We start from the raw sequence: 70,870 nt of genomic DNA, 5'->3' as shown, positions 1-70,870 counted from the left end.
ATTAATAAGGAGGAAAAAGCAAAGAAAGAGGGTTGGAAGGATTTTAATGAACTATTAGAAGTGGTGGGGGCAAAGTGGGCACGCTCGCGGAAAATTCACAGCTAAGGCTAAGTGTGCTACTGTCTCTGATTTGTTTATCTTTTTCTGGCTTATTTTAAGACAATATATATTGAAATTGTCGCCATCCACACACTCACGCAGCAATAAGTTGTGAGATGCCGGTGTGGATGTGTTGGTATGGAACATTAATGCTTCTATTCTATACCTTTATCATATTTAACACACACATATGAGGATTAATTATGGCATCTAGTTTAGTTGATTCAACAAAGGTGCCTGAGTTTTTATTAAACTGATACCATTTTCGATTCTTATGTATAAAAAGAATATAGGGTTAATTAATTCTCTTTGATATTCAGGGTGAATCAATTTTGAGAAAATGTGTTGGGAAGCACAAAAACTTTTAATTGGGTAAGTTTAATTTTGAAAAGATTCAGATAATTACTTTCAATGTCCTTAAGTCTAATCAGATTATATTTAACCCATTAATGAAAATCATATATCTTCTTAACTTTCAACTTGCCAAGTCTTCAAATTAGTTAAGGGAAAGAGATGAAGAATGGTTGGGACAAGTCCATGTGTGTATAATTAAAATATGTTACAAAGAGGGGCATAATGTGTTTGTTTGTGTGTGTATATATACATAGTCCATCTTACTTAATTTAGACTACACACTGAGAGACCTATGCAATATATCAGAGATTGTCACCTCACAAAACATGTGACTGCTCGTTTTGTTAAAGAAGTGTTCAACATTGCTTGCTTGTTTTGGTTGCTTTCTTAAACTAGTGGCATATGTTTAAAAAGATTTCGGTGCTGAGTTCCCTAGTCACGACAGTTTGTCAAAAAATCTATTGTATGATCAACGGAAGAATATTCTCTTTTCTAGCATGTTTAGAAACATGTTGAATAAAAAAATTCACTTATTAATGTAGAAAATTATTAGTTTTTGAAAATTACATCTGAAATATAAACAGTCACATTTAAAACATAAAATCAAACACATTACTCGTAGGTACAGATCGTAGTGGAAGATCACAACTATGGTACTTACCCTTTTTTTTGTTTTCAATTTTAGTGTTGAATCCATGTAAAATTTCAACTATAATTGCCCAATAAATGCTAACAATATACATTCTACTCATTTTCTTGAATACACTTATTATTATTAGGTCAAATTAGTCTCTAGTCCTCATACTATTATAAGAATTTTAATTAGGTTCCTATACTTTTTTTTAATTGAGTTCTTATATTAATTTTAAATTTGTAATAGTTTTTGTGTTAATTTATTGTGGACAATCTTTTTCATCATATGCACGCACTTAGATGTGAATTCTAAACCAATATACCTGAACTGATCATGAAAGAATGCAAAACCCCTTGTTTTTTGTTATCTTTTTTCCCTTTTTGGTTAATGATATTTCCTAGTCTCCTATTCTAGCAGTTCTTATTAAAGGTGTCAATCTAGTTTGGGATATTTTAACTGAATTTGCTGTAACTAGTCAGTTTTGCTTTAAAAAATGGCAGACGTTAAGATCCAATTTTTTCTCTGCTATCTAATTTGAATTAGTTTATTTTTAAAATATGTAATTATATATAAAAAATTGATGATAATTATTCTCATAATTAATCCGTTGTGGAACCATGCTTAAACTCACGGGAAGTCATTTTTGTTCCAGAGGTCCATATGTTCAAAAGATTGGTCTGAAAATAAATAGTGGGCCTTTTGCTTTCAATATTCAATAAATATAAAAGTTCCTGGAGCAGTAAATGACTCCAAATGATGGATATCTCTGCTACCATAGAAATCAGAAGCTATTGACAAAGTGTTGGTTGAAATAATTATGAGAGAGAGATATAAAATTAATATGAACTTTGACTAATTTTTAAATTGGCACATAGGTACATGTTTCTATTTTTTTAGTGCATGTTAAAGAAATGTAAAAAAAATCCAGGTAGTATATTTATCTTAACTTACTCTGAAATTCTTTTTTTTTTTCTTAAAAGAAAGGATAAACAAGACAGCTTTAAGAAGAAAAAAATGAGGTTTTTTATAAATAAATAAAAACTAATGAAAATAAACAAAAGAAAATTAAAATAAAGTAATTTTTGGAGATTTTAGTTTATACAGTATACTTCCTCTTTTTCTTATTTACTTCAAATCTCAAGATTATAAAAAAAAACATAATCTAAATTTTTTAATTTAAAATCATTTTTAAATTTAAAAACTACAAAAGCATCAAATAATTTTAAATCTAAACTTAAATTTTTTATTTTTTTAACTTTAACCTTGAAATAACTTATATGGCGGTGTTGATATTGTCTAAAACCACTGGTAGTGGTTTTAGACTTTAATGAACAGTTTGGTTTGATGGAATTGGGCCTATATGAACAACTAATTCGTGGCTGGACTGGAGGCATGCCGGTTGCCAACTGTCTAATTCTGCACTAGTAGGACACTTCCAACATTTGCATTGAAAAGTTTAATTAAGCATCTGATTTGACCTTTAAGAGTTTTTTGGGAAAGATTCTCAATTAAATTTCTAACTTATTTCATTAGCTTAAAAGTTTGTTTTAACTTATGTGATAAAGGAAATTATTTTAGTATTTTTTAAAATACTATTTCAATAATTATATATTGTTAGTGTAAAAAACAATCTTAAATATATTTAAAGTCTTTGATAAATGATCCAATTTCTTTTGAATCTCTAATAAATTTTGTATTGTTTTAAGTATATGGTATATTAAAACTTTTATTTTGAGTTTCTATAACTAATTAAGTAATGACGTGACATCATCATAATTCATATATCAATTTGTAAGGTAATATATTATCATATGATAAGGACTGAAAATAAAAATTTTAATATATCAAGACTCAAACAATGAAAAAATATATTAAAGACCTAGAATAAAATTTGATCATTTATCAAGAACTCTAAACATATTTAAATAAAAAAAATTATATTATCAACTAATCAAAAATTATAATAAATTATTTTTAAAATAATTATTATAAAAATTAACAAATTTATTATACATCACATTTGATATTAGATCATCCTAATAATATTTCTTTGGTTTAAAAAAAATTGATATTAGATGTAGCATAAAAAGTTTATATTTTGGTGCATATACTATTAACTCCTGAATTTATATAAGCTGCTGACTCTTTTTCTATTTTCTGGTTTTATCCCTAATATCTTGTCAAAATTTATATTTCATATTTAATGTCTTTTACACGTATTAGATAATTTAAGGATTAATTTCACTAAATTATTTTACTAAAAAAGCCTAACTTAATTAAACATGTTTATAAAGTGATCAAACAAGTTAGAAGTTCGCTTAAAAGTTTTTCTAAACATCTTTTCTTAGTTTAATCAGATAATATATTAAATTTTAATTTTATCAAATATTTCTAATTCAATAAACTAGTTTATAAACAAACGTCTCCTTCAAAGCAGGAAGAGAATTAGCACCATTTGGTAATTTAACTAACAATAGGTTTTTTCTCTCAATAAATATTAATTATTAATTATTAATATTTTGTTAGGGGATAATCGAACCGACAACCTTTCAATAGGTTTAATTCTAATTCTATTGTAAAGTGGTAAAAAAAAATTGAATGTAGAGGCATACATGATCACTTGCATCTGAATCCAAAATCCGAACAGAATTTGGTTGAGAAATAATAACTGATTTTGTGACACTTGAAACCACATGATGGTTGGATTCAAATCTAGTAGGCTGGCTAACAAAATTCACAGATGTTGTAGTGTCATTTTTAGAGGTATGTAGAAGAGAGATTTGGCAGAATTTGAAGGTGCATCAGATTTATGGCTTTGTTCAGGAATGCTTTGTATACATCTAATTGATGTAAGTACTAGTCTAGTGCTAAAGCAATAACAAGAAGTCTAATGGTGGTTAATTTAGCAATTTGGAGAATAAGTAACAAAAAAAATCAATGCCTTCAACTTGGTTAAATCCATTGGCAACTAAGCTTGTCCAATGTCTTTCAATGCTTCTATCAGCCTTGCATTTGCTTGTTCTTAGAAGATAAAGTATAGATAAATCTAATATCATCTTAAACGTAAATATGGATCTAATTCAATCTTACAAAATTGACTTATAAGATAAGAATTCTCTCTCACTTATATTTTATATTTTAAAATTAACTCAAATCAATGTAAAACTTACATGTTATAACATTCACCTCTTGTCGCCCTTGATAGCCCTCCTCCTTTGTCTCTCTAAGTTGCACCCAACCTCGAAGCCCTCTGGCACAACTCTGAGGTCCAACAAGCTCTACATACTGCCTGACGCCATCCGAAATCCATCCTGCAAGAACAATTTTAATTAGTAACTATTTTTAAAGTGACAATTTAGGGGGGGGGGGGGGGGGAATTAATAAAATCCATTTTGATTTACCTAGCAAGAGTAGTCTCCACCTGCTACATACTCTGACAGTGACTGCCCAGGCAATAACTGCATTGGGATGGGCAATAAACGTACAGGAGAACATGGTGGCTCTCCCTCCTCTAGCGAAATGGCAAAGGGGAGAGAAACCCGATAAAAAATCAAGATATATAGTTGGGAGTGCAAGCCCAAGGACCCCTGGGTGGCACAACATCATCCTACATAATGACATGTTATTGCCACTCTGCTCGTGCCGTATCAGAAGTCTCATATGTGAGACACTGTGATGGTAGGACCTGTCCACTGTGGCTAACCAACTTCATCTCTAGTTGCGGCTGACGGATCCACACATGACTAACACATTCATTTGGGTTGTGACAGTTAAAACTCCTAAAATAAATTAAAAAATTTCCTGTGTCTAAAAAACTTCCAAAAATTATAACTTTTTGTCATTTCTTGAACAATTTTCTCACACTTTTTGATGAAATTAAGGGGGAATAAAGCAAAAGTGAAATTTGATGTCTTCTAAGTATGTTTGGAAAGATAGAGAAAAAAGTAATAAAACCAGTTAGTATGTTACGGAACTATATAACGAAGTTATCACTAAGAATCGGCAAAAATATGTTTATTTTAACAAAAACCAAATTAATACAAAATTTTTTATGAGGATAAAATTAATATTTTTTAAATCGTAGAAGAACCCCAAACATATTTGACTCAAAAATTTATTGTAAAGGAGACTATTTTGTTAACATCGGTCTTTAGGGCTAATTTTATGAAATTAAAAAATAGAGAATAAACAAATAAATAAATGAAACTTGTATTTTTCAGGGTAAGAAAGTTTTTCTAGTAAAAAATATACTTTATTTATTTAATATCAATTGTAGAGGTTGATGTTTGATAAAAAATTTAAAAAATGTCAAAAAATGTTTTTTTTTTATTCTTGACATGATAAATATTTTTTTCTTTAATTAATAAAAACTTTTCCAAAAAGGGACAATTTTTCTAACTTATTTATTACTTGATAATTTATCATCGTTTAAATATTATGAATAAGATTTGTATGTATGAAAAAGTTGGAGTAGTGTTACTAACACACTCTTTAATACACTTTTTTAAACACATATTTTTTATTAGTTAAAATTTATTAAAAACTACAAAATTAGAAAAGATGCTCAATTAATAAAAAGTGAGACCACAAAAAATTGTGATTTCTAATAAGTTTTATCCAACATGAAAAGTATTCAAAGAATATGTTAGAAAATGTGTTAACATTTCCAAAAAAAAAATAGTGAAAAGTGTAAAGTTCTCTTGACTATCTCTACTCCTAAAAAAGATTTAGTTTGTTGTTATTAGTTGAGGAAAAGAATACTCTAACTAGTGTCCATAGACTCCTTGTTATCAAAACTGAATAACTTTTTTTTTAGAATGGTCACATTAAGATTCTTATGTACATTACTATGGGGGAGACTACCTACTTGCACTTGAAGAGAAAATTGTTGGAGTACAAGTGTAAGGTGAAATTCTATATTAAATAGGAATAAAAATATTAAACATCATATAAGTGAGGATAAAACTCATAAACCTGAGTCTTGAAGTTCTAGGTTAAAATGTGATATGAAGTTTACTTATGAGGTTACTCAGGTCCATTGGTTTAAATCCCCTTAGTGTTTACCTCCTTGATTTCTCAACAACTAGTATCAGAGTCAATGATTAAGCTCTAAGGACTATTATTCGAATACTCATAGATTGAAAATGTCTTTCGCCCGAGAGACAGACTATCATGCAGAAAAGGCTCATACTAGAGGGAGAGTTTGTTGGAATATACAAGTGTGAGGTGAAATCCAACATCGGATAGGAATGAAAAAATTGAGCATCATATAAGTGAGGATTAGACCCATAAACTGAATCCTTAAGATTTTGGATTAAAGTGTAATATCAAATTCATTTATGTGGTTATTCGAGATCCCTTGGTTTAAATCTCTTTGGTTTTTAGCATCTCAATTTCACAATAGTTACCAAAACTCAATAATATGCACAAATGAAATTTCTTAAAAATTATTCAATGTAGAAGAAAATATTTAATCTATTGAAAATTATTTAATAGGCGAACTTTTATATAATTAAAAGTATTTAATAAAGTGTTGAAATATTTTTTAACCATTATCTTTTGAGCATTCATCAAATAAGACCTTATTTTAAAAATAATAAGTATTATTTATATTTTACTATAATAAATATCTCCCTTTTCATTAAAGGGTTTTCGCTAAAAGGTAGGAGTACTACTATTCTTAGTGCAGTCGCTACAAAGCATTTCGTGTACTCTATTAAATATTTCCAATCGGTTAAAAACTAAATTTTTAATTATTTTATATTAATTTCATAAATATTTTATTTTTATTAAATAATTTTAGGGTCTTGATTAATGATTTAAAAAGAAAAATATTTAATGTGAAAATCATATAAAAGAGTAAAAAAAGTTATGAATAACACAATTATAAATATTCAGTGAAAATATTATTCTTTTAGTTTATTAATTAATATCCTTATTTTATTAATTAGTATCCTAAGGATAATAGTTAGCATCCTTAGTTTATTAATTAGTATCCTAAGGATAATAGTTAGCATTTTTCATACTTTTAACTCTCAATTTTTTAACCAGTGTTTTAAAAATACATGTAATTATTTTTTTTCATTAAATATTTTTATTTTATTTTCTTAGTATCCAAATTCCAAAGACACTTAGTTAACATCTTGCTTCATTTTTATGCTCTAAATCTTCATATCAAATTGAACGATAAAACCGTAATAGTGTAATACAATTTGGATAATATACAGTAGTAGTTTCACAAGCGGGCCATTTTATATGGATATTGGAAATATTTTTTGCAAAAGATAAACAACGAATAATGCTCAAGTAAACTAATAGAAAACTTATTATACTAATTTACCAAAACATATAAGGTGCCATAAATAAATAAAAACATATATATGCAATTAAGGCTACTGTGAACTTAGTTGAGTAAGCTGTTAACCCCACAAAAAAAGTAATTAGGTAAGGTCATTGTGTTTCTTAACCTATTTGCATTGACAAAGGCTACATACCTTGTCCGAAACAAAAGAAAATTGAAAACAAGCTTTAAGAAAATACATAAGAAATCACTACCATTATTAATAATTTATCTTTTACCATCATCTGCTCTGAACCCTGAAGCGTGCACAACTACACATTTTATTGTTTCTAATGGCTTAAACGCATGTCATGTTTACGCCAGAATTAAACTTAATATTAAACCAACACATCCAGAAGCTCACGAATCCATTCACCTCAGTCCTCAAAGTCATACAAGATAATACTAAACTGAATCCTACTAACATTTATATATATTACCAACAAATGTTTTAAGTCACTGATTGAAAAAATGTTAAATAAAAATATGATTAAAATGACGATAACACTGTCTTATAAGAAATATTTTTATTTTAACTCTTTAATTTTAGTGTCTTAAAACGACTATTCTTACTTTTCTCCTGTTAAATTGATGTACCAAACAAATTAACTCAGTCTCCACTTCCAAATTCCAGTTGGGAAGTTGGAAAGAGTAAGCAAATGTATGCATAAATTGACAAAAGTTATTGTATAATTGTATAATATGATACAAGGACATCGCGTGTTTGGGATATTAATTATATAATAGATAATTAACTTCTAAATTTACGTAAAAAAATTAATAAAACTTATCTATGTATTACAAGAAGATTCACCAAAAATATGTAAATCTTTTTTTGGGTGTAAAAAAAATGTAAATCTCAATCTATACAATAATTTCTCATAAATTGGACGATGACCATAACAAACTGAAACCAACACATGAAGAAATTGCACCCGCTAAGAAAAACAAAATGTAAAAGCAACACCAGAAACCACTAGGAAAGCATCGAAAAGCAACTCTTGAAACTTGTTTAACAACAAAAGAGTAAGACAGTGAGTACATTAACTCGGGAAAGTTTCCATGTTTCTTCTATTTAATTCCAAGGTATCTTTTTAATACATAGAGCATAGAGATTCTCTCCACAGCTCCCGATGTCAAAAAAAGAATAAAATACATCACAAATTGGGTATAAAATTCTCTTTATATAACTATATTGAACTCGGTAATAAGAATAAGATAATAAACTAAACAAAAAAGAAAAACACTAAAACATAACAAGTAACAGAGTTACAGAGATAAGAATAGAATAATCACAAAACATGTGAAAACCAGGCACGAGCGAACCCCAACGTTGTCTTCTCCGAAAGAACGTTCAATTCAGGATCGAGTTTTTGCGCGGTTCTCGCGGGTTCAGATTTGCACCTCGTCAGCACCAGAGGATGAACAGAATCAGATTCTTCCCTTTGTTTTTCTGACTCCATTATTCTCTCCCTCAGCGACTCTTCAAGCTCCTTGAAGAATCGCAACTTCGCCTCCAACTTCGGGTCTCTGTTATTCTCAGAGTGTTCTCTGTTTACTCTGTTTTCAACCACCTCTGTCTCTTTGTTCAAGAACCTTCTCCCCGGCGCGGATCTGCACCGAGTTAATAACAAAGCGTTCCTCGGTGGAGTAGTTGAAGTGTTGGAAACAAAAGCGGGAGGGTTAACTCTGTCTTCATGTTCTGAGTCATCGTAACTAGGGTTATGCCTTCCCCTGAAATTCAACTCTGTTTTCGGCGAAGAAGTTTCTGTGACTTTGGAATCCGTTTTCTTTCTTTTTAAGAACCCCCAATTGGGCCGAACTTGTTTGCACTGAAAGGGGAAACTAAAACCGGGTTTTCTGAAACGGTGAAAAAACAGAGCATGTGGGACCCACGAGCAACACCGGCACTTGGTCGGAGCTCCGGCGCCGGCGGAGGGTACCCTTTTGGCGTCTGAGTCTACCCTTTTGGTGGCGGAGCGTTTAACGCGGACTTGCCCCATGCAAGTGACTTTGGGGGAAGAGGGTTCTTGTGTTTCAATGTTGGTGTTCTTCTTTCTCAGAAACATGGTGGTGGTGGTTCTTGACCTTCCTCTGCTTCTGCTTGCTGCATTGTTTCTCAAGAATCTCATTAATGGTGGAGGAAACTTCTCGGTTCGACCAGGACTCGAAATGGGTTTCGTGGGTGGCTTCATGTTGCTCTCTCCACCCACCAATACTCTATGCTCCGTTTCTTAACTCTGCTGTGTTCTTATTGTTTGTGGTGGAGAGAGAGACTCAGAGAGGATAAAAAGAGAAGATGGTAAGATCACGAGATTAAATGAATGAAGTTATTCGTGAATTACTAGTTAAAAGTTCGATAAAAACTCATTTTGTTTAATTAAATAATTAAATTTAAATTTGAGATTAAGTTTAATTATTTAAATGAATCAGATTCAAATTTTACAAATTCAATAGTAATAATTTGTTTATATATATAATATATAATCACATAAATTTTACAATATCATATTACATGTTTAATAATTTACATAACTATTATTAAAATATTTTATTATACTAAATTCATAAAGTTAAAAGATAATTTAAGAATTTTTTTCAAATTAAAAAATAGTTAAGTTTTAAATGAGTTAAACAAAACACACTTAAGCTTTAATTTTTTTTAAGAGAATCAAATTTAAACTTTTAATTAGATTTGTTTTAATAAATTAATTAAATTAAATTTTTATTTTTTTTTACAAACCAAACTTAAATTTGAAGTGTTTAGTTCTGAACGACTCATTTAGATCCTTAACGAGGATATATCTCTTTCTTTGTTCACCCTTTGTTTCTACTTTTTGTGAAATTTGGTAAGCTTGACTTTTATGTTGTGCCATGCATGCTATTTAGTGAAACGCACTCAAGATGGGAAGCTTGTCATTCTGGTAAAAAAAATAAAAAAAATAAGGGAAGAAAAAGCTGTTTGTTTATGATATTTTTGTTTTCATGTAAATTTGGTTTTGATCTTATCGCACGGATGGATGAGTTTTGATGATACTTGGAGGGGTGTTGGAACATAAGGCTCTCCTTGGCCTACCAACCAATCTAGGTAACTTATTATTTATTTCTCAAGGATTTCACTATAAGAGGTAAGCCTATAACCTATACAAAATATAAATATATATTTACCTAGATAAGAGTATTGGCCTATTGGGTACCTAGTGCTCATATATTTACCTGGAAAAAGACGAAGAAATAAAATAATATGATATAATAAAAGGAGAGAGATAAAATAAATAGAGGTTTTGAAAAAAAATGTTTATATTGAAGCATATATCAATGTATAATTACTCTAACCAAGATAACACATATAAGCAATTTTAGGAAGACATTCTTCACAATATATAGGTCTCATTCAATAATGTTAATCTCATCCTTAGGACGACTCTTATAGTCTTATGTATTAGTTTCTAATAAATGTTAGACAAATTTCACTCAATAATAAAAATGATTTTACCAACTATTATTCTAAAAATGATAATTAAAGTAATAAACATTTAATCTAATTAATAAATCAACGTTATAATTTTTAATAAAAAATATTTATTGATTTTTTTTTACTTTTTAACTTTAACTTAAAATTACTTCTTTTATTCTTTTTTAATTGTTATATTTTTGGAAGATTTTTCTCTCTGTTATTTTCATAGTTCAAGATAACATTGATTCTCTTTTGCTAATTTATACTCTTACTTTCTACCTAATATTTAATTAATTTAATTATTTTACGCATATGTATTTATTGTGAAGTTGAAACGGAAAAATGTAAAATAGAAAATCTCATAATCATTTTTTAGTTTCTACATAAAACCTTTAAAGACAGATAAAAAGAAATGGAGAAAGAAAAAATTAGTAAAAGTTCAATGAAAAAGATGTTACCAGCATTTAGAGTGTGGGGCGAACTAATTTTAATATTTAATATTACATTGATTCTCAAAAGTTAATTTTGGAAAAATTAATTTAATAATTCACATAAATATGTGCAGTTTAAATTAATTTCTCTTACCTGAATAATCTTTTATATATATATATATATATATATATATATATATATATATATATATATATATATATATATATATATATTAACCTAGTCTTAATAGTACTTTAGTATTTTGTAAAAAAAAAAAAAAAAGAGTAGTTTAGCAAGTTAAAATTATTAAATTTAATTAAAGAAAGATGATGATGTTGAGTTTCTTTTATAGACTACATTTATTTTTTTTATTAAAAACAATCTTACTTGATTTAAATTATTATGAGTGATAAAGTTATCTCTCGTTATGTTTAACACTATTGTATACAAAATTAGTACAGTTAGAATAAGTTCATCCTGGTTGATGCATTTGATCAGTAAAAATAAATGTTAAATTTAATTGAGAAGAAAACTTCAATTGAATTTAAATAGAGAGAGAATATATATAACTTTGTTTCTTAATTATATTATAATTATTAAATTATAAATTAAATACGTAATATGTTAATTTATTTATTAAATACCTCATATCTTTGATTTAACCGTTTTTTTTTTCAAAAGTTAAAATCTATGATGTTATCGGACACGTAAATTAACTGGAATCAACATCAAATCGTTTCAACTTAACCTATAGCTTATATATAAAAATAAAATAAAAAAAAGTCTCTAAATTCAATTGAACATTATAAACATACTTCTTAAAAACAGTCTTGTTAGGATAGTTTTTAATTATTGGTATTAAAAATGAGCTATTATTACACTTGTATAAAAACTAAAAGTTTGATTTAAGCTCAATTAGTGAGAGTCCAGATAGGTGCTAGTCCGTATCAGAGAAGAAAAGAGTGAATGTTGTTTCACTAAATAAAATTAATGACATTTCCTGCCCCACGTTGTTCATAATTTTGAGTTAATTCCAAAAGCTCTACAGAGGACGGAGAGAATTGGAGGGAAGGAACTAGGAAGAGTCACAGGCTAACTTTATTTATAAAATAAAATTGCTTTTTTCACTTTGAATTCGTTTTGCTTGTTCACGTCAACTTAACTGTTTGCTGGTGTCCGTAGTTGTGCGTGCAGACAGCCATGACTAATGACTTTCCAAAACAGTGCTTCTTATTAGGGCTTTTCTATCATTTAGGGTTAAAGTTTTTCCTTCTTTTTTTTCTATATAGGAGTATTTTTCAAATTATTCTTTAAGAGGAGTAAGTAGTAATAGGTGTTAGGATGAGAAATCCTAACATCTATTACAAGTTATTATTTTTTATTTTTTGAATTTAAGTCATAAAATTATTTAAGACTTTAATGTAATTTTTTTTATTTATGACTTCAAAATCATTAATTTTTTTTAATTTGATGACTTTAAAGTCGTAATTTTTATTTTTTTTATAATTTTGTTTTCTTAATGTTTAAAGTTTTTAATTTTAGAATTTTTTATTTACTTGTATTTTCTTTTTTGTTTTGTTTTCAATTTTTTTAGAAAATTATAAATAATTTTATTTATTTAATTACTTTGAAGAAACCTGTTGGCCTCAAAGATAAAAAAATTTATGGGGCTATTTAATTACCCCAGAAATTGTAAATATTTTGAAGTTGTAATGCTTTTTTTTCAAGCTATTTTATTTTCTTTTGTTTTCAATTTTTTAAAATTGTAAATAATTTATTTATTTAATTATTAAATAAATATTTTTAATTTGACTTGTTATTATTTTATTTAATATGTTGTATATTTTTTATGATTTTATTAATATGTTATATTTTTTCAAATATTTTTTATTTAAAATATATTATATTTTTTAATATTGTTTTATTTAATATATTTTTTATATTTAAAATTTAGATAATCTTTAAATAATGTTATTGAATTTTATTTTTTTTAAATGAATGAATAAAATATTTATTTAATAATTAAATAAATAAAATTATTTACAATTTTTTTAAAATGAAAACAAAACAAAAAAAAATACAAGTAAATAAAAAATTTAAAAATTAAAAATTTTAAACTTGAAAAAAACAAAAAAAAAATGACTTCAAAGTCATAAGAAGAAAAAAAATACAAAACTTACGACTTTAAAATTATATGTAAAAAAAAAAAAAAACTTACCACTTTGAAATCGTAAAATTAAAAAAAAAAATTAAATCCCCTTTTGAAAATAATTTGGAAAGTACCCCGTAAAAAATAAAGGTAAAATAATTTGCCCCAGATGATAAAAAAAGCCTCTTATTAGAACTTCCAAAACGGACAACTAAAACGCAATTAATTTCCTTGTTCTGATTTCTTTGCGTTTGAGACGTTTCTATTAAGCACGTGTAATAGTAACTATGGGATTTGATCTAGAAATTGACTCTTCATATGAAAATAGATTTAATTGATCTGGGATTTAACACAACATCCAAGTCCAACTTCCATTTTCAAGTTAAAACAAGATATAACGTGAGTTTGATGATAAAAAAAATAAAAAGATGATGAGTTCAATTCTTTCCTAACAAATATTCCAATAAATTAATATTTACTAATACAAAAACATTAAAATTAAAACAAAAATAATTTATTGTTTCACTTAAAACACATTTACCGATTATAATGTGGAACTAATCACTGTTATTTGAATTTGAACATGGATTCAAATATTTTAAAAGACTACTCTCCCTTGGAAAAGGACAAATAACTAAATGCAGACTTAATGTTATTATTATCGATGTTATTGTTGTTGATTGCAAATATTTTTCCTTTATTTTTTCTATACACATAAATTTAGGTCACATTGATTAGGACAAATATCGAGCAGATAAGCAAATCTTTCATTCTTTTTTTCCCTTTCCGACAATCTTTTATTCATTCTATTATTAGTTTACACCTTCCAATAATTTTTTTATCACTTTTAATTTCATGAGACAATGGTTAGCAAAACTGGGAGAGAAAAAAGAATGAAGCAACCCTCCCAAAAGGTGAAACCCACCACGATGGCCATACAAGCCTTTTAGCAATGTCTGATCATAGAATCAACCACAGATTCCGCTGATGGCGCAACGCTTGTTTCCAATCCTAACCTCATTGGACTTCAAACTTCAAAGTATAAAGGTATGTTGAGATGTGTCTGAGAAGGTAAATCTAATGGTCCACAAATTTCATTTTACAAAATGAAGGGTTTAGATGCTTGTCGGAAACGAATTTTGGTCCAAACCTACCCAAAATCCACACACTCACTAAGTGCAATAATCCTATTTTTTAGTGACATGACTCTAGAAAGTGGGCTGACCCATAATCTCCCAACAAGAGAACCAAAAGTCAAACAAAACGCTGAAACATCCTTTTTTCCTGCTGCCACTCATAAATATAGCTTGACCATTAAACAGAAATGGCCCCCAACTCACTCGAGAATCAGTACGAGTTCAGCTCCAAAAAGTAGACGACAAAATATCAAATAATCAGATCTGTTAATATACAATAAAAAAGTTCGCATGTTCACAGTTGATACTAAAGTACTAACATTAGTAACATGGCCTGTTCTGCAAGTTACAATGCTATATTGCTACATGTATTACAAATGAATACGGGAAACTTGGATGTTATGGAGCATATCGGTATCCGAGTTGCTAAATTTTATAATTATATCTATCTAAATAATTTATACATATGCTACCACATAAGGCACAATAATTGGGTTATACTAATATGGAAGGGAGTTGTCATCTAATTTACACTTTAATCTGAGTGCAGACAAAAAATTTTATATACCTTGTATAGTTGTATCCCCACAGAGATCAGTGTCGTTTCACATGTAACACGAGAAAGATTCAGAATCAAGAGGTCTTTTCGTCCCAATAATTGAATGTTTCACCACAGAGTGTATGTTTTTGTTGCCATAATCGCTTGTTCCCTTTGGATCAGTGAGAGCCTGAGTTTCATCATCTGAGAAACAATTTAGTGTCAGGGAGACAAGTTTCACTAATAAAGCCTCTAGTTAAGCAAAATGAATTTGAAAAATAGAATAAAAAATAGGACTTCAAGGAGATAAAGCGACAAAGCATTGTCTTGAAATAAAATTATCAATAATAGAGATAAGGAAAATAATACATGCACGGACTTTTCTAAGATGAACTCATTTTGACCATACAAAAGTAGTTTAAATGGGACCATCAAAATGTTATCCAATGACAAACATGAAAGGAGTTTGTGAGCATGAAAAATGTGTCACTAATATAGAGATAATCATGCCTGAAACTGTAGATAGCGAGAGTTCAGTAAGGCATTTGACACAGTCCTTAAGTGCCTGAAGTTCAGCCTCCTTCTCATGCAGATTTGATTGAGCTTGGTGCAGTTCAGATTCTAGCTCCGCGATCTGATTTTCTTGCTGTTTTATCAGCAAGTGGCTTAGTTTCTGATGCAGTTCAGATGCTGATACTCCATGGGAATTAGAATAATTTAAATTCCAGTCATCTGTTCCATGATAGCCTTCATTGGGAGCTTCAAGCTGCACAGCATTTTATTGATCAAACACTTATTCACATAGACAGTCTAAAGACATGTTTCTCCTATTCAAAATAAATTTCATCACAGTCGTCATAGAAGATTCACCCAAATTCTGCTGCATCAACACACACACACATCGGATGACAACACAAATAGATTAAATTATCTTTAGAAAAGAAACATTGACATACAATTTGAGTTTAGACTGTTTTCTCTACTAAACTATGTTGCTAAGAAGTTGACTGCCTATGTTGGAAACAAGAGAAATGAGAGCAAATATACAATTCGAATGGTTAATAAACAGATTACTCAAAAAGAAAGTCCAGAGCAGAAGAAAAAAGTCACCAAAGTCCGGGGTGATCAAAAGAAAGAGAGAAAAGAGGAAAAAATTGCACCATAGAATTGACAACACACAACTATCTGCATTCTACAGACTACCTAGATGGCATATTTAATATATTAATTACGAGTCTGAGACAACAAAAGAAAGAATGATCCCATGAAGTTCACCTCATCTAAGTTTGGCTTTATTTTTTCATTGCAAGGGCCATCAGTAGCACACCCAGAAAGCTTTTGGAGTTCAAACTCAAGTTCTGCTTCCAGTTGATCCATTTCCAGAACCTGTGGTTCTGGTTCTTCAGTAAGAGCACTGCTTCCACATTCACCACAATCATTTACACAAGGACTACAAATTTTGACATCAACGTCTCTGAGCTCAATGTTTGTATTCTTGAGCATCACTTCATTCCTGCCACTGATTTTGCAAGAGTTCTTAACACCATTGCCAACAGAATCCAAAATTTGAAGAGCATGTGATGATTTTCTTCTGTTGAGCTCAGATTTCAGTTCCTGAACAAGTTTAGCTGTCTCATCCATGGTCTTGTTCAGCTTATTGATCTCAGCTTTTCCAGCTGACATCATATACATGATGCCAAAGCAAAATCCCCAACCAAATAAGCAGTCATCTGAAGGATACAACATGAAGCTAAACTCATTTTCCGCAGATTAAGAACAAGGGCGTTATATATTTAAAAGAAAATACCTTATTACAAGGTTCAATAATCTTGGAAAAAAAACAAAGAAAATTATTTTTTAAACCAATTATATTTACTATTGTGCAAAAAGGCACACAAGCATTGACAGATCCAATAACACAGCCAAAACAAAAACGCCAATCTAGCAAACAAGCAACAATGAATGACGAAATATGATGAGATCATGCACTGAAAAATCCCAATAGTATAACAAGGCTTTAAAAAAAATATGTGACCATGATTTTGGTCGCAACATCAAGGTTTTCAGAGTCACTACTACTGCAATTAAAGCTGCATTTATCTGTAATTTTCCATAATATCAAAGATCGCAACGATATTGCAACCACAACCGCAATTCAAAACATTTAAAACCACATGTCATTCATAGTCCAATCTAGTGGTCTATGCCATTTGAGAAATGATTCCATGGAAAACAATCATTTCGTTCATGCAATGGAATTTCCCAGGTCAAAACACAACATTAATAGCCATCACTTACGAATTTCCGCCCCTTGTATTCAATCCATCATGTCATACAACACTATTGCTATCAAACTCACGACCATATGAAATTTCACAAACAAATTTCCCTTGATTTGAGAATCATACACAGAGCCTTTAGTTTTCAATTATAAATCTTTAACCATAAACACTACTTTGCATTATACACAAAATACTACAAAATTATCATTCTAACAGACCTAGAAATTATTAAAACACAAATCTAACCTTTGGAAGAACGAACCGGAGCCTTCGCAGCGACATTCTTTGTAATTTCCCCCTTCTTCAAGCGAAAGTGTAATCTCGTTCCACCGCTCCTCTTCTCCGATCGCGCCTCAACCTTCGGAGCCCTAACTCCGTTCTTGGAGGCTCGGGATCTTCTACTCTTAGGTCCATCTCGTTGTGTCAGAGACTCAGATTTGGAACTGGAAAACGTGAAGACCCCGTCACTGTGATGTGTCTGAGAAATGCTTTCGGAACCGGAAAAGTCTAACTCATTTGGATCGTGGAGGTTGACGTTTTCACCCTCACCGGTGTTTCTGTGGTGAGTAAGGAAACGTTTGGTGGCGAAACCGGTGGATCCGGCCACGGCAACGAGTAAGAGAAGGTGCCACATTCAGAAAAATCGAAATCTGAGCGCGTGAATTCTTCAACAGAGAGTTTCTTCACTGTCACTAACAGAAGAGAGTTCACTTTGCAAATTGCAAGTGATCAACCATGAGAGAGAGAGAGAGAATTACATGCTATGCACTTATATAGCGGGCGAAAACTTTGGTGTCACGTGCTTCCCGCTTCTTTCCATTTTTAGATCATTACTAGTTACTAGTTTCTATTTATCTTGTTCAAACAAATACCAATGACTAATGCTGGCAAATTTCTCAAACTAGGTTATTTTTAGAAACTAATTTCCAAAATGGGGCTGTTTTGAAACTTTTTCCGGGGGGGGGGGTCTGTTTTTGAAGGGGACTCGCCAGTGGGGTTGGCGAGTTGGACACGTGGCAGCGCCTGGTGGACTCGCCAGTGGAGTTGGCGAGTTGCTGTCCACGTGGTGGCCACGTGGCGGGTCCCGCCACTCGTACTGACGAAATGCTTTTTACGGAAAAAAAAAATTTTAACTTCAAACGCGTATAACTTTTGATAGGAATGTCCGTTTGAGGCCCATAATATGTCAAAATGCTCGAAATTGAATGAAGAATCCCTTGGCAAATTCCCGAAGGGGATTTGGTTAACTCATTTTCCCAAAAAATGGATTTAAGATTCAACCACCCATTTTTTTAATCTTAAATCCTATTTTTGAGCTACTTAGAGGCAATTTTTGGGAAAATGAGTTGACCAAATCCCCTTCGGGAATTTGCCAAGGGATTCTTCATTCAATTTTGAGCATTTGCCAAGGGATTCTTCATTCAATTTCGAGCATTTTGACATATTATGGGCCTCAAACGGACATTCCTATCAAAAGTTATACGCGTTTGAAGTTAAAATTTTTTTTTTCCGTAAAAAGCATTTCGTCAGTACGAGTGGCGGGACCCGCCACGTGGACAGCAACTCGCCAACTCCACTGGCGAGTCCACCAGGCGCTGCCACGTGTCCAACTCGCCAACCCCACTGGCGAGTCCCCTTCAAAAACAGACCCCCCCTGAAAAAAGTTTCAAAACAGCCCCATTTTGGGAATTAGTTTCTAAAAGTAACCTAGTTTGAGAAATTTGCCGACTAATGCATCAGTTTCGTGAAATTACACATATTGATCAGTTTAATCTTTAAAATAATAATATTTATTTCTAGAAGTCATTAGAAATTTAATTTTTTCAATTCTTATTTAATAATTGGCAAAATTATAAATTTGTTCTCCTAATTTATCTCAAAATTATGAATTTAATCCCTCTATCCTTTAATTCAAGAATTTAGTTTCTCCATTTTTTACAATCTCATTCTTCAATTTCGAAATTAGACATTCACTATTAATCATTTGTCTTGACCGTCAAGTGTGGTATTTTTATTGACACATGCTGGTCAAGACAAACAATTAATTGAGGATTAAATTCATAAATTAAATTATAAGAGAATTAAATTTACAATTTGACACAAATGAGAAATTAAATTTACAATTTTATCTTAATAATTTTATAATGGCAATATTTAAATAACCGTTGGTTGATCATTTTAAATGTTAAGATGACACTTTTTATATTTTTAATAATTTATGAGACTAATTTGGTAGAGTATCGTTGACCGAATCATTCAACTTCATCCAAATGATAAAATCAATTATTTCAAAATAATTAAGGGGTTCTCATACTTTTTAGAAAATGATAATAATGGTTGAAAATTTTTCTAATGAAAAGTATTTAGTGATAGATATTGTACTGAAAATAAATATGAACATTTAATAAAACATCTAAATATTTTTTTATTATTAAAGCATTTAAATATTTAATACTTACTTTTTAATGTTGTACAAATATTTTTAATTAGGATGTTTGTTATTAGCACGTTATATTTTCTTTTAGAGAAAATAGGGTATGTAGGGAAGGTGTAATCTCTCTCAAGATTGGGTCTATTTTTGAGATAAAATAATACATTTAGTTATCACTTCACACCCAAAAATTAAGAATTGAACTTTAAATTTTAGTTATAATTGTGTATCCAAAAACTATCTTTTGATTTTTTTTCTTTTATGTCATTTTTTTATACAAAAATATCATTGTTGCCTCGGCATAAAAAATTCGTTGATAATTTTGGTAATTGAACACTATATATATAATTTATACGTTATTTATGAAGTTTTTCTAACTAATCCATTATTAAGGTTCCTACATCGAACTCTTGGTGGCTGAACAAATGCAAATCTATGTTATACACAGATGTATAACTTTTTTTCTTTTATCTTAAATCACCTTAAAATTTGAACTTCTGAGAAGAATATATAATCCGTTATAATTTATTTATTATCTCATTTATTTTTCATTATCTTGATAGAATAAACTTTTTATTTATTTTTTATTTATTTTCATCTAACTTAAATAAATTATTCAATATTTTGTTTTATGTGGACAAAAATTAATTTTATTTTATACATTTGTATGCATAGACCAATTTACTAAAATATAAATTTCAGATAAAATGTAACATGTGGATATTTGCTTTCTTTCATAAAAGTAGAAAAATTTTCACTTAATTCACCGGAACAAACAATTTACTTGAAATTATATACATATCTAAATAATTACGGTTAAATTGTATTTTTAATTCAGTGTTATAATATTTTTAATTCAAATATTTTTTGTTGCCTTCTCTTTTATGTTTTAAATAATTTATTATTGAGTAATTTCATGGGTATGAACAATTTTACCTAAATTTACATGAACATCTAATTATTATAAAATAAAATATAAATAATGGGAATGAATATTTTCATTAAAATATGAAGAAAATTTTAAACTTAACTTATAGGATTTTTTTACCTTAAATCACTTAAAATTCAAATTTATGGAAAGAAAATATACTCTATTATAGTTTTATTTTTTTTTAATTATTATTGTAGTAATTGAATATAAAATATAACACATCTGAGAAATAATAAATATTAAGAATGAAGCTTACACTTGATGTGATGGAGAAAATGGATAATGCAAATCATCGCATTGTCCTTGGACATATTTTAACTTTTTTTTTTATTAATACAATATTTCTTTCTCATTTCACGGGAATAATTTTTTTACCAAATATTTTAATGTAATTAGTATATCTTTAATTAAATAACAAAAGCCAAATTCAGTCTATGTGATCACTATTATCTTTATCATGCAAAATTAGTGTCTAAAATTTATTCTTGATAAATTGTTATTTATTTTTATCTATTATCATCTTCCTTAAATAAATAGTTTATTTGAATAGGAATTATATATGAAATATAATATAAGGAGATCATTTTCAACCTTTCATGAAAACAAGTAGACAATTTTTAAAATAATTCACATGGACAAACAATTTACTTAAAATCACATAAATATCTAAATTATTAAGGTAAAATAATGTTGTTTAATTCATTATTATAATAATTTTAATTCAAACATTTTTTATTTCTTTCTCTTTTATGATTTAAATAATTTATGTTATTATTGAGAATTTAATGGGTACGAACAATTTTACCTAAATTCACATTAACATCAAATTAATATAAAAAAATTATAATAGAAATGAACATTTTCATTAAAGTATTAAGAAGAATTTAGACTTAACTTATAATATTTTTTTATTAACTTAAATCACCTACAAATTCAATTTTTTGAAAGAAATATATTCTATTATAGCTTTTTATATTTTTAAAAAATAATTGTTGTAATAATTTAATATAATTATATATAAAATAAAACACATGAAGATTTTTTTCAGGAAAATATTCACTTAATTCACGAGAGTAAATAATTTTAATATATACCTACAATGCTTATGACACTCACATCAATAATTACTTAATATAATATTTATAAAGCTTATCAATAAATTTTGTATATCTCCATGTCCCCATGCGTTTCACAGGTACTAATAATAGTATAATTACATAAGAAGATAAAATAGAATCTTATAAAAGGAATAGATCTTCGTCATATTTAACATCACACAAACAAGAGGATAAACATCATCAAAAAGAAATCAACGGGGGAAAACGAACCATTTTTATGAATTTTATAAAGGAGGAGAGAAATTTTATAAACCTTACAAAATTTAGATATTGGTTGTGGCCAATAACTAAGGTAAAGGATAAAGGATTTTTCTTTTTCCTTTTTTCTAAATAATTTATTTGATCTTTTATTTTATTTTACTGTTTAATTTGATCTTTTATTTTTTTCAAAAATTTAATTTGATCATTTATCTTTTTTTTTTTCAACTCAGTCCTTTATTTTTTCTAAAAAAATTTATTTAATCTTTTATTTTATTTTTTGATTTAGTTTGATCCTTTATATGTTTGTTAATTTGATCATTCAGTCTAATTAAGATTAACATCATTAATCATTTAAAAATAAAAAAATATATTCAGCTTCTCTCTTTTTCCTCCACTTTATTTTTAAAAAAAATTATTCTTAAATGATTAATGATGTCAATCCTAAATGAATTGAAAGATTAAAGTTAAAAAAAATTAAAATAAGTTTTTATAAAGTATAGATGATTAAACTAAACAAAAAAATAAAATAAAAAACTAAATTGAACTTTTTAAAAATAAAAGATTAAATTGAAAAAAAATAAGATAAATGATCAAATAAGTCATCTTTCTTTTTTTTTTTCAATGGTGTGTAGATCTTATGTTTTGTTTGAAAACTTTGTAATAAATACAAACTTTATATAACATAAAATATTCGTGTGTCTTCACCCAACAGCTTAAGATTTTATTTTTATTTTCTCGAGATAATTGATATACAACAAAACCTTCGGACCCCTCTAATAGGAAAATAGGAAAGGGGGAAAGATAGAATCCTCTCTTTATTTGAAAAGAAATAAAAAGACAATAATGGCTGTTTCTTGCTAGCCTTCTTGTGGCTTCGTCTCTTTTTTATTTTGGTTTGGGTTCAGACGTACATTTCTAGTAACTACACACGATGATATAGTTCCATATGTTGACATGAAGATTCCTTCTCCTTAGCTCAAGCAAGGTCCCATAGAACCTCACTACCTCTCCCCTCAAAATATGTATTACATTACATGATAAAAAAAAATCAAAGGAAAGATCATGACACCCAAAACGTTTAAACCAAGCAAAGCATAATCGGCTAAAAGGAAATGCAAATCGAACACCCAATTTTAAGCCAAAAAAAAACATGTAAAACAATATAGAGCTTGCACAATATGTTTAGGGGCAAAACAAATATTTATAAATTTATCAATAATTTAAAAAAACCCTCAGTTTTATTTGTGTCAATGTATGTGGTCAAAAACCCATGTAAGAAAACAAGACAAACTATTCATTTGTCTATCTATAACATCAAGTAAAACCATCTATTGTTACATTAGTTCTATTTCACAGGCATCATAGACCCGTAGTACCATATCAGTGTGCTCTGCTGCCCTCTTCATAGATACCATTTATACCTGAACGGCTGAGCCAAGCCAGATGGCTTCTATAGTGGAAAGCTCCAGAGAAGAAAGCTATAATAATACTGCCATAAATACTTGTGAAGGCAAATCCTAGAAGAAAAATTCAGAGCAATGTGCCTGGAAAACAGAAAAAGAGCAAGCTCAGTTACACGAAAACATACCAAAGCATATGTGAACCTTGTAAAAAAAAATTTGAATATTTCCCCCATTTGCATATACCAGAAACTCAATATGGTGAATATTAAATTAAACGGATACAATGCACATGACTCACAATGCCTTCAAATGAATATATTAATGACAATAATTGTTGAGGAAACAACAGATCCCAAAGGAGAATGTCCATGCAAGTTAGCATTCAAAGACAGACATAATTTTGCAATCCTATAACTATTGCCGCAGTCAGGATGTATTATTACAACAGAGATATATAGACCAGCAAGTTAAATGGATGGCACTGGGTGGACCTAGCATTAGTGTATCTATATAATTGATGTTTTATCTATGTAGTCTTGCTCCAAAGATGGAGGGTTGCAAGGAGAAAGAAAGTCTTTATTAACAGAATTCTTGGGTTGTTCCAAACAATTTGTTAAGATATAATTTTTCCATGTTGTTTCTTCCTGAAATTTACATCCTATGAAATTCACAACCATCCCAACTGTACCAACCATGTCTGCATTTGAAATTTTGAATAGGCATTGCAGCACATATACCAGACAATTATGAAATAAATACTTCACCACATCCTGATTTGTTAGGAACCAAGAAGAGAAATGAAAAAGAAAGAACCACTTTATTGAATAGGATGAAAACAACAACGAATAGGAGAGAAATTTCTCCTCCAAGGGTTTCCCTCTCTCAAATTTCTAATATATAGTTGTTTTTTCATGCTTGTTTCCAAAAATATAAAGAGACATTAAAACCAAATTCATATAGTTCTCTATAAATGGCAAGGGGGAAAGGTCAGACAAATGGAATACCTCAAATATTTCATTATCCTGCAACTATGTGTTCACAACAAAACTTGAGCTTTTCAAAGCCTACTAAAAATGAGAAAACGGAAGAATTAATAAATGTAATATACATTTGAAAAATCCTAGCAACACACTCTTTCTCATTGGTCGAAATTTATTGAAAATGAAAATGTGTTGAGTCCCACATCACATTTAATGACTCTCTCTCCTGATTTTGTAGTTTTCAATAAATTTTAACCAATCAGGAAAAGTATGTTTGAAAGAGTATGCTAAAGAGTGTGTTCCTAGCACTCCTCTATACATTTTGCAAGTAGATTAACATTTTCTTTTGTAGGGGCCAATACAGATAAAAATTGCCCCTGAATCAACCATCTTTTATTGACTTAAAATATTAGAATATAAATAAGCCTTTACTTGCCCATATGACAATAGAATGGAAAGGAAATAGACTTAAAACCCAAAATATTACAATAAAAAAGAAAATCGGGCTTTTTCATTAGCATAAGACTAAGCACACTGAAGATCAGGTTCCTTATATTTGTATGAATTGAATATTAAGAGCAACCTGGGTGATATCTTAACCACGTTTTAACATGAATACCATGAAAGTGGTTCAGAAGGAACAACATTGAATAAAGAATAACTATTATAACCAACCTAAATATACCTCCCCGGTCCCCTCCCCCTTTTTTTCTCCAGGGTGTAACACTAGCCTAAGCTAAGAAACAATTACATGCCACCATCAAGACTCCAAACCCTGAAAGATGTATGCCTCCTCAATTCAGCACTTCAGTCTGTGATCAACAGTCTATCATAGTTAAGAGGACAGGCTGCTGACTTTGAATGGTTGAGGCTAGTATTAGAAAAGAAGACATAATGTATGGATCACAATTTGTCAGAATAGATTATAGAACTAGAGTGGGAAAAGTAGAAAAACAGATAGTAAAAAATAACCTTTATTGATATCACTCTTCTCCCTGAATCCAAATCAAATGTGACCGTAGACTCTAGTATATAGTTATAGCTAACTAACTAGCAGCTGAATCAAGGAAGCACAGACACTTCAAAATAGTAACCATGTCATGCCCATGTGGAATACTTCACTAACATTTTCATAGTGTTTGGTTGGAGGGAAAGGGAGGGGGTTAAAATCTCTCCTCACTTAATTTTAGCTTTCCCTCAAGAATTGGGGAATTTGGAGGGGAGAGAAACTTTTACACTCATTGAACTAAATTATCCTTAATAACTTTATTAGACTATTCTTAATATATAATGGTTTTCACCTCCCTTCACTTCCCTTTCCCCTGTGAAACAAACAAGGAACTTCTCCCTTGCATTAAAATTCCTCCACTCTCCTCCTTTAAACCAAGAGTAAATTTGAATATTACTAACTGCATCTCACAATTGCTTTAAATTTCTTTTTAAACTTTTATGTGAACACAAATAAGAATATTACAATACTTAAATAAAATATAGCATTCCATGATGTCTGCAATTACTAGTGTTCACTTTCAAAAATAAATTCCCTCTGGATTTAAGATTAACTTTTCATGTTACTTGTTTATGATGTACTTTTAGTCATGTTGAGTCTTATAATTTTAAAAATTTGTTGCATCCCCCTGTCCTCTAGGTATCATATCTGTGTCACATGCATCATGTTATATCAATGCTTTTTAGCTGTCGATACAGATATCAATAGTAATGTAATAATGTTATCAGGTCTGTTCTAAGTTCTAACTAACTAAGTGCTGATTCTTGGGTCAATTATCAAACAAACCATTATTGAGAGCCACCACTTGGATTTCCTATCTTATGCCATGGGATTTATCCATCCTACATAAGAATGCCTTAAACAGGTATTTAACAAACTTCACATCACAAATGTGAATAAGAAACATGCTCAGAAAAAATATCATAAATGGAGTGAGTTTCAACAAGGAGTCCAATATGAAGTGAAGAGGGTCTCAGTGTCACAATACTAAACAGAAATAATGGTTGCAACCAAATAATCTTGAGTTCAGTTCCCAAGATTTGCAAGCCTCATTTAGGTTTGGTACATTAATCCATGATTTACTCAGTTTACAGATCACATGATACTTAACCAACTAGAAACATATCTATTCACAGTTTCACACCAAAAACAAGCACCAAGATAGAACAAAGCAAGCATAATACAATTGCAAGTACTTCCTCTCCTCTACCATTCCAGAGTCCAGACAACTAAAAGTTCCTCCAATTAAAACGTACACACTACACAGCATTCACGAGATCAATCAACCCTGAAAATCCAAACCAACACAAATAGAAAACACACACACACACACATCTATCTATCTATCTATCTATCTATCTATCTATATATATATATATCACTAAAAACACTGCTATCACCCACTTGAGACTTGCAAAAGAAGGCATTTGAATTTGATTCCATCATGCCTGCACAAACATGATGGAATCAAATCATACAATCAAACACTAGTTTCCCCTCAATTTTCTTAGCCTCCGACTTCCAAGTCCACATAGCAAAACCAAAACAATTTTCCCTCTGCAAACATTACCAAAACAAATTCAGATTTTAACAATTCCCAATTCCTGCTCAACCATGCTACAAACATCTCCAAACCAAATTTTCAGACCTTACAATTCCCAAAACTATACTAAGAACTTGCATCAATCACATTAACACCACATTAGAGCAGGTTAGAACATACCAACTCAATCCGACTTAGAATTCGATGCCAGTTTCCGTCTCTCAGCCCTGGCCATATCGTACTCAAACTTCAACACATTAGGTATATGAGAAGTGTCCTTCACGTAGAACCACCTCCCAAACGCGCTCTCTTCAATAACCGGAAAGTACGGATACAAAACGGAGTTCACAACCCAGAACCAAACCGCGCCGAGGAAAACCCCAAGCGCGGTCCCAGCGAAAACCTGAGCCAGCGTATGGTACCCCAAGTAGACGCGGGAATACATGGTGAGCAGCGCGAGGGACCACGTGAGGAGGTGGAGGGGGGGGTTGTCGCGCACGTGCCAGAAAGAGAGGCCGCCTCTGAGGGAGAGGAGGGTGAGGTAGGAGGCGAAGAAGAACATGTACTGGCAGTGGCTGGAGGGCCAGCCGTGGGAGTCGCACATCTCAAGGAGGGCGCAGGTGGCGGGGCGGGCCTGCTGGACGGAGGTCTTGATGACTTCGTTGATGAATTGGGAGACGATGAGGCCGAGGGCGAAGAATATGCCCTGGAGTTCGCGGCGGAAGATGAAGTGAGAGACGAAGCCGCCCAGGGAGATGAAGACGGGGACAAGGGATATCCAGGCCAGGAAGTGGCCGACGCGGTCGCCCCTCTGGTAGCGCACGTGCGTCAGCGTCACGGCCTTCAGCGCCGTCGGGGATGTCATTGTTGTGGGAGGGCAAGAGAAGATCTCAGATCGGGGTTTGGTGTGAAAAGTGAAACAGATCTTCTCTCCCCCGTTGCTACGTTACATCTGGAAGCATTGATGATTTTTCAAGGCCTCAAAAAATTTAATAAACTTTTTCTATTGGACCTACAATGTCAACCTAATAGAAAGCTTGAGTTGTGATGAAGCTATATAAAGCTCATCCCATGATGGATTTAAGGTCAACCTAATGCAGGGTTGCCATGTGATGGACTTGGGTTGGCCTAATACAAGGTCAATCCATATAAAGCTTTGAGCCATGATGAAATTGAGGTTGGCATAAGAAAAGTTAGTCCAGTATAATTCAGCATATATAAAGCTCGTCCCACAATGGATTTAAGGTTGACTTAATACAAGATCGACTCCTGATGGACCTAAGGTTGGCCTAAAAGCTTTAGACATTCCACAGCAATGTTATAAAACTCAACTTGAGCTAATTAATGGAACTAAAAATCAATTATATAGTTGGTCCGAGAATCTTTATAGATTAGTTATGTATTTAACTTGGGTATGAACTGAAATGAGCTAATTGGTTTTTGAAAATAGTAATGATTTAAGCACATATCTAATTGATTGAGTGTGACACCCTCTACTTCCACATATATATAAATAAGAAAAACATATAAAAATGTAGAATTTAATTAAATTAATTTTATTCAAATCACGTAAATAAATTCACGTGGGTAAAATGATCATTTTCGCTTTACTATTACCAAATAAAACTTATTAAAAACATATCTGGTTTAGAACAAGGTCGTCTAAGTTTGCAAAAGAACTCAAGTTAAGCAGCGAAATAAAATAAAGTAAAATAACATGTTCAGAACATCATGCAATTTAAATAAAAACTCATATCCCAATGTCACATCCTATAAGAGCATTGTGTCCCAGCGTCCTTCAGCACGGTTCTTTAAAGTCATCCACCTAACTATCTGCTCTCATGAACACAAGGTTCGAGATCATCACAGGACCCAAACACAAACAACACACAGAGAGTGAGTTATCACATTCTTAAATAGATAGATATTAACGAAAGCACACACACACATAAGTATAACAAACTTAACTTAGCACAATTCACATCATTTTACCACCCATTGTGTAACATCACTTGTCCCAAGGATTTAATCACAAAATCACATTTCACACCTTCAAATTAATCACGTGTTCAAAATAACACATCTCAAATACAACACAATATCTCACACTCACACAATTCATTACACATCATCACGTAACAAATCACAATGATCATTACACAGGCGTTATGCAACAAATACACTAAGACTCAATCCTATATGCAATGTGGTACCATGCTAGTGAAAAATTTCGTCGAACACCTAGGAATACATGACAAGACGGACCACACACTTGAAGTTAGGTCACTTTCACTAGGTGAAGTCATAGGAAGACTAGTCAGGGATCACTCTGTTTTGCGAGAATACTCCAACCATATGGGATCAGCATAGACTTAAAGGAACATTCAAACTGAGAGTGTATTAACCCACAAGACCTACACTCCGAAAAGTTTGTACAAGTCTCTTCTTTCTAATTCAGGTCCAACCCAAAAAATATTTTAACACACAAACTCTATTCATGAACTATACAAAACACACAAACTCCTCAATTGTTCTCAAAATAATTTTAACTCGTTATATCTCAAAGTGATTAAACTCATTGGGTTTTCATCGTGGATTCCATCACCATACTCGTTGCCCTTAAAATGTCTTATAGTTGTGTGATTGTACAATTCATAACTCACAACTCAATGCACACAACATCTCAATACACGTGTGTTCTCATAATTTAACAAATACTTAACTTATCACTTACACACAGTTCATCACACTTCCATAGTCACAAGGCCAAATGTTATCACGCCTCATGCATCATATACATGTCACATAGTAATAATAGTAATATGTTGTGTTCATACGATTAAACTCATCAAACAATTTCACATAATCATATCAAAATCAAAGGAATCAAAATCATAGGTTCAAAAACACAAAAACACTCAATCTTATCAACCAATTCTCATTAGGGCATCAATTGGCTCGTCAAACATAACAATTTCATGATTATAATCGTAAAGGAAGAATTAAAATACAATAAACATCCCAAAATAAACCTTAATTTGATCCTCTAAAGATCCTTACACATGTTCATTCTAATCTCAATTCCGATAAATCCATCCCTTACCTCTAAGAGGGTTCACATGTGTAGTCCGAGAGTGATAGTAGCGTCTCTAGTGGTTCCTTAAGATTTCTCAAGCTTTTCTTCTGATTGCTCTGATAGGGTTTCCAAGTGTTAGAGAGAAGGAGAAGGGATTCGAGCTGCATTTTCACTGTCTCCGTACGAGGGGTATTTCTATATGTACATACATTATTTCGTAAATCCCAACGATGGGACTATGCGGAAATGAGTTCCAAATGTGGTGTCCAACTTTCATGATGATCAAACGATTAACGAGTCCGGAATCACTTATTATAACTAGGGTACTCTCAGCCTATTATTTACTATATTTTTTTATTTTATTATTTTATAAAAAAAAGAACTTTCTTTTACTTCCTATCAAATGAATAAATAAAACATTTTTTTCTGAGAACATATATTTATTTTATTTATCTTAAAACCATTATTTTAATTAATAAAACTATTTTCCTTATTTATTTAATTACAAAAATCTCATTATTTTTCTAAAATTTTATTTATTTTTAAATAAAATACTTTTTAATTTATTTTACAAAAAAAGAGATGTTCGAGAGTCATTTGCATTTTTAATTTTTTAAAAAAAAATTTGAAGAAAAAAATCCTTATAATAATAGACAAAACATTATACGAAATAATGGAGGAACCATTTTACTAACGATATATACATGTATTACACATGCTTGCAATACCAAATATTATATATTATACAAATTTATGCGATTGAACCATTATTTCACTAGTGACCCATTAATCCAAATACACACCTAAGATGTTGATTATTGACCTGATTATGATAATAATGGTGCATAGTCCATCATGCTCAAGTTTGAAAGGCAAAAAGAAAAGGAAAACATGAAAATGTTTCCTTAAATGTGATCTACCCACTTTTCTTAATAGGCCGCCCTTTTCTTGAAGTGAGGGTTTAGGTCTTTATTTGCATGTTCAATTGTTTAGGTCTTAATTGGTTAACCTCTTGTTGGAGTAAGGATCACACTTAGGTTTGTATTTGCTTGTTCAATTACCTAGGTCTTAATTGACCAACCTCCTATTAAAATAAGGATCAATTTTAGGATTTCGTTTGTGTGCATAAGTATGCTCATTGTTGAGTTTAGTCTTTAAGCAAGTTTTGTTCATCATAAACTAGAAAGCTTACATTGAAATCTTAATGCAACACAAAAATCTTAATGCAACACTAAAATAGATTAGCTAAAATATTATTCAAAATTAATTAGAATAAAACCAACATATAATTAAAGATTTAAAGAATATTGTCTACTCAACCACAATGAATATTACAAGTTTCATCTGTATTCATGTATTTATTCAAATAGTCATTTTTTTATCAACTTCTTAGATTATTTCATCAATGAAAAATAACTTTATGTATCATGCCCAAAAGATTTGTCAAAAAGACAGTTAAAAAATAATTATAATTTTGCGTGACTTACTTGACATTAGAGATTAAAAAATAATAATTTAAAAGACAAAAGTAAAGAAAATCTCTATAAAATAGGGACTTACTTAAAAAATAAAATTTCGTTGAGTAGAGCACTTTTATTTTGATCCCCGTTAAGCTCTGTTCCAAGCTTACAGACACTTCATTTTTAATCATCCTGACTTTGCAAAACCCTCGGGAAAGAGCCAGTTTCACTTGGGAGGCCGCAAGCACCGAACGTAAAAACGAAGCTCTGGTCACTCACGAAGCGTGATTAGCATACTCAATGGCCGATTCTGGCTTCACTAGTAACAGGAGGGATCCCATTAAGTCCTCAGGTGCGTTTTTTTCATTTCAAGGCAATTAGAACCCAGTTTTGATTTCTAACACTAAACCCTAATCCGAGAGATTCAATCGCGTATTTTTTTTTCAGTTGGGAATGCCGCGGCTAGTAGGAGACGACAGCATGCAGTCACAGTGGGGAAAGAAAGGAGGGAATCGCTGATGCGCGCGAAAAGATTCTGTAGGGTGGGCATTGATGGCGGCGATGGCGGTGATGGCGAAGTTTCCGTTGACAGTGACATGTTAATTGAAGAAGAGCAATCCATTTTGGAGTCTCAGACTTCAGCGGCAGTGGAAAATTTGAAATCTGCCATTGCTTTTCAGTAAGCTCTTCCAAACTTGTTGGTGCCCCAATGTTTCACTGTTTTATTTTGCCTGGTAGTTTTGGTTTTTCAAATAAATGCTGCCGGCTAACATGCTACTGCTATCTGGAGTGAACTTTATGCTAGATATAGATTAGGTGGTTGTGGCCTGTGGGAAGGCCATGAAACAGGTTTTTAGTAAGTTATTTGTAGTTTATGATGAACTACGAAGACTATTGTGATAAAATGGAGACCAAATACTAGCAATTGTGTGACGAGTTGTTTTTAATTGAAATTATGTAGTTGAACCACTGATCGCGTGAGTCAACTGGTGTGAGGCTGTTTTAGTTTAACCAATGATTTCGAGTTTGAGTCTTATATATGTAGTTGGGTTGAATACTCAGAGTAATTGTTTTGTGACCCATAGTGATCTTACCCTACTTGAGCTGAATTGCCTTTCATGGAGGATACTCGTGGTTCATATATTATTATCAAAAGACAAATTTATGTATTTGAACATATATGATTAGCCGATTGTTTGTTGGCCTGAGCAAGTAAAACCCACCAAGTGTTATAAGTCTTCTGATTGAGGTGGGATGATCTAGCAATGAAGCAAGCTTATACATACACTATGAGATTGGTATATTTTTTTATTATATTAGTCTTAGATGGGTTTTTTTTATTAAATCTTTAGTATTGTCTTGGCTGTATTTTTAATACAAACTTGGAAAGGCTTTGATTATGTAGTGGCAAGTTCTCATATTCTTCAGCTTTGGCTTAAGCATTAAACTATGTACATGTTCAATTGATAGAGGGAAGGGTGCAGTGAAGAAAAGAGTGGGGGCTCTTCAAGAGTTAAGGCGTTTGCTGTCAAGATCTGAATTTCCTCCTGTTGAGTCTGCTATTAATGCTGGAGCTGTACCCTTGCTTGTGCAGTGTCTTTCATTTGGTTCTCCAGATGAACAGGTCTGAAGTTTCATCTTCCTTTGAATGATGTTCAATGACTTGTATGAATGTTTGTACTCTCAAAAGGCTTGAGCAAGCACATCTCTGTGCATCCTTATGCAAGATAATATGGAACCAGTAGTGGGAAGAAATTTTCTTAATGCTTACATTTTGTGGTGAATGTCTTCTGCAGTTGCTTGAGGCAGCTTGGTGTCTCACAAATATTGCTGCAGGGAATCCAGAAGAAACAAAAGCTTTGTTGCCTGCATTGCCCTTGCTTATTGCTCATCTTGGGGGTGAGTGATCACTTTGAGATTCTTTTGCATGTAAAAAAACAAATTAGTTTTTTTATTTTTATTTGTATATAATAAAGATAAAGATTAAGAGAAATTCTTATAGCCTAAATTCTTAAAGCATCATAACATATATATATTATGTAAAAGAAGAAATAGGATGGAGGGAACTTAACCTACTGACACATCATTCCTTTTTCTTAAATGTCCACTTTCCTTCTGTACCCATCATTTTATAACAAAGTTTTCTTGAAGGTTGAGACTAATTTAATAATTTTAGCATTTACAGTTACCTTTTAAATTCATGAATGATCCTATTTTGCAGAAAAGAGCTACCCACCTGTTGCTGAACAGTGTGCTTGGGCGCTGGGAAATGTGGCTGGTGAAGGTGAAGAGTTGAGGAATGTTCTGCTAGTTCAAGGGGCATTACTACCTCTTGCAAGAATGATGCTACCAAACAGAGGTTCAACTGTTAGAACAGCTGCCTGGGCTTTGTCAAACCTAATCAAGGTTTTAGATACATCAATTGAATAAGCTGCATATTGCATGATGTTTGTTCCTGTACTTGACTTTTTTGTATCAATTCAACAATCACTGTTGTTCTACAATATCTGTATAACTGTATTCATTGTCCATTTGCATGTATGATGGGGTCAATTTCCATATGCATTTGTTTTTATTTGTGCTCAACTGGTTGCTGTGACATGAGTTCCTTTTGGAAACTTAACTTGACTTCAGCATGTTTGCATGTAGGGCCCAGATCCTAAAGCTGCTACAGAACTCGTTCGTATTGATGGAGTATTGGATGCAATCATTCGACAGTTGAAGAAAGCGTGAGTGTTGCTCTGGGTTACTTGTAGTATATCTTGGTCTAGAGGTTTTAATGCTGCTTCAGTCTCTGGTTGCTTTCTGACGGACTTGCTTAATTTACTGATTTTTACTGTGCATAGATGACTCATACTTTCTCTTACCTTATTGTTGTTTGAATTGCTACTACAATAATGTATTTCATGTGTTTATGCTTTTCTTTGGTAGAAAAAGCACAATTTATATCATTGAAAAGATAAAATTTACTGAGATATCAATTTTAAAATATTTGTGGATAAGCATAATCATATTTCTGACCTTGCCAATCTACTTTTTATATAGAAGCTTGGAGTGCTCATTTCACTTATGATTTATCAGGATGTTAGAAATTGAACTTTCCTTTCAATTTCTTTTTCTCCCCTTCTTTTTTGATGTAGATCTTTTTGTCAATTAGAAATTTCTATGGTAAAAGTTCTGTTTACATTTTTGACTTGTCTGCTTCTCAAATTAGGTTTCCTTTTGTATGTGACTATTTGTTTGTTAGCATGCTAGAAATTTAAATTGTTTAAATCACACAAGAATGTTACATCCTACTTTAATTTAAGGTACAATTAGTTGTGTGCAACCAAACTATTACATAGTTTTTTTTTTCTTTTTCCCATAAAAGAAAAAATTGCAGTCACCAAAACTTGCACAAATATCTTCACAAAATACAGGCATTAATTAAACCATTGGAAATACACGTGACTCACCTCAAAATAACCTCTCTAATCATCCAAATTGACAATCTGTTAATGTTCTTAGAAAGAAAAAACCTTGTGAGGGTACTTTCCAAGGAGGCTGAGTACAACTTGGCAATTTATTTAAAACGATAGTAGATCTTAGAATTTGAGCTTAGGGACTAACTCAATCCTATAAAACCAGCTTGTTAGGTGAGGACTGCCCAACCCTTATAAGCTACTTAGGCCATATCTCTAGGCGATGTGTGGCTAAATACATCCCTTCACACCTAGCACAATGAAGGTGCTGGACGCTGCAATGAAGGGAAACCAAAGAGGCTGCAGTTAAGGCTGGCTAGGGCCTAGGGGTGACTACAATTAAGGTAGCTTTCTAACAATAGACAACAATCTGAATTTAATATCATTGGTGACTTTGGCCTGAACCTGTTTCCTAATGAAGAAAACCTTCCTAAATATTCTTTCATTTCTTTCCCTCCATTAAACTTTTTTCTATTGATGTTAACCAAATTTTCATTATGATTTTTGAACTTATTTGGATGAAGTCTCTGAAACTGAAATTTGTTATAAGTTATATAAGCATAACGTTCACTTTTTGATAGGTTTATGAGCTTAAAATCAGAAGTGATGGCAGTGCAAATCCTCTTTTAGTATTATGACTATATGGAAAACTTATTTCCTTTAAGTGTTACAAAATTACCAGCTCTTCTACTCATGAATATATCCCCCTGAAAGGCTGCCCTGATTATTGTCATTAATTATGTTTTCACCTCAGGGATGATGAATTAGCAACTGAAGTAGCATGGGTGGTTGTTTATCTATCAGCACTTTCAAATATAGCTACCAGCATGCTGGTGAAGAGCAATGTACTCGAATTGCTTGTACATAAATTAGCTACATCAAACAGTTTGCAATTAATGATTCCGGTAATGATCTCCACAACTTCTAAGGTTTTTGGTTCATTTGTTGCAAAAAATGTACCTCTCTACACCTGGAACTTGTGATTAGCATACATCAATACACACAAATCACAATGCTCATGTTATTTACATTTATCTGTTGTTTCTAACAACAAAGGAAAACCCCTCTAGGTTTTGCGGAGTTTAGGTAATCTCATTGCCAGTGATTCACATGCAATTCCTGGACTTGGCATTACAGGCTAGTAAATTTTCCTTTATTTGCTAATATAAAATCATGCATGCATTTGGATTAAACAGTATGGATCAATTACTTATATCTGATTTTACAATGACATTTTCAGATAATGTGATACAAGTTCTGGTAAAATGTCTGAATTGTGAAAACAGGGTCTTAAAGAAGGTAGAAAGTTTTAGAAAGTTTAACTTTTTATTCTATGAATCTAACTAAGGATAAATCATGATGAGCTTTGTTATATATACAGGAAGCATCCTGGGTGCTGTCTAATATAGCTGCTGGTTCTGTTGAGCACAAGCAGTTGATATATTCTAGTGAGGCAGTGCCTGTGCTATTGCGCCTTTTTTCTGCTGCTCCATTTGATATAAGAAAGGAAGTGGCTTATGTATTGGGCAACCTTTGTGTTTCCCCAACTAAAGGTGATGACAAGCCAAGTCTGATCCTGGAGCACCTGGTTTCACTTGTTGAAAAAGGATGCTTGCCAGGTTTTATTGATTTAGTTAGATCAGCTGACATCGAAGCTGCAAGGCTAGGACTTCAGTTCATAGAGCTTGTAAGATTTCAATGGCTGAATAAATAATCGCTTCATATATTTTGGCTTTGATCAGATCTATTCACATGGTTTGATCAGAATTAAGCCTAGTAGTTTGTGTAATCATGAAAAAATTCCACCTCACGGCAAAAAGAATTTCAAGTTCTTTGAGATCTAAACCCTTGGTTGTTTGTGATTTCTTATGTTTGTAGGTTCTGAGGGGGATGCCAAATGGTAAGGGTCCAAAGCTTGTAGAACAAGAAGATGGGATTGAAGCCATGGAAAGATTTCAGTTTCATGAAAATGAAGATCTGAGAACTATGGCAAATACTCTAGTTGACAAGTATTTTGGAGAGGACTATGGGCTTGATGAATAGTAGGGGTCAGAATAGCGAGATCCACTCTTGTTTTTGTCCTTATAATGCATGCTTTGCATCAGCCGCATGTCAAATATGGAGCCTTCAGTTTCATGAAAATGAAGATCTGAGAACTATGGCAAATACTCTAGTTGACATTGCTGATTGCTGATCATTCATTATTGAAGGCCAATAGGATCTGTATTGGTGTTGAGGTGTTTGATAAAATTATCTAGGGCTTGTGCTTGTACACTTTCCGTGGCCCTTTTTGTGTGAGTACATACACGATAGACTGAAATGTAAATTTTTGTTTGTAATTCTGTTCCAGTTCTCTTTGCGTTATAATTTAGTACCTGCAAAAGATGCCAGTTACCACTAAGTGCTATTTCCCCCCTGAATTTGAGTCCTGGATTTTTAATACGGCTCAATTGAACCTTCCACTAACCTTGACTGTACAATGCAGTCCAAATATTTGAGTGTGGCACAGTAATTGCACAAGAATTTAAATTTTCACTTGATGGCTCAAGTTTTACACACCATTGGAAAACTACTCGTTTCTTTCTGCTATTAGCTCAGGCAGGCATAGCAATACGAGGAACGACGGGATATGCTTGCATCCCTTAAATTTAAGATATCAAATTTAGGCTTTTAGACATTATAATTTGAGAGTGAGAATATGCTTGCATCCCTTAAATTTAAGGTGTCAAATTTAGGCTTTTAGACATTATAATTTGAGAGTGAGAATTTAGTTGGCTTTTACTTTATATGTTCTGAGAGAGCAAAGATAAAGGAGCCTCTTGAGATGAAGGATTTAACAGTTGGGCAGTGGCTGATAGAAGCACAAGTTTGTTGGTTTGTGTCTTCAAAATTTTCCTTGGATGAAAAAAAAATTCGGCAGCGATAATGCAGGTTCTAATACCAATTTTCTGTTAATAATCTATTTTGCTTCAATAGAGGTAAAAGAAAGCTTGATTGAAACAGAGATAACAGTCATCTGTAATCTCCTTTGGTGCTTCGGTTTTTAAGTTTTAACCACCCTTGCTTCCTTTATTTGAGGAACCATATAATACATCATTCTTTACATGCCATGGTCAACAGATACAAAGTCGGAACCAAGCCAGATAAATTGGCTCACCTCTTTGTTCTAGCTGGATGCTAACTCTATGTAGGATTAGAATTCTTTACGTGCTTCATTGCAATGCTGTTGCTTGCTTGCACATTAAGCTTACATGTTGCTTGTAACTAGTGAATTAGTGTGTTAAATGAAAAGTGTGGCCTTGACTTGAATTAAATTACCTCCTTAATTAATCTCTATACACCCATACTTTCACTTAAGATACTTGAGAGAATCCAAATCCCTTCTGATGTTGGAGATTATTATTGATTTATACAAACGGTCCAAACTCAACCTACTGTCATAATCTGATATTTTTTCAGCAAAATCATGATTATTTGACGAGATCCCGAGGTTGATTATTATTATTATTTTAAAAAAAGAAAATAACAATCCTCCCTTGGTGGACTACTGGTCAACAACAAATAATAATTAGACCCTTAATCACAATCACTAATATTAGTTAATTAACAGAGAACATATTCTGGATACATAGATGGGTGCCGCGCCAACTACTATTTGGTGTAGATAGCAACTCTTGCCATCACACAAGCTATTTCTATTTTTATTTTTTTCTTGTACTACAAGTGACATCCAAGTGAAGCAATACCTTGCCAATGAAATACCTACACAAATGATTTAGTTTGGCAGTACCAATCATAGCTTTTTACAGTTTAAACGTTTTACATAACAAATGTGTGGTGTCCTTAAAGTTTCAATTTTATATTACACACCCTTCCTCTTCATTTCTAGCATCTATACATTAAATACTCAAATTCTGTGGTAGGTAGTGATAGTAGATGGGATCAGTGGAAAGATCAAGAAAGAAAGTCATGTCATGGAAGAAAGCCATGGTGCATTTTTCTCTCTGTTTTGTGATGGGGTTCTTCACAGGCTTTGCTCCTACAGGTAAATCTATATTTCACAGCCATGTTGATTATTCAAATAGGTCAGAGTTTGCACCACAACCTATTGAAGTGTCACAGAAGACAACAAATGTCAATAGAAGTTGGATAGCTCCAACACCAAGGTCTTTAGTCCACAAGCAAAAATTGCATGTAAAAATAGGGCCCCAGTTGAAGCCTAGAAGACTTATAATCATTGTAACTCCAACAAGCACAAAACTTCCCTTCCAAACAGTGATTTTGGCAAGGCTGGCAAACACTATAAAGCTGGTTCCTCAACCCTTGCTGTGGATTGTTGTGGAAGGGCAAACTGATTCCACAGAACTTTCTAAGACACTTAGGAAGACTGGCATCATGTATAGGCATTTGGTTTCAAAGGAAAACTTCACGGACTTGGAAGCTGAACTGAATCACCAGAGAAATCTTGCACTCAAGCACATTGTGCATCACAGGCTAAGTGGGATCGTACACTTTGCTGAACTTTCCAATGTTTATGATCTCGAATTCTTCCAACAACTAAGATATATTGAGTATGATTCTTCCCTTCCTATTTTATGCACTAGTTCTAGTTCTTTCATTATTATTATGATGATGGCTATGATTATGATTATTATAAACATTGGTTGATTGGTATATCTTTAGGATCATGTTAAGAAAAAGGGAAAAATATAGCCAATGGTGAAATGGTAAGCTTAAAAACATTAAATTTTAAGTCATGATGAGGTATACCAATGACAAAATAACTACAATGCTAACAATAATGCACTATATTTCACACTTGCAATGTGATTTAAAAGTTAGAACTAACATGAGAAACATGCTCCTTGATGATTTGGAAACTGATCAAGCAGGGTATTTGGAACATGGCCAACGGCATCGTTAGCAGCAAACAGGAAGAAAGTGATGATAGAAGGACCTGTGTGTGATTCTTCAAAAGTCATAGGGTGGCATTTAAGGAATATGAACAATGAAACTGATATAATTACTCCTCCGATTCATATTTCAAGTTTTGCATTCAATAGCTCCATTCTCTGGGACCCTGAGAGATGGGGTCGCACTTCCTCTCTTCAAGACACCTCTCAGGTACAAATTATATCCTATAGCCAAAACATTACTATAATTTCTTTTAAAAAAATAAAAATTAAATTGGGTGTTAATATCTAAATTGTACTCCACCACTTATTCATGCTCAAGTGGCATTTTTACCTTAATGCCATAACAATATTTTCTTTTGGTGTGTGTATCCAAGTCATCGAAATGTTCATCTAGAATAAGAACTTACAGATAATAATTAAAAAAATAATTTTAAAACTCTTGTTATTATGAGAAATTAATAAAACAGTGGTGTAGATGTCAAAAAGTAATTTTATATGGTCCAAAACATGATCGTACCTTCACTGCCTAAACCCTGAGTCATTACTTACGTTTACTTAACATTTGGCCAACCTACTACTACTTTAAAAAGTACAAATGAAAAGTGGACAAAAGAAATACTAGTAACATATTAGGCAATATAATGAAAGTTTGATTGATCACTTCAACTAATCACAATTCTAATTATTATAGTACTCTCTACTCTAGTATAATGTATATAACCTAATGGCAGTATTTTGTTCTATTTACTCCGGGATATGTATATAACCCAATGGCTTATTTTGCTTACACCCACAGATATCAAATAAGGGATCGGTTTACATGACATAAATCACAACTATCTTAATATTTTATACCATTCACACATATATAATTCTTATTATTGACGAGGCTTCTAATTTGGTTTTCTTAGAATTCAATCAAATTCGTGAAGGAAGTAGTTCTTGAGGATCAAGAAAAGTTGAGGGGAATTCCTCCAGAGGATTGCTCCAGAATCTTGCTTTGGCGTTTCAATTTTCATGCTCGCACCACTTCAAATCATAAATTTCCGACTACTGCATCTGGTGTTATCCGAAAATAATGGGAAATAAACAGAAAATAATGTATAGCAAAATATTCAACTTCCCTACACCAGGAATTTATTCATTATTTTTTACTTGTACAAATTTCTCCTGTGTGCTTATAATTTTATACGTCCCTGCTATTTTCACAAGTTTTTTTAGCTTCTATAAGTGTAACTGTGTAAGTTCTGATGGGAAGCAAAAACATTTTATCATATATATTTTGGGTTCTGCTAACATATATTCTAGGCGTGTTAGTTAGATAATTAACAAATAAAAAGTTTTTACTATTTTTTTCATATTAATTCGTTAACTTAGATTTAAGGATGTAGCAGATTTATAATCATTATGCAAGACTGTTATAAAATACTTATAAACTTGTCAGTTTGGTTGTAATTTTAAAATTTTCATTTGTTTATTCTGCGAGTTTAAGCTAACTCAATCTTAAAAGTTAGCTTAAGAAGTGAGGGTTGCTCCTCACTTGTATACTCTAACTTGGTTTCATTTTTAATCAATGTAAGACTGACTGAATTTTTTCCAATACATCCCCTCACCTCTAATCCTTCTTGGACTTGATGTATAGATAACAATAGTAGGTGACTCTTTTGAATAATATTAGATATACTCTGATATTATTTTAGATTCTTAAAATGTAAGTTTAGACCTAATTCAACCCCAAAAGTTAGCTTAAGGGGTGAGGGTTGTCCCTCAATTATATACTCTACCTTAGTCATTGTGTAATTTAGATTTTTTCCCATATCAATGTTACATCATTGGTTAATATTATTATTTGACAACAAAACTAAAACAATTTTTTTTTATGGAATCTAAAATAAAAAATACTTTAAAAAGGACTAAAAAAACCTGTTTTATAATTATTGAAAGATTATTTAAGTCTTATTAAAATTAACAAACTTATAATATATATAATTTGTAATTGAAAGACAACAGTTTTATTATTTATACTATCTTGTCAGTCTGAATACTTCTTCCACAACTGCAATTCAAATATAAATATGGCTTGCCCTACCCTTTTTTTTCTTCCATAAATCTAAATACACGACATTGTTTGAATAATGTTGTCACGTACATAAATGGAGAATTGGATAAGTATAAATACAAATATGGTTCTGCATCTGGAATTCAAATATAAATATGGTTTAACCCACCTTTACGTGAGTTCATGTGTCGATTTTTATGCCATACATATTTGATGAAATCATTACTCATTTACTCGGGACCATATGAATATAATTGAAAGTGCCTACTTGTCGTATTCATTCAAACCCCAATTCAAATCAAATTTTTCCCAGCAAAATCATAAAATGCAGTACATGCATATTAGGAAGTGATAGTTCAAGTGATAACTTACCCATTCAGTTTTCCTTTTGCTATTCAATGAAGTAAATACCAAAACTCACTTTGCATATGTCCTCTGAGGAGTTTACATCGACAGGTAAACATATGTAGCCAACAACTTTTTTTAATCTGTAGCACCGGGGATTCTTTTCAACAAAATATGCAAATATGGTTATTCTCTTCAATATGATATTTTATGTGCTAAATATGCTGGGCTCTTAAATTGGCATGCGATTATTTAGTCTCTTTAATTTGGGTTATTAGTGATCTTCAAAATCACAATTTGATCTTTCAGAATTGTTGGATTTGATTAAGATAAGGTCTTAGTCATATTTCTCCTCTCATTTGAGTAGTTTTCTCTCTTTCTTTGATTGGTGTAATAGTTCTATTAAATATATTAGATGTAGTGTTAATTAGGTGAAAAAGTCTAAATGTTATGAATATTGTACGTACTTTCATAATTTCAGTTGTTGGCTTAACAAAAAGAAACAATTTTTAATCTCGTGCCCCTGGTTAGTTGTTGGCTTGCTAACAACCGAGGATTGTCCTAAGTAGAACCATCAAATATATACACAAATAAAATATAAATATATACACAGATAAAATATATGGAAGCATATTTCTGACCTTTCCATTTGGTTTTAGATAGTTGTTTCTTCCTCTTTCAACAACTTGGTGATTGGTGAATGATAAATGGCTTGTCTTTTTATTATTTAACTTGTCATAGCTGTTTCTTTTTCTCTTTTTTATTTATTTATAAAAATAGACACAAAGATACTGTTGTTATTCTTATCTTATTAAAATTGACATTTCATCCTAATTATTATTATTATTATTATTTATCAAAATTAAACAGCAATTACCTGAATAAAACGTTAGTATTTTATAATAAAAGAACAAAGTCAACAATAACTATCATATTGTATTTAAATTTTATTTTTCCTCCTTGATCATGGTTATATACCATCCTTCTTGTAGACATCCAAGTCCATTTAAACTCTTGTCTCATTCAATAGTTCTTTATGACACATTTGTTTTGTGGGCTTGCTCCAGCCTCCAAATGTTCATTTTGTGTCTTTTTAAACATATTTGCTTCTCATAACCCATTAATTGTCGCAATGTTCAAGTCATTTGAATTGTAAAAAACACAAATAATCAAACTTAAAGTCAACGAGCCAAGAAACTCATCTTTTACACGATCATCTTCGATATGTTCTTCAAAGTTCAAACACCTCTCCCAAAATTTGAATTTCCTCATATGCTAAGCTTCAAATTCACTTGGCAAATTTAAAGTAGCATCTTTTTACCTTTTTTTTTACCTTGGAGAATATTTTGTGAAATTTATCAAACTTACACTTGTTAAATGAACGGTTGGGTAAGAATTTTTTTTTGAACTCATGACCCGATCCGATCTGACCCATGAAATCTAATTAAATTTACCGCATATATATATAATTATTAAGTACAAAATAATTTTTTGCTATTATTTGTTAAATTATTAAATTAAATCATCTATAATTTTTTGATATGCAATTTTTTATTTTTATCTTGATTGCGTTTATCTTTTTTGATGTTAATGCTGTAATATATTATTTATTTTTATCTAAAATAAAAATATCTAAGTAGCATTAAAATCATTCATTTCATTAATTAAAATTGTCACATTGAAAGATATTTAATCATTATAAATTTGCAAAGCTCTAGGTGAAAAACAAAATATTGCTCTAAAAAAATGTAATTTTTATAAAAAAAATATTTTTTTAAATGTTTAGAACCGATTAATACCATCTGAATTAATTTGATTATGATCAACTTGGTTTGGTTTGAGTTGTGAATAAAATTACATAAACTACACATCAATTAATAAATTTCACGTATCCACCTAAAAATAAATGTCACATAATTAATCATGAAAATTCTATTAACTTCAAATCATTATATTATTATTATTATTATTATTATTATTAATCAAGGTGTGTGTGAGGGAACAAGTGTCAAACGTGAAACTTCACCAAAAAAAAAAGTGTCAAACGCGAAGGCAATAATTTTGAATTGGATAATGCCTTAAACATTTGGTCAAATAAGTGCCACTACGCCCACAGTTTTGATTAATCATCATTCAGTAATTTGGCCTTTTGTTCTTTGTAGATATTTGGTAATTTGGCTTTATTATGCTAACATTATCACAAACACAAAATAAATGGATGAAAAACATCACGACAATTTTCTTCTAACAATTAAGCTACCAAGCAGGCCTCCCAGAGCGGTTAATTATAACTCCTGTTTGTCCATTTGTCTCTTGCCACTTGACTTTGATATCTGCATCTTCCTCCATGCCATTCAATGATCTTGTTTGACCATCAACGTGTCTATTAAAACAACCTTTGTTTTGTTGCTACCCATAAAATAAGTTTATTGAACAAATTATCATAGATTTTATCTGAGTTTGATTCGTATGAATGGATAAGTGTTTAATTATACATGAGAGTTTAATTTTTTTTATCTATAAAAATAAAAAACACATAAATATCAGTAAGAAGTTTACAATAATTCACATATTTGTTCAACTAATAAAGTTAGACTCCTTAATTACCCAAACATAGGTTTAATTCTTAAGTTTAAAAATTAGAAAGGTCATTAAGGTGTTTACTTGTAATTGTCGGATATGAAATGATGTGATAAGGTTGTCGTTCACAAATCGTTGGTCACATAAGCTTAACGAGTAGTTTATGAATTGCACGTTTTCAGAATGGTGCGTTCGTAAGTTATCGCCGCTAATGAGAACTTTTCACTTTAGATAGTAATATCGTTTAGTAGGCTAAAAGCAAAAGCAAAGTTCCTCAAGATTATTTTGTTACGTGAGCAAGAGAAAAACATGAAAACGCAAAAGTATACTTATTCCTATGAAATAATTATCAAGCATAAAAGGAAAGAAAGAAAGGAAGCAAGGAATCTAGTTTTTATCTTGTACGTCAGATATTTTACCAATATCATGGTAGATATTTACTCATTAAATATTATAGGAAGTTAGGAATTGATTTCATAATTGCTTATAAAAAAAGAAGGAGCTGGTTTGATAATTAAAACTTTTGAAGATTTGTTGAGGGTTTGTTTTTATATGAATAAAAAAAACTAGAGACATTCATAACTTATATAGTGTCACCTAAGCTATATCAACAATGAAAAAACTATGCAGCCATTCCAAGATCAGATACTAATATGTTGATATTAGATGATTGGTTGTTGCTTGTTCAAGAAAATTTTTGACACAAAAAATTAAACACAATTTTTCGGTTGAATAAATATTCCTTAAATGTAAAGGCAACAAACCTTGGATCAGGACGTGAATCCTATATATATTTGACAAGGTAGTTAAATACAAAAAAATAATTTAATGAGGAAGTAGAAAAGACAAAAACAGCGAAGAGCACAGAGAAAAACATGAATAACCAACCACTGCCACAAGTGAGACCAACATCAACATCCATGGAAAGGGGCATCATTTCATCATGGGACACACAGTTAACAAGGGTAACTAAACGCACAAAAACAACAACCACCTTGGACAAAAAAGAAGAAGGGTGTTTTCAGTTTTCAGTTTTCACGAATCATGGTAACTGGGTGGGGGCCCACTGCCCCTAATCAACACAAGTACTAGTATTGTAGTGGGGTCACAGCATTGGCTGAACCAGCTAGCTGATCTCTCTTTCCATTCCATATTCTCTTATCATTGAGAGACCCTTTGTCCCTTCTCAAGATCTCATTGCATTTCCCTCCCTTTACACGGGAGATAGTGCAAGAAGCGTAATCTCCAAGTTCTCATCTTTTTGTTCCCTTTTTGTTCAGAGACATACATAGTCCCGCCCCAGAAGAACAAATTGCTACAACCTATTTTGATTTGAGATCTGTCTGTCTCTTTGGTTTCAGTTCAGGTACTCTCATTCATTTTCTATCTTCATTGGACCCCCCTTTTTATTTTTTAAGAAAAATTGCTATTTTTGCACTTTCCCATTTCCTCTTTTCTATGCAATTAAATGTTGCTGGGGGCTGTTTAATGTTTAAAGTTCTTTAATTTCTTTCCTTGTTTTGGTTTGGTGAAAATTGTTGTAGTTTTAGCACCAGGGTGTTGCACAATTTTGACTGGAAATGCTGATTTGAGTAGACAAATCTGCATTCTATGTGTTACTTAAGGAAGATAGTTCAGTTGTTCATACTGTTGTATTCAACATTATTCGGAGAATGAGGATTTCAAATTATCTTTGGTTTTTTAGATGCAGTCTAGGTTCCTTTGGGGATTAGGATTTTGATTTGCTCACAAGCTAACTTTTCCCTCTTTTTCCCCTTCCCTTGATGGTGAATTTCATTAGTAGAAGCCAGATGCTAATTCCTCATTTCCTTTTTTTAAGAGCTTAGAGGCTTACATAATTTATGAGACTCTGTCATTTTCAGTATCAAATTTCATAGTTCTAATAGCATTTAATGATGTAAGCTGATGCCATTGGATTTCCTATTCAAACGCAAGATGAATCCGTGAATTGTTTTGTGTTATAGGTATGATATCTTGAAATTTACATATTTTCTGGATAAAGGGTCAAAGTGAGGAATGCAAAGAAAATGGGGAGGAGAGGAAGTAGTTGGTTTTCTACTGTGAAGAAAGCTCTAAGCCCTGAGCCAAAGGAGAAGAACGATCAGGTTAAGACAAAATTTATATTTAACCTATCTCAGGTATACAGGATGTTCCTTATAGTGTTAGCAACTGCTTTTGCAGAATTCAAGTAGATCAAAGAAGAAATGGTTTGGGAAGCAAAAATTGCAGACTTCAGAATCAACCTCACAAACGGATAATGCACCACCTCTTCCTCCACCTGAGATTATTTTAACTCATGTTGAGAGTGAAATCAGCCATGAGCGTATTGAAGTTGCAACTGCAGTGGATGCTGTGGAACCTGTTCCTGCTGTTCAGATGGCAGCTGCTGAAGTTCAAGCCACCACAACTGTTCAGTTTAACAGTAAACCAACAGAAGAAGTGGCTGCAATCAGGATTCAAAAAGCTTTTCGGGGATACTTGGTATGTTTTGCAACTTTTATTGAAACCAATGTAACTTATTTCATTCTTCTATTTTTATTTTCAGCCTCCCTCTTACCAATATCTGTTGAATGTTTTTACTACAAGTGAAAAACCTCAGTTACAATAGTGATATAGCACTTTTTTGTTTACTGTACACTAACAGTTGGTCAAATTCAAACTCTTTAAATGTGAATCCATACAAAAATTTATTTATTAAATGTCCTATTTAATTATGCTAACTTATGAGGCCATACATGGTAAGTAATCAATAATTGCTGCAAAAGAAAGCTTCTTGATTCAGTGATAAACTATTTTCAAGCTGAATTTTCTTTTAAAATCATTTAGGCAAGAAGAGAATTGCGCGCGTTAAGGGGGCTGGTCAGGTTGAGATCGCTGATGGAAGGGCCAGTGGTGAAACGTCAAGCCATTAGTACTCTCCGTTCTATGCAGACTTTTGCTCATTTGCAAACTCAGATTCGTTCTAGGAGGCTCAGGATGTTAGAGGAGAATCAAGAACTACAAAAACAGCTCTTACAGAAGCACGCAAAAGAGCTAGAGAGCATTCGGGTCTGTGTTTCATGTCCCTGATATATTTTAAAATGCTAATCTATTGACACGGAATAATGTTTATTTGAGGTTTAATATATGGAATTTGGAATGCTTTTAACTTATTTCAAATTCTCATAACAGCTTGGGGAGGAATGGGATGACAGCATACAATCAAAAGAACAAGTTGAAGCCAAGTTACTGAGCAAGTATGAAGCTGCTATGAGAAGAGAAAGAGCAATGGCTTATTCATTCTCTCATCAGGTTTTTAATTTCTCTTATGAATTTACATTTGTTAGGATAGTGAAACAAACAAATGGAAAAAAAGATGTGAAAGCAAATTGTTGGTGAACTTGAACATCATAGGAAAATTGACTTAGTCTGTCATATAACTTATATTACAAACAAGAGATGCTAGCAACACACTCTTTAACGCTTTCTTTTCAATACACTCTCAATTGTTGAAATTCATGCAAGTCCCACTAAATATGAGTCACATTCCTTGTTTGGTGGGTCCAATTCCCAAATTAGGGGGATCCTCATGAATTTCAACCAGTAGGTGATAGTGTAATATAAAGAGAGAGTGTTGCTAACACTCGTTACAAAATAATACATAGTATAAAGAACTAAAATAAGAATATGGATACTAGTTTGAGTTCCTTGATATTTTGAACAAATTATTAAACTTCAAAGTTTGGTTTTAAATAAATAAATATAAATGTATATCTTGACAGCAAAACTGGAAGAATGCATCAAGATCTGTAAACCCAATGTTCATGGATCCAACCAATCCAGCCTGGGGTTGGAGTTGGTTGGAACGATGGATGGCAGCCCGGCCCTGGGAGAGCCATAGCCTGATGGAGAAAGAGAAGAACGACAATAAATCTCTAAGAAGTTCTAGCCGTGGCATTACCAGTGCTGAAATCAGCAAATCATTTGCTAAGTTTCAGCTCAATTCTGAGAAGCATTCTCCAACAGCCAGCCAAAATCCAGGCTCACCTAACTTTGAGTCCCATTCAAATCCTCCCAAGCCATCTTCTCCTGCAGTTGCTAGGAAACTGAAGAAAGCAAGTCCTAAGGACATCTTGGCTATAGACGATGGCACTAAGAGCATGGTTAGTGTGCAGTCAGAGCGGCCACGGAGGCACTCCATTGCTGGATCAATAGTGGGAGATGATGAAAGCCTTGCAAGCTCTCCATCTATTCCAAGTTACATGGTGCCAACTAAATCTGCAAAAGCTAAGTCCAGGATGCAAAGTCCATTTGCTGCAGAAAACGGAACCCCAGATAAAGGGTCCTCTGGGACTGCAAAGAAACGTCTTTCTTTCCCAGCTTCGCCTGCTAGGCCAAGGAGGCACTCAGGTCCACCAAAGGTAGAGAGCAGCTTCAATGCTGAAATCACTGTGGGAAATGGTGTGGCTGGTTGATTATATAGCCACAGAAAATATGATGCAATGCAAGCATTTGAAATGTCATGACAAAGTTAAGACAAAAAGTTCATTTGAATTGTTCCCTTATTTATTTATTTATTATGTGTATCTCAATCTTTTCATTTCTTGGAGGCTATTGGTTTGAGGGTGAAAACTGTTTTACCTTCTACATTTTATCTATTTGTATTCTCATGTATCTACTCACAATTTGCACTGAGAAGTTGAAAGGTGTGATTCATGATAGTATTATGGACAAAAGAACAAGTCAGCTGTCAGAAGCCTTTCGGAGCTTCCCCAGTATCTCTGTTACTATTGATTCTTATGTGATATAAAATGTATATTTAATTTCATTGTCTCATTTCTTAGAAGTTACTATATTTTGTAATCTATGATATTTTATGTTGTGTATTAGTGTATGACTTGCTTGGACCGTTATGCTGTGTGATCCGGGGCAGAGAATTTGTGAACAGTCCCAAGAAAAATTGTTTTGTACACAGGTCTCATCTCTTGGTACTCTATATTTGAACAAATCTCAAACGAAAAACTAAGTTCCTTCTCTCCCTCCACAATTGACCTGGAAGAACCCAAGTTTTCATGACAACTTGTCATTTTTATAATATAACATAGGGTCTTGCTAATCACGAGAGCCAACAAGCATAATTTACGAATTCCAATAAAAAAAAAAATTCTTCAAACTTTTTCAGTGCCTTAAGACACGAGTTACTATTTACTTATAACATATTGTGAGTTATTATAAATATCAATGAACATTGGTTTATTCAACCAAACTATGATTTTCAATGTTTTCTTTTGGATTTTATCAAGATCCTCAACTTAAAAGTGGTGTTCACGGGTTTGATCAACCTATGAACTTAACTTTAACACATTGATTTAAATTTCAATGTTATTCAAATCAAATTCGACGTGATCTGTTCAAACCTAACTCATGTCTTTTTTAACTTGATTTGATCTTAGCAAAAATCAAGCTTGCACTGCATTCTAGTAGTCCATATTGAATTCGAGTCATTTTATAATTCAATCTATTACGATTTGTAATCGTATTAAATTGACCTATGATTAAATAATTAGTTCAATCACTCTCTAAATATAAATGGGTCAATTGATTGATAAATAATTTTAGAATTTAATTAGAATACATTAATATAAGTATTTTATATTATTATCTAATTATAAACAAAACTATTTTTATGTAAGTATTTAAAAATCATATTTAAGATCATTTTAATTAATTTAAATTATAATTTTTTTGTCCGTTTATCAAAATGAAATTCATAGCATTAAAAAATTTCAATCTGTGTTATGGTTTACTGGTCAAAATATATTTATATATATTCAAATTTAATCTTAGTAGTATAAATATTGTTAAACCCTTTTTTTTTTTTGCTGAGTTATATTGTTAAACCGTTTCCTAATTAGGCTACATTAATAAGTACATATTTCATGTTATCATAAAAAAGTAAATATTTCATGTTGAACAATTACAATTTTAAAGATAAATAATGTTATAGATTATTAAAATAATTTTCTAAAATAAAGAAATAAACTAAATAAAAAAAAGGATTTAAAACATTGTTGGCCGTAAACTATCATGCAGGGGTGTTCGCCTTGTGTTTGGTTCGATTTCTAGATAAAATGTCATTCAAATCGAATATAAAACAAAAGATGTGATTCGGTTTGGTTGAACGTAAATATAAAATCAAATTTAAAGCAAATATTGAACCAATCTTTTACATTTTGGTTCGGTTCAATTTCACGTTTTTTAGTTTTTTTATAAAAATTTATTGTTATAATTTAAATCTATCAATTAAATTTATATCATTGTTATATATATTATATAATTTAAAAAATGAATTTTATTTTATTAAGTTTTATTTAACATATTTTAGTTAAAAATTATTATTTTCACTTCTATTTTATATTAATATTAAATAATATTATCAAAAAATTTATAATATAATAATAATTTGGACTTTAATACTATTTTTTTAAACAATATTAATATATCATTTTTAATATATAAAAGTAAAATATATATCTTAATTATAAAGTAAATAAAAATTAATAAATTATTCAATATTTATTATTAATTATCTTAATAAAATCAATATAATTATAATATGTGATTTGATTTAATTTTTTTATAATAAGATTCAAAAATCAAATTAAACCACAAAATACATGTCATTTTTTAATTTATTTATTTATTTTCAATTTAAAGAATTTTTAATTTTTTTGTATCCTTCTAACAATTTGCAAAGGGTTTGATTTGATTTTTAACATTATTCCAATGAGAAGAATTCTGTAACGAAAAAAATCCATCAGAAGAGAATTGGACTAGAACTTACGAGAAAAATATGTCTTAAGGAGCAAGGCAATTAAAAAGAAAGAAAAAATATAATTATAAATATAAAAATAATAAGCCAAGCTTCGTTCATGTTTCTCAACTGAACACTCTTTGCGAGCAATTCAAAACCCTATTGGAATTCTCCATTCACACGTTGAAGCTTTTGACGTCATGGTTAGTCCTTCATCGTTATTCTTAAAATTCCATTCCTTTTATCTTGATTTCGAACTGGGAAACCATCCTCAACCTCTCAACAATTTTCTTCGCCTCTACTTTAGGATCGAAAAAAGCTGATTTTTTTTTTTCTTTAGTCCCTTTGTCTCTATGTCCACCTTTTTGTATTTTCGCTATCGTTTTGCCCAATTTTTTTGTATACAAATTTGATAAGTTGTTTATTGTACTGGGTTAATTAGTTTTTGCAGTCTACAAATTTTGTTTGGGGCTCTGGGATTGGAGAGCTTTTGGGTGTAGGGTTTTATGTTGCTGTATAGAAAACAGAATATGGATTTGTATTCTTATTGTATTGATAAGAGGGTAGGGGTCTAGGGGATAAGGGTTTTTTTATCATTTATTTTTAAGTTTGTTGATTTTGATATTGTCTTTGGTTTGTGGAACTGAAATTGGAAATTGGAACAGGCTACACCATTGGTGGCAGGGATTGCAGTGGCGGCTGCGGCTTATGCTGGTAGATATGGTATCCAGGCTTGGCAAGCATTCAAAGCTAGACCACCGAGTATGCGTAAATTTTATGAAGGTGGTTTCCAGGCTACCATGACTAGAAGGGAAGCAGCTCTTATACTGGGTGTTAGGTAACTGCCATTTTGTTTTGAAGATTCTAATGTGTTGATTTGTGTTAAGGCATTGAAATGATAATTTACAGGGAGAAGAAAGCCTATAGTATTGAATTTTGCATATGTTATGATGTCTGTAGGCTGTAGTGATGTTTGTCACCACCTTTTCTTTTGGGGGACTGATTGAATTAATTTATGGTATTTCTTGATTTGAAAATTGAGATATTGGTCTTTCACGCGATATCTTTACAACCCTGCATGTATGTGTATCCAACATGTAATAAAGGTTAAGTCTCTTCATGGAAAAATCACATGACAAAGGTCCTGCTCAAATCAGTGCTTGAGTTTAGGTTGATGTTGCAATATTCAGGGTAAAAAAAATAAAATACTAAGGACAGTCACAACCATCTGATTATGTCTAATACCAGCCTTGCTTGTGGCTTGCAAGTGTGTGCACTGTGCAGAAGGGTCTTTGATTTGTTATGGACTCTATGGTAATGCATATAACTTATGTGATTAGTTAGAATATTAGAAATATCTATAAAGCACCAAAACAACAACTACCCTACCAGCTCTCTAATATTCCGGCTGTATCATTGTCCAGTATGGACACAAGATGGCAGGACAAATCCTTCTCCCCTTTCTTCTTTCCTTCATATCTTACGCATCTATCAAACAAATTGGATATCGTAGGTGGTTGAGATATGGCACAATATGGCGTAGATATGGTGCTTTGTAGGTGCTGCAGTGCTTTGTGTTAAAAAACTTCAAAAACTGCACATTCATTGTCTAATTTGAACACTTCACCGAGGTAGTCAATAGTGACAGAGACTTCCACCATGGAGTGCTTTTCTGTCGCAGCCATGATTCTGCTGAGCTACTATAGCAGTAAAATGCAGCTATTCTGGCTGTTCTTTTTTGAAGTTATTGAAACCATTAATTTAGGAATCTTACTGATTTGCCCTCTTTTCACATCTGCAATATATAGGGTGTTCCTATCTTCAACACAACACCAGTGTTATGTCTGTTTAGACAAGAAAACATGAAGTGTGGCCTCTATTTCCTTTCCAGTCAGTCCCTGCTGCTTAGTGGTATTATTTCTGGTCAAACCTGATTTTATTGTATTTTTATATAACCTCACCTAGTGGGATAAGGCTTTGTTGTTGTTGTTGTTGTTGTTGTTGTTGTTGTATATGTAAGGCTGGAACCCTGTTCTTTCCCTTCATCATTTGATCTATGTTCACATCAGGCAGCAAGGCTTGCTGTTCTCTCTATTCCTTTTTTTAATCTAAATTGTGTTCTTGGGTATTCATTTTATTCGGTGTCCAATTGCTATACTTCTGAATCTGTTCAGACTGATCAAGAAAGGGAATCAGAACTTACTATCAATTCCTGTTCAATTGATGTTGTTATTCTTTCCTCTTTAATTTGCTTGAACTGAATCTTGTGATCGTATTTTGAAGTTATTCTGCCTCTATTGCAAGTTGTGATTTGCAATTGCAGCTTGTGTAGAGGGTGTATCGTGTCCAGTCTTTGTATCCAATTGAAAAGAAAAGCGGATTTAGTTCTCCAATTGAAGTTCAGAATTGGCTTTCAACTTTGTTTCCCATCTTTCCAGTTTTCCCTGAGGTTTAGATTAGACTGTAGTTCTGTCCAATCATATTGATTACTGATTTTAAGCTTCAATGCGTTTATGTTGTCAAATGGTGATAAGTTAGTGATGAGTGCTATTACTGTTTATAGTTTGTTTGGTGGAAGTTCATTCGTACTGAAATTAGTCGAAAATTTGATTTGTTTAGTACTTTTCATGTTTAATATTTGGCATTGATTGATTTTGTTTGAGTGCGTTTGCACATGCAGTATTGTATCTTGTGTGTGTGTGTGTATTATTTTAATTTTGCCGCATTGGTGTCTTCTTATATTGTATACTGTCTGTCTCCCTTAATCACATTTTCTTTCTGTGTCATCAACTAGAATTTCATTGGTTAATATGAATTTTTGTTAGTTGTTACTAGTCTTGCCCTTGACAAAGTTTTAGCAGATGTATTTTGTGTTTCTCTTGCTGATTTTCAGTTTTTATGTTTCAGAGAACGCACTCCAACAGATAAGATTAAAGAAGCACATAGGAGGGTGATGGTTGCAAACCATCCAGATGCAGGTGGCAGCCATTACCTTGCATCCAAAATTAATGAAGCAAAAGATATGTTACTTGGAAAGACCAAAGGTGGTGGGTCAGCATTTTGAAGCCCGTAGAAGCCTTGCTTTCCATCATTTTGACAATTTAGACCTTGGTCCTCATTGATGTCAATTATTAATTTTTTGGGTCATCGCCTAATTAATTCTTGTAATCCAATAGTGTGAGAAAATTGGACATGGTTATGCTCTTATCAGGATGATAAAGGTCCATTGTAACTTGGCCTGTGCTATAGAAGTTAAGATTGCCATCAATAAAATTGATTTGTACTGGCACATTTTACTACCAGTTCTTGCCTTTTTAGGTGGTGTCTCCCTTTTGGTTTGAGTTCATGCCACTTCACCTTGATGTTTGACATGTACTTCACTAATGTAATCAATTGTGTCCATTGCAGAATGAATGGGGGATGTCTTGCTTCAAAATTATTTCAAAAGTCTTAAAATGTATGGAAGTACGTTTCATGAAGATTTTCAGAATCAAAATAAACTTATATTTTATTGTGATAAATCATTCTTCAGTTCCAAACCTTTCCAATATTTTGTCATTAATTTCTAAATTTGGACTGAAGTGAAAAATATTATAATTAAGATTAGAACTATGAGTTAGATCTCCTTGACAGCCTTTTAATCTGAAAAAGCATTTTTTGTTTTTATTAACTTTCATTTTTATTTACAAAAATATTAGCTTATTTTCACTGTATTCCTTTTCTTTTTGGTATTGCTTTCTATTTCTTACTTTTAAAGATTCATATAAAAATTATATAAAAAAACTGTTTCTTAAATAAATCATTATAAATAAATAAAAAGTTTTTTTATGATTAAAACTAAAAATAAAACACATGTTCTCAAAATAAAATAAAAAAAGCTTAAAGTGTGATCATATCCGGTATTTTTTTTCACCACAAACAGTATCAATTACACGGCAAGGTCCGAAACAATTTTATCAAAAGCATTTTTTTTAACAAACCCAAATTGACAACGTATATAAACAGGGGCTTATTCATCAACGGTGCTCTCTAATGTAAGGTCTGCGTACACAATAGCCTATGGACCAAACATAATTAAGTCCTGATTGAAATCCTATTTCTTAGCCAAACTACATAGAAAGAAAGAAATAGATGCTTTGACAAGGAAGGACCATTGATTACCAATTTACTGGCTTTAGCTTATTTGTAGGATACAACTAAGGATACATATCTTCGCAAATATGACTGAATCTTATAATAACTATGTAAGTTTTTCAAAAATGATTGCACGTGGAACTGTCTAGAACAAATTAGACAGGGTTTAAGGTACAATTTGCTAGGGAGAGGAAAGGAAAAACAATGTGTAACATTCGTGCTTTACCTATATCTCCAAAAGCTCTTAACGGTTCAAAATTCAGCCAACTTTAACGACCATTCTCTCTTCTTTCAAGCTCCACCGAGCAGTGGAGCCGCCTGTGGTATTTACATCCAACCTAAGACCGTCGTGCCTATGAGCAGTAACGTGTCATGTCAACATTAGAAGCTGTTAAACAGGTACTTGTAAAACCTCTTCCTTATCTTCTTCCTCGAATGCAGTTGCAGTTTCCTCTTGTCGTTCAACCGGACCTTGAGGAGTTCCAAAGAGAGTGGTGAAAATCTGCCTATGGCATTGATCACATAAATAGAAATAGGAGAAGTGGCCCTCATTTGGAAGCTTATGGATAACAGCCTCTGGCAAAACCCGCTCTATATATTCCATCATTGATGGTGGGACCACCCTATCATCCAGACCCTGTTAAGTATTGAAAAGGAAAACGTAAGATTTACACTTATACATAATGGAAGTTGAACTTGATTAAAACATGAAGAATCCTTGTACTAATACTAATGATAACATACACAACACCATCTAACATCAAATTGTTGTCTAAATCTTCCTGCCACATATATTTTTATATTTGAAATGAAATGATAATGTCAATTTATTTATTGATTTAGTCTACCTAAGTTATTTAGGCTAAAGTCTACACTAGAGTGTCTTGAACTAGATAGAGGCATATAAATGAATGTTTGTAAGGCCAAGAAATCCTGCTAATTCAAAGAACAATGTATTAAAAGTTCAAACCTGCCATATGTGTTTAAGGCCAAGAAATCCTGCTAATTCACAGCCCGCCTGACTGTACATGGATTTCAACCAAAGAAGTATGCCTCTTGTTTGACACTTCTTTTGCACATGAAGTTCCTTAATGTCAAAACCCCAATTTGATACCTGCAGAACAGCTTCTTCTATAAATGGGCGTATGTTTCCCTGACGAACTGACTCCTCCACATCCCTCTGCCAAAATTCCTCAAATTCTGGTTCTTCAGTCACAAGTTTATCCTGCACATGTGAAGTCAATTATATTAACAATTATGGCAGAGCTAAATGTCTTTTACTCGCAGGCAATTTTGCAAGCTGTTTACCTACCACTGTGTTTGTATTTAGATTTGAAAGTCAGCTTTAATTTTATGTTAAATGTCAATCATAATTAAAAATATTTTCTGTCAGATGTGGCCAAGATGAAGCTATTTCACGCAATATACAATTAGAAGAGCACAATTACTCATTCTCTTCCATGATACAAGATTGAAGCCAACAATATTAAATAAAGTTCTATAGCTTCAATATGTTAGGTAAAGAAAGACAAAATATATTGGATGGCTCCATAGTTTCTTGACTATATATTGACAATTGAAAATCTGACAGAAATCAGTGTGATTCAGTATCCACAGTATCCAGCTGGTAAAGCATCAGCTTTGAGTTAACATGATAGCATGGACAGCCAACTAACTGCACAAATTCGAACCAAATGCCAACAATTAACTCCATTTGTTTCAAGCAAACATGAATTGACTCCAGTCATACTATTGCAATACAGAAAAAGCCAGTTCATATTGATGAACAGTGCAACATACTTTGAAAGTAATTATACCTGTTACATAGTTCAATTTACGACTTATGACGCACTCACCTTCTTTCCTGGCGAGACAGATAGCAGCTTATCAATCTCATCATGCTGTTCAGGCAAGAAGCTTTTCCGATAGAAAAAAGAGAGAAGTTTTGGAAATCTACGAGCCAAAGAATACATCATTTTCCTCCTTGGCAGCCACTTCTCCCAAGTTCTTTTCATCTCCTCCTTAGTCATGTGTGGGTCATATGGATTAATCATAGGAGCCAACATTGCTGCACCTGCAATTTCGACAATATAACAACTAACAAGTTACATCAGATTCTGCATTGTGTGATCTCTATTGAGGGTTGGAGGATAGATATACTACAAAAGGGAGCAAACATTTTCAGAAAAATGGTAGGCAACCAAATAGCAAATTGCTTTTATTAGTGTGATCTCTATTGATCTTTTTTTTAAATTTCTTTCCCATTAACTTGTAAGAATAAGATAGAGTCACACATTAATAACTTCATTGGCATTAGATTTGTATGTGCCCCAAAATTTTAACATTATTATTTTATTATAAGCTTCTCTCGGTCACACATTTAATAGGACTACCACTTGTAGTTTTATAGAGCATCAAATCAAATTTCTGTATGTATTCAAAACAACTGTTTTCATCTATGGATGATATTTTCTATTCTGGGTACAAGTGCAAATCTATAACCACATCTTCTAAACCAAGTTGCAACTTGCAAGAGATTTGCGCCTATACTATGTGCTCTAATCTCTAGTAAAGACCTCAGATTTTTCATTTTCTTTCTTTCATTGGGAAAAACAATTGTTACTCTGTATTCTCTTTAGACACTCAAACAAGTCAGTCATTGTGTTTTAAATCAGGTGATATACCATTTTTTTTAAAAGTGAAATTGATAGCATCAATATGCCCACCCTCTTTGAGTTGTTTTGAACTCAAAGGTCAAACAATCTGTTTACTTAGTACGTACAGTAAAAACTAAGAACTCTGATAATGTGAAGGATTTGGAAGGAAAAGAATTGAAAGGAACTAACTAAGATAACTAAACTGTGGACTAGTCCAGACATATGCCCATTTGTTTCCCTTCTTTCCTATCGCATACCCTCAATCAGTTGAGGCCCTTGTTCAACAACAGCATAAGAATGGAGGTTTCTGTTGTACGCTTAATAATTGACTTCCCTGCCCAATTGGCAATATAATTGAACGTTGGATTCTACATTCAGATACACCCAATATACAATTACTATGCCAACTGGCCAGGGGTATCAGCAATTAGAGGTCTGATTGAATTCTCAAAGAAGAATTTTTTACAAGCAATATAAAGGTATCTAGAAATTAAAAAGCTTTAAAAAGATGTACAACCTGCAATTTTCTCAGGAATATATCTGAGAGAAGCCCAAGCATGGATGCATCCACTAGAGTGGCACAGTATCCAGAACTTATCAGTAACATTGACGGCATTGACTAGATGCAGCACATCCATAGCTGATGAGTTGAGATTTCTGTTGGGATGAGGATCACTCTCCCCAAAACCAGGAAGATCATATGTGACCAAACGAATGCCGTACTCTTCAAGCAATGATGCTTTGACTCCAGGTAAACCTTCATAAGATGGAATAAGATGGACGGTGAAATCCAGCCTCAAGTTGTGCTCCTCATAAAGATTGTACCCAAGAAGATTATCTTATAATTAAAAATTCCAACTTATATTATACCTGCTAGTCTGGATGAAAGAAAAGAGTGCGGAGCAACAAGTGAAAATCTAGCTGTGTCGGCCAAAACACCTTGCTCATGATAAGCCATGTATCTACCATCTGGAAGTAGCACACGACTAGCACTAGGAGGATGTTGACGCACCTTCACCACAGGGGCCACTGCTTCACGATTGGGATCTACACTTATAGCTGCAAATAACTCATTAAAAAAAAAGTCAATACCAAGCTAATACCATAAGGAAAAAGATCATTAGTAAGCAATAACAAAACTTGTTCCAAAATTTCATAGAACATATGACAGCTCAACAGCTATGGGTGTGTTAGGTTTAGTGTTTGGCCATCCACACTGAGGTTCACCCCTTATAGAAAGTTGTGCCTGCGTATTTGGCAAGTGTTTTCACAAATCAGTTGAACCTAACTTTCATCCAAACTAAGGTTGGAGCAAAGCTACTCCTCTCTTGTTTTTCCATTAAACGTAGAAAGTTCCAAAACATAAATCAAGTTACATTAAACCTACTTTTAACTAAACTTAAGATACCAAACTCCACTTTTTCAACTGTAATCTAAACACACCATGGAATGAAGATATTTTTTAAGAAAATCAATATACCACAAAGAAACGGTCAGAGAATCTATAGGTCCCTTCATTTATAAAAAATCAATCCAAGCAATATATGGTAATAATAAATATATTTAGGCTCTGATTGGATAAAATTCACATAAGAAAACAAAAATTGAGCTTTAAAATCAGCTTATGTACTTACCTTCTATAAAAAACTCTCATTTAACTTCTCCAAAAGTTCAAGTGCATAAGTTGATTTTAACTCATGGAAGACACTCAATTCATTTTAATATCTGACTTCCTTTTCTTATAAGTAAGTAGGAGAAGTTTATCCAAACACTATTTAGTACACTCTAGTCTAGTCTCCTCGATAGCACATACCATCATTAGTTTTTTTTTTAAAAAAAAGAAGAAGTAAAGAATAACAAATAACCAAAATTAAGTGAAATCAACTATGTTTTCCATAAGCATTGGTTAAGGAACTTAAATAAAAATGTATTCATTGGGAGGCAGAAAATTAGGCTGCCCATGATTTTATTTACGCTCTCCTATAATTTACACAATAAATACTTTCTCCTTTCTCCTTTTAGTTCCTTACCCAATGCCGAACACTATTTAACAAGACCCATAAAATAATAACTGTAGGTGATACTCTTTCTAACATACTTTTGAAATTAATTGAAAAACTACAAAATCATTATCGAGGTTAATTAATAAAGAGTGAAGCCTACATAATTATCATGATTTCTAACAAATTTCAGCCAATAATAAATAGTAATAAGTTGTTACCATTTTCTTACCTGCGAGCGCGAGAATGAAAACGAAGAACACAACAGACCAAGCGTGGAAGGGATCGCGATCCTCGGGGAGAAAGTCGTTGAGAAACCTCAACCTCTTCGAAACCTTGGAACAAGGTCCACCGAACTTCCTCACCACATACGAATCCTCGTTGATCAAGTTCTGTCGCAGAATGTCCCTGAACCCTCTCCCAAGCTCCATGAGTATCTCGCACCACGCCATCACGAACCCCAAGGCCTGCTCCTTCAAGCTCTCCCCCGACTCGCTCTGCGGCGCGTGCACCTCAAACGACGTCGGAGGAGAATCTCCACCGTAGCGCACTCCCGAATCCTCTATCAGACTCGCCAGCTCCTCCGTCCACGTGTCCCTCCCTCTCACTTCCGCCATTTTTGCTAATTTCTCAAACTAGTAAGTGACGGTGGTGATGATAAAGATTAAAGAACCACGCGCCACACACCCCTCTTCCTCATCTACAACCAAAACCTTTTCAATATCCAACCAGTATTCAAAAAAAAGGAGAATATTAGTCAAGAAAAAGGCCAAAAAGATGAATACTAGAATTTCTCACTTTTCTGACGCTGCAACTTTTCTTCAACCGAGGGTCATTACAGTGTTTAGTGGATCAGTCCTATTCCTTAAGTTATTCTTTTTTCTTCTTCTTGTTAACAAAAATAGATTTACTTTTTAAGTTCTTTAATCAACATTATTAAAACATTAATTAACAATTGTCTTGTTTTTTAACATAATATTAATGCAAAATAATTAATTTTTATAGAAGATCATAAACATATATAATATAAATATTTTCCTCCAACCATTATTTAAAGATTATAGGAAGTTTATTAAATGAGTTTAGTTTTTGTGCTAAGAAAATTCCTTATGTTATTAAAAAGAAAATTAGAATGAAGTTGACGACGAAGATATGGCCACGTCAGGCACGATAGGATTGCACGTGAAACCAACGTCCCACGCATTATTGTTTGCTGAGGCCGTTGAGTGAAAATTACTTGTATTTTGTTTTTTACCAACAGCTGTCGTTTCGCTCCATTATTACTTTCTATTATTATGGTTGTTGCCTAGTTCGGACTAAATTTAAAACACTAATTATTTATTTTTAATTTTCTTAAAAATTTAATAAAAATAATTATTTTTAAGATATAAATTTTAAATAATATCAACCAAAATATATTCGATTAAATTTGGATATATAAATTTTTTGTCCAATTCATCGATATATATATATATATATATATATATATATATATATATATAATTTTTATAATAATTATCCTAAAAATTATGTGAATAATAATTTTTAATAAATTTAAAATGCAATTTTTTACATGATACTAAAAATTAAACTCAAGTATATACAGTATTTGTTGATATATCAATATAGTGACCATAACTTGGTGAAAGGAAATCACACAAAATACATATTTACAAAATGGCTTAAATATACTTTTTTTAGAAGGACTTAAATATAATTTTTATTCATTTAATTTACTCATTTTTTTATTTTTGTTTCTATAACTTTTTTAGTCTTTAAAGTTCATTATTTTTTGCATTTATTCCTTGCCGTTAAAAAAATACTATTGAAGATTAATGTGCTTAATAGTTATTGGCTTCAACAAATGTCATGTAAAAAAAAAAAAATTGTAACGAATCTTCTTTCAACTTATTCACATATAGGTGATTGACTTAAAAAAAAAAACATAGGCGATAATAAATAAATAAAAGTAACTATATATATATATATATATATATATATATATATATATATATATATATATATATAGGTGTCTCTTCTTTGTGTTGCTGAACTAAATTTCTTATCCACAATAATTAAGACAGATAGTTTCCAAGGAATTAGTTGGTTCAAAACAGTGTTATAATCACTGGAGGGACTTGATTGATGTAATAGAGTTTTTATTCAACCCTTCTTTATCAAGACTTTCAATGTGGATTGTGGTTTACACTCTCACTAGTATTGCCATTCAGAACTGAAAAATGAAAATTACATTATCTGTTTCAGAAAAAAAATTTAAGTTCCATGTATAACACGTTAAATGCCTTCTGATTCAAGTGCCTGTTTGATCACCTGAGCGTCCTCTAGTTTCTTGGTGTAGTTCAGCACCCATTGATCTAAAGAACGTTAGAAAAAGTAATCAAATGGACCACCTCATTGTATTTATCTTCAAGGACACGTTTGGCACCAGCTAGCTTCATTTGCAACACGTTTTTCACGTCATACCTTGGTCAGCAACGTGCTTCATCTTCTTCCTTCTCTTCTTCCACTTAATTCCTCTCAATTCGCAATCTTTCATTGAATCGCATAGACTTTTCCTCCGCAAAATGTGTTCAACTTTTTCTTTGGAGGACTTCCTAAGCTTCCGGCTATATATGCAATTTTGCATGGTAGTAAACTCATTGGATGGTACAGTTTATTAAGACCTGTGTTCCATTTTGTCGCTTCTTCTTTTGAACATGCATTTAAAAAAGCAGTTTAGAAGTTAGAATAAAAACTCTGCTAACGAAAAAACAATAACAGAAGGTAGATATATTTCTAAATATTGTTTCCACGAGGAAAAACATAATGATAATGTATTTAAGTTTCATTACTTTTAAACATTCATGAACCAATAGTTCATGTATTAGTATTGTTTTCAGTTCATAAATTGATTGGATATTATATTATATATCCTCGCACCTTCCACTCCATTTCACTTTTATTTTATTTTTCTTTTTTCTTTCTTCATTTTTCATATCATTTATTATATTTATTGTTTTCTCTTTTTTTTTCTTATAATTTAATTTTTCATTATATCACACTCTTCCTTCCACTCACACACCTCAAAATTAGGTGTACGATCTAACTTTTTCCTAACTTTTACCCAAGATATGATGTCAAACGAGATTCATTATTGATACGTGTTATCTTCAAAAAAAGATAATGGAGGTGAGCTTCAACTTTTTCCTAACTTTTACCCAAGATGTGAAAACTAGATTCGGTGATACGTACGTGCAAGATTTTGGGAAAAGATAATGGAGGTGAGCTTCATAGTTCTAGCCTCACTAAAATGGTCTTAAATTATCAAAAAAAAGGTTCATATAGACTGATAATAGAGACCACATCACGAGAGAGAACTTAATTTTTGGTGTAAACCAAACAAGCTAGCCCTAAAGCTAATGAACAAACCAAAGTTTGAGTTGGAATATGGAACTCGAATATAATTATAAACACATGCCTAATTATGAGATGAAGGAAGAGAAATTATGGTCGTCTTTCAAAAACATCAAAATTAAAAAAAATCTCATAAAACCAAAACAAGAAGCTAACTCATAAAAAAAACAATTGTTTAAACATCAATTTCACTTCCAAAATTGAATTTAGTGTTTTTAGATTACATGTATTTTTTTTATAAAAAAAAAGTTTAATAGACACCCCAAATCCTAATACAACACCTAGAAATGATGTAATAGAAGAAAAAAAATAACAATTATTGATAGTGTTTGAAATAATAGACATGTTGATGTATCATTATTCTTTTTAAAAGATTGATAATATTCACATAATGGTGCCCCTATCTCATTTAACAAAAGTATTTTTTATATACAAAATTTAAATTTAAGATGTTGTTTATAGACAACCAAACATACACTACTTGAATTAATCCATGTTATTTATTAAACATAGGCTTTGTAATTTCTTCCACGTATCAATATAAAAATACAACCCTAAAAATGTTGATCAGGAAAGAAAAAAAGTCATTCACATATAAAGCTGGATTTATGATAAGTTTGGTTGTATAGAAAAAAAATAAAAAATTAAGAAAAAATATTTAAATTAAAGTTATGTGACAGAGATGTGAGATCGATTCACATTAATTTTTTTATAATTTCCCCTTGAATAGTGATATTTTCATGACAAGCAAACCAATATAAACTTTCCTGACTGAAAAACTAGCTTATCTAGTTTCTTTGGCAAGGATACAGTTTTAAATCTAATTCTTTGGCTTCAGCCAAGCATCACAGAAATTAAATCCAGAGTTTCAAAAACACAAAAACCATACTACCACGTATCCAATCTAGGAAAGAATATATTCAAACAGAAACCAAGTCACAATCAATCAGAGAAGAGGGTTCATTGATGTATACCTTTCACATGTGTAATTAAGAACGAAATGACCCACATTCCAAAAGCAGCACCGACATCCCCTAGTTAGACCTCAGAAGCCCCCTGGTGAAGGATGTGGTTGTTGTTGGTCATCACGAACAAAAAAAGGACAGAAAAATGTTAAACGGATCACCCCCAAAAATGGGATGTATGATGGAAACTAAGACGAGAAAAGAAAAATAATAGATGTAACAAATGTTGTGATAAAAATTAAAGAAAGAGAGATGAAAAAGATGAAATGAAAGAGAATAATTAAATAACTCAGAAAAACTTGATGATAGACATTTAAGGAGGAAAAAAAAAGAGGAAGATCCAAATGGCTGAAGGTATGGCTATGTGCAAATGAAGCTAGTTGATGCAAAACTTTGTCCTTGAAGATGAATAGAATGAGAGGATCCAGTTGATTGCTTTTCTAACGTTCTTTACATCAAGGGGTGCTGAACTACACCTGGCAACTAGAGGACGCTCAGTTGATCAAACAGGTAGTTGAATCAGTAAGCATTCAACGTATTTTGAAACTTTCTCAAATTTCAGATTATATATTTTTCATTTTTTTTAGGACCCCAGAAAGAAAACACTAGTGAAGGGTGCATGAATGATTAAAGTCTTGATAAAGTAGAAGAGTTGAACAAGAACTCTATACTACATCAAGTCCCTTCAATGATTATTATAACACCGGTTTGAACAAACTAATTCCTTGGAAACTATATAGGTTACATTATATATGTGGAAGATATAAGAAGTTAAGCTTAGCAAGGGTTATATTCGAGAGTGAAGCAGAATATATATAGTGAAAAGGCATGTATGTCTTAAGACATGGGAAAACAGTCGTTTCTTCTGCAAAATCTTTTCAACGTAGAAGGGCAAATGATGGTTACTATATATACAAACAGAAAGAGTGTGTATGGGAGAATTTCAAGAGGCTCATATCAGAGTGACACCAGACTACTACTTCTCTATGTAAAGTCTAGCTAGATTGAAAGATAGCTTAAGAACCTAGAAATTATTCGGACAAGGAAACTCAACACACAATATGAACCCACAGAAACTCGTATATATAGACAAGATTCAGATATCAGAACACGTGAACAGGAAGACGGGGCTGAATTTTAGTATCAATATCAATATATTATACAAAATAAGTTTTTCTGATTTATTTTATTATCAATATATTATATAATTAAAATCGTTTATTTTAACTATAAATATATGTTTTTTAAATTATTTTTTAATATAACTATATATTTCAAAATTTTATTTTATTTTTTTAAATATAATACTTTGAAAAATACACTCATATTCGTTTATACATGTGGATATTCCTAAATATCTGTTTGACAGATACCTTTCTAGGTATAGGGAAGATTTTCATCTTATAGGCGGGTGTGCCTCGCCTCATTTTTCTTACTCCTTGTGTGAGAATGAGAATTAAGAAATCTCTACAATATTTTTTTTAGTTTTTCATGAATTTGAAGTGGGGAAACTTTGTTTCCCATATTTGGTTTACTTTTTAAAAAAATAATGTTGTTTAATTTTAACTATGTTTCTACAAATTGTTTCTATGGAAATAATGTGAATCTAACTTTTTTGAAATAAAAAAAAGTTTTATTATGATAAAAATATTATATTATTCTTTATAGATCATTTAATTTGCATGAGAATTTGTGCACATTCAACTTAATATTAAACCAAACACACTCTTACAAATATCTATCTTTCATAACACAACTCTATGATAAAATCATAAAAATGGTGCATGATATATGGTCACTACACATTCCAAAATCTAATTCCAGTGTCGACGTTGTTCAAGGGCAAATATCAAAAGCACATTGGTGAAAGGGTAAAAGAATAAACAAATTTGAACCTACATAATTGATAGATTACTTATTATTTTTTTATTACATCAATATTTTTAAATTTGATAAAAAAAATTAAAATATAAATGATAAATAAAAAGAAAATACAATTCATCATTGTTAAACTTTAACACAATTCTTAAAATTTATTGAAAATATAAAATTAGGAGAAAAACCATTAAATATAACATGAGAACCATAAAAATGTTATTTTCAATCAATAAAAAATAACACTTTCAAAAGAGTGTGACACTTGACCAAGAATGTGTTGTTAACATTTTTCTTTTTTTAAGTATACAATGGCTACACTTTCCATCACTAGTGCATTTAATAATAAATTTTATTTTAATTGAACTTAATTGCAATTAATTTATGCTGTTTCTTTCGGCAATGACTTGTCCATCTTGTTTTTATTTTTACGGGAAAAAGAAAAATAATAAATAAATACTTTTAGAAATAAAAATTATGTTATAAATAAAATTTGTAATAAATAAATATATAGTTTTAAACATATAAATTATATTTTAGATTTATGCTAAACAATTTATATTGTAATGCAACATTATTTTTTACTATTGATAATTTTTAATAGGATATTAAAATTCAAATTAGAAATATAAATGAATAAATAAATTAAGGAAATAACAGTGTTGAAAAAATTCTTAAAATTTCCTAATTAAAGAAAGACTCATAAAAATACTATCACTAATGAATAATTTCTAAAAATTAGATTGTTATACCCACCTTTTTCTATCCCTTTTCAAAACAATAGTGTTGCGTGTAATTCTATGTTTCTAACTAAAACAAAAAAAATAATTTATTTATTTATTTATTTATTTATTTATTCAATTGGTCTTTATAGTTTAAAAAAATAGTTCTTATACTTAAAACCATCTCATTTTAGATTAAGTGATATAATTTCTGTAAAAGTTTATATAATTTTAATTCACTGTATTTGTGGCAAAAATAAAAATTAAATCTTCCGTATAATCTATTTTTTGGTTAATAATCTTCTGTGTAATCTTTCCGCTATTTATAATTAGAATGATTGAAGATACTATTAGCATGTCATTGTTACATTCACGGCTAATTACTCACTATGTGTTATTACACTTATTAAATGCACATAATTTTACAAATAAGATTTGTATAACCTGTGTCTTATAAATATTGATTAAGAAAATTAAAATAGAAGTATGTTTATTGAAAGATGACAAATTATGTTGATTAACTAGTGTCTTACATTTTTCTATGATTTAACAATAAAAACTTTCCTTTTATAATTTTTTAACCAATACTTTAAGGCTACTGCTGGTTATCAAGACCCTTAAAATAATATTAATACTAATAATTAACAGTTTTTATGTATATTCCAATTATAATTTAATACTAGTATTTAGTTTTATACGGTGCATCAATGTATATTCCAATTTGCAATATATTTTTTTATTTCAAGTAATTTAGAATAAATCAAATCAATTAGGAAATTTAGTTGAAATATGTAACACCAGACAAATCACATATGAGAGAAATCCAAAATATATGTGAATATAAAATTTTATAGTTAAGATCACATATGGTAGTTCATCATCACTTAAATTCTACCGTTAAAGGTGTTCGGCTTGGAGTGAGTGACATGAAAAATTTTTCAAAAAACTTGTTAGTGTAGACAAAATAAATTAAAAAGTTTTATGTTAATTTATAGGGATAATCATTTATCTAAAAAATAATCAAAATATATTGTTGTGGTATTAAAAATGACTATCTAAGGAGCATTCTGATCACCAAAGAAATTACAAGTTACAGTAAATTATTATTGTATAAGATGTCTTAGTATGTGAGCTGTGAAAAAATGGACAATCAAGGTTAAAAAAACAATAATTTGATTGATTAGGTGATTAATTTAGTTATTCACTTACATTTTTTTACTCCCTATTTGATAAATTTTTAAGCATGTACGTGACCTTTAATAAACTACCGTGATTCAATTATTTTAAATTTAAAATATAATAATAATTGTTGAACTTTTTTATTGTTGTTATAATAACTTCTCCAAAGAGTGTGAAGGGCATGAACTTTATCATTTTCTGAAGAATCCGCACATTAATCTTAGCTTAGCTTAGAAATAATTGAAACCTATATTGTGTTTTTCTTTTTGTTGCATTTTGTTTTCAAACCGTTTTTTTCCTTGCATAAACAGCACCATTAGTTTTTTTTCTTTCTGAATTTTATGAAACAAATATTTTATGATTATTAATCCTGATTCTTTTTTTAAAAATATTGCTTTTATTTATTTTATGAATTTACTCACTAAAATAATAAAAAACTATCAATTATTAGTGTTATTTAAGTTGGAAGAGAGATATTACATTGAGATATATAAGTTGATAAAATAAATACGAGAGAGAAGAATATTTTTCTAATAATCATTATTAATTAGTTAATGTAGAATTGATTGGAAGTGGATAGTTAATGACTCAAAACCTGTGCACAGTTGCACAGGTTAAAAAACCCTTACAAATGAGATCATATATATGTATGGCCTTTACTTTCTCTTTTACCTTATTAAGCTAATCTAACAAATTGTGCATTGTTTCAAATGGATTCTTGATATTTGTATTTTGAGGTCCTTTCAATCATTTGCCAAAGGAATTAAATATAGAGTACTATTATGAATATTTACAAGCAATCTCAACAACATTCTATGAGTCATAAACCACTCACGTACTTTTCGATTTTGACTCCCATTGTACTCGTCAACCTGTGAGTCAATGTAGTTTTGACAACAATTGCAAATAAGGAAAAACAAAGATCTATGAGCTAGTTGGTACTTGTACTAGTGGTATACATTGACCTATAAGCTAGGTTAGTGTAGTCTTGGTTACAGTGGCTAAAAGTTAATAAAAATTAACAAGATATAGACTTGTAAGTTAATTAGTACAATTTGCGCCTCCATCCACTTGAGACTTAAAGTATGTTTGGATTAACGTGGGTAAGATTGTACATAAGTTTGCCAATAGATTAAGATCCTAGCTTTTTTTACATTGGTCCATTGGATTTCTCTAAGAATTCATACAATAACAATTTAGACTGAGAAACAAACTTGCAATTATGCTCAATAACTATACCAATTTATCATTGATCATGAATATGTCTTACAAGTAAGAAATTGAGCAAAATCAAAAAGCAAATACCTTTCTAAAGCCATTGATCCAACCAATAGGCATCTAAAACAATAAAAAATATAAATTTGTTTTGCAAAAAGAATTCAACCAACTTTTAAGTGTTTGATTTATCGTTATCACAAGTTCCAATCCAAGACACTCAAAGAGAGAAACATGAGTCTTGATGGATTTGCTCAAACTAACGTTTGAACATTTTTAACACTTAAACAAACACACTATAACTTTTTCAACTCTATAAGTAGACTTCCAAACCAAACCAAAGTTACTTTGCTTTATCATATTAAATCTTATTGTTTAAAAAAAAAAAACCTACACTCATGCTTTTGGTATGCTAGTCGTGTTGGGTTTATCTTCGATATCTGGTCAGGGGAGATCCGTTGTATTTGTATTTTTCTGTTTGCACAATGCACTACCTGTGCGGTTAATCAATTTATTTGCTGGAATCCAAAAAAAATAAAAAAATCTAGAGTGTAGGGTTACCCTTAAAACGTAGAGAATCGAGGACCTGTTGTAGCCAGCAATTACTCCAGCGAGAAAGGATTTAATATCTAGGATTAATTGCATTTTTATCCTGATTTTTTCATTTTTTTTCATTTTACTTCTAATAAATTAATTTGGCACATTTTATTTTAAACTTTTAAGTAACTTTTAAATTTTACTCTTTATTTATCTATCAAAAAGTACAAAAGTTAGGAGTAAAGTTTTAAAAAAAAATAAAAAGTTAAGGATAAAATTAGTATAAAAAATAAAAAAAGGGTGCAAAATTTGTCAAATAAATAAAAAGTTGGGGTAAAAGTGCAATTAGGTTATGAGTATAGTGTAGGCTAGGAGGATAAAATTTAAAAGTTTTTTAAAAGTTGAAAGTAAAATATATAAAACT

The 70,870-nt window shown here is 31.4% G+C and overlaps 9 protein-coding genes and 1 pseudogene across 11 annotated transcripts in view; 5 read left to right on the top strand and 5 right to left on the bottom strand.

Moving 5' to 3' along the window:
• Positions 1-158, bottom strand: part of LOC102666723 (uncharacterized) — a 1,884-nt gene extending 1,726 nt beyond the window's left edge. Inside the window, exon 1 of the mRNA XM_006594063.4 lies at positions 1-158. This exon is cut by the window's left edge and continues 155 nt beyond it. The gene's annotated coding sequence lies outside the window, so the exon portion shown is untranslated.
• An 8,260-nt stretch (positions 159-8,418) lies between these two features.
• Positions 8,419-9,779, bottom strand: LOC102666606 (uncharacterized). Its single transcript, XM_006594062.4, has one exon. It carries the CDS (start codon positions 9,620-9,622, stop codon positions 8,720-8,722), a length of 903 nt encoding a protein of 300 aa, XP_006594125.1. The 5' UTR covers positions 9,623-9,779; the 3' UTR covers positions 8,419-8,719.
• Positions 9,780-14,238: 4,459 nt separating this feature from the next.
• LOC100799571 (uncharacterized) lies at positions 14,239-18,218 on the bottom strand. Its single transcript, XM_003541356.5, has 4 exons — positions 17,668-18,218; positions 16,415-16,869; positions 15,650-15,905; positions 14,239-15,343 (listed from the first exon to the last, which is right to left on the bottom strand). The coding sequence occupies exons 1-4, from the start codon at positions 18,053-18,055 to the stop codon at positions 15,207-15,209; spliced, it is 1,236 nt and encodes a 411-aa protein (XP_003541404.1). The 5' UTR covers positions 18,056-18,218; the 3' UTR covers positions 14,239-15,206.
• A 5,103-nt stretch (positions 18,219-23,321) lies between these two features.
• Positions 23,322-28,371, bottom strand: LOC100783896 (lipid phosphate phosphatase gamma). The gene is made up of 2 exons (XM_003542456.5): positions 27,218-28,371; positions 23,322-23,646 (listed from the first exon to the last, which is right to left on the bottom strand). Exon 1 carries the CDS (start codon positions 27,900-27,902, stop codon positions 27,222-27,224), a length of 681 nt encoding a protein of 226 aa, XP_003542504.1. The 5' UTR covers positions 27,903-28,371; the 3' UTR covers positions 23,322-23,646; positions 27,218-27,221.
• Positions 28,372-31,690: 3,319 nt separating this feature from the next.
• On the top strand, positions 31,691-37,373 carry LOC100782992 (importin subunit alpha-9). The gene is made up of 11 exons (XM_003542454.5): positions 31,691-31,925; positions 32,021-32,252; positions 33,044-33,197; positions 33,370-33,472; positions 33,795-33,979; positions 34,223-34,302; positions 35,789-35,939; positions 36,105-36,171; positions 36,275-36,333; positions 36,416-36,721; positions 36,913-37,373. Exons 1-11 carry the CDS (start codon positions 31,874-31,876, stop codon positions 37,075-37,077), a joined length of 1,554 nt encoding a protein of 517 aa, XP_003542502.1. The 5' UTR covers positions 31,691-31,873; the 3' UTR covers positions 37,078-37,373.
• Positions 37,374-38,809: 1,436 nt separating this feature from the next.
• LOC100782450 (beta-1,4-xylosyltransferase IRX9) lies at positions 38,810-41,161 on the top strand. 2 transcript variants are annotated; one of them, XM_006594060.4, is made up of 3 exons: positions 38,810-39,605; positions 39,924-40,158; positions 40,862-41,161. In XM_006594060.4, exons 1-3 carry the CDS (start codon positions 38,971-38,973, stop codon positions 41,027-41,029), a joined length of 1,038 nt encoding a protein of 345 aa, XP_006594123.1. In that variant the 5' UTR covers positions 38,810-38,970; the 3' UTR covers positions 41,030-41,161. The 2 variants fall into 2 exon arrangements, with proteins under 2 accessions (XP_006594123.1, XP_003542501.1); XM_003542453.5 differs by having other exon boundaries at positions 38,842-39,605; positions 39,927-40,158.
• A 4,694-nt stretch (positions 41,162-45,855) lies between these two features.
• Positions 45,856-49,762, top strand: IQD43 (protein IQ-DOMAIN 43). Of its 2 annotated transcripts, none has more exons than XM_003541355.5 (6): positions 45,856-46,300; positions 46,958-47,060; positions 47,137-47,436; positions 47,782-48,003; positions 48,127-48,246; positions 48,717-49,762. In XM_003541355.5, exons 2-6 carry the CDS (start codon positions 46,983-46,985, stop codon positions 49,407-49,409), a joined length of 1,413 nt encoding a protein of 470 aa, XP_003541403.1. In that variant the 5' UTR covers positions 45,856-46,300; positions 46,958-46,982; the 3' UTR covers positions 49,410-49,762. The 2 variants fall into 2 exon arrangements, with proteins under 2 accessions (XP_003541403.1, XP_006594122.1); XM_006594059.4 differs by having other exon boundaries at positions 45,873-46,300; positions 46,920-47,060.
• A 2,117-nt stretch (positions 49,763-51,879) lies between these two features.
• On the top strand, positions 51,880-55,158 carry LOC100500663 (uncharacterized). The gene is made up of 3 exons (NM_001250648.2): positions 51,880-51,951; positions 52,414-52,586; positions 54,656-55,158. The coding sequence occupies exons 1-3, from the start codon at positions 51,949-51,951 to the stop codon at positions 54,810-54,812; spliced, it is 333 nt and encodes a 110-aa protein (NP_001237577.1). The 5' UTR covers positions 51,880-51,948; the 3' UTR covers positions 54,813-55,158.
• Positions 55,159-55,883: 725 nt separating this feature from the next.
• LOC100781919 (uncharacterized) lies at positions 55,884-61,489 on the bottom strand. Its single transcript, XM_006594058.4, has 7 exons — positions 61,338-61,489; positions 60,772-61,239; positions 59,410-59,598; positions 59,057-59,296; positions 57,739-57,956; positions 56,853-57,107; positions 55,884-56,519 (listed from the first exon to the last, which is right to left on the bottom strand). Exons 2-7 carry the CDS (start codon positions 61,154-61,156, stop codon positions 56,274-56,276), a joined length of 1,533 nt encoding a protein of 510 aa, XP_006594121.1. The 5' UTR covers positions 61,157-61,239; positions 61,338-61,489; the 3' UTR covers positions 55,884-56,273.
• Positions 61,490-69,277: 7,788 nt separating this feature from the next.
• LOC121173273 (probable glucan endo-1,3-beta-glucosidase A6) overlaps positions 69,278-70,870 on the top strand; it is a 4,491-nt pseudogene continuing 2,898 nt past the window's right edge.

Source organism: Glycine max, chromosome 13 (assembly GCF_000004515.6).
Source record: "Glycine max cultivar Williams 82 chromosome 13, Glycine_max_v4.0, whole genome shotgun sequence".
In the NCBI taxonomy this organism is placed as follows: domain Eukaryota; kingdom Viridiplantae; phylum Streptophyta; class Magnoliopsida; order Fabales; family Fabaceae; genus Glycine; species Glycine max.
Note: the sequence above shows the minus strand (reverse complement) of the source record. Positions and strands in the feature narration are given on the sequence as shown.

What these genes read in the sequence shown, in the direction of transcription:
- LOC102666606 (XM_006594062.4), bottom strand. Translation starts at nt 9,622, where the DNA reads ATGAAGCCACCCACGAAACCCATTTCGAGTCCTGGTCGAACCGAGAAG.
- LOC100799571 (XM_003541356.5), bottom strand. Translation starts at nt 18,055, where the DNA reads ATGTGGCACCTTCTCTTACTCGTTGCCGTGGCCGGATCCACCGGTTTC. An exon ending in TCCGGTTCGTTCTTCCAAAG is followed by an intron (nt 16,870 to 17,667) that starts GTTAGATTTGTG and finishes TGTATCCTTCAG; the next exon opens with ATGACTGCTTATTTGGTTGG. An exon ending in CTCGCTATCTACAGTTTCAG is followed by an intron (nt 15,344 to 15,649) that starts GCATGATTATCT and finishes ATTGTTTCTCAG; the next exon opens with ATGATGAAACTCAGGCTCTC.
- LOC100783896 (XM_003542456.5), bottom strand. Translation starts at nt 27,902, where the DNA reads ATGACATCCCCGACGGCGCTGAAGGCCGTGACGCTGACGCACGTGCGC.
- LOC100782992 (XM_003542454.5), top strand. Translation starts at nt 31,874, where the DNA reads ATGGCCGATTCTGGCTTCACTAGTAACAGGAGGGATCCCATTAAGTCC. An exon ending in TTGGTTCTCCAGATGAACAG is followed by an intron (nt 33,198 to 33,369) that starts GTCTGAAGTTTC and finishes TGTCTTCTGCAG; the next exon opens with TTGCTTGAGGCAGCTTGGTG. An exon ending in GACTTCAGTTCATAGAGCTT is followed by an intron (nt 36,722 to 36,912) that starts GTAAGATTTCAA and finishes TTATGTTTGTAG; the next exon opens with GTTCTGAGGGGGATGCCAAA.
- LOC100782450 (XM_006594060.4), top strand. Translation starts at nt 38,971, where the DNA reads ATGGGATCAGTGGAAAGATCAAGAAAGAAAGTCATGTCATGGAAGAAA. An exon ending in CAACAACTAAGATATATTGA is followed by an intron (nt 39,606 to 39,923) that starts GTATGATTCTTC and finishes AAACTGATCAAG; the next exon opens with CAGGGTATTTGGAACATGGC. An exon ending in CTCTTCAAGACACCTCTCAG is followed by an intron (nt 40,159 to 40,861) that starts GTACAAATTATA and finishes TGGTTTTCTTAG; the next exon opens with AATTCAATCAAATTCGTGAA.
- IQD43 (XM_003541355.5), top strand. Translation starts at nt 46,983, where the DNA reads ATGGGGAGGAGAGGAAGTAGTTGGTTTTCTACTGTGAAGAAAGCTCTA. An exon ending in AAGCTTTTCGGGGATACTTG is followed by an intron (nt 47,437 to 47,781) that starts GTATGTTTTGCA and finishes AAAATCATTTAG; the next exon opens with GCAAGAAGAGAATTGCGCGC. An exon ending in AAGAGCTAGAGAGCATTCGG is followed by an intron (nt 48,004 to 48,126) that starts GTCTGTGTTTCA and finishes TTCTCATAACAG; the next exon opens with CTTGGGGAGGAATGGGATGA.
- LOC100500663 (NM_001250648.2), top strand. An exon ending in GCTCTTATACTGGGTGTTAG is followed by an intron (nt 52,587 to 54,655) that starts GTAACTGCCATT and finishes TTTATGTTTCAG; the next exon opens with AGAACGCACTCCAACAGATA.
- LOC100781919 (XM_006594058.4), bottom strand. Translation starts at nt 61,156, where the DNA reads ATGGCGGAAGTGAGAGGGAGGGACACGTGGACGGAGGAGCTGGCGAGT. An exon ending in TTTCATTCTCGCGCTCGCAG is followed by an intron (nt 59,599 to 60,771) that starts GTAAGAAAATGG and finishes AGTTATTTGCAG; the next exon opens with CTATAAGTGTAGATCCCAAT. An exon ending in GCCTTAAACACATATGGCAG is followed by an intron (nt 56,520 to 56,852) that starts GTTTGAACTTTT and finishes AATACTTAACAG; the next exon opens with GGTCTGGATGATAGGGTGGT.